Source organism: Saccostrea cucullata, unplaced genomic scaffold (assembly GCF_032062105.1).
Source record: "Saccostrea cucullata isolate Sc308-1 unplaced genomic scaffold, CSIRO_AGI_Scuc_v1 ctg468, whole genome shotgun sequence".
Lineage (NCBI taxonomy): Eukaryota > Metazoa > Mollusca > Bivalvia > Ostreida > Ostreidae > Saccostrea > Saccostrea cuccullata.
The window spans coordinates 342,415-404,870 of record NW_026926068.1 but is presented as its reverse complement, the minus strand read 5'-3'; the positions used below and the strand labels follow the sequence as shown (position 1 = coordinate 404,870).

General features: G+C 32.6%; 1 protein-coding gene and 1 long non-coding RNA gene across 3 annotated transcripts; both read left to right on the top strand.

The window, feature by feature from the left end:
• The first annotated feature begins 1,744 nt into the window (after window positions 1-1,744).
• On the top strand, window positions 1,745-12,314 carry LOC134270666 (uncharacterized). Its single transcript, XM_062752901.1, has 6 exons — window positions 1,745-3,163; window positions 3,270-3,473; window positions 5,348-5,433; window positions 5,523-5,652; window positions 7,959-8,137; window positions 12,096-12,314. The coding sequence occupies exons 1-6, from the start codon at window positions 1,780-1,782 to the stop codon at window positions 12,177-12,179; spliced, it is 2,067 nt and encodes a 688-aa protein (XP_062608885.1). The 5' UTR covers window positions 1,745-1,779; the 3' UTR covers window positions 12,180-12,314.
• Window positions 12,315-42,347: 30,033 nt separating this feature from the next.
• On the top strand, window positions 42,348-47,509 carry LOC134270641 (uncharacterized). Of its 2 annotated transcripts, XR_009992860.1 has the most exons (5): window positions 42,348-42,849; window positions 43,074-43,287; window positions 44,646-44,706; window positions 44,882-44,948; window positions 46,728-47,509. It is a non-coding gene; the product is annotated as an uncharacterized LOC134270641 (long non-coding RNA). The 2 variants fall into 2 exon arrangements; XR_009992859.1 differs by having other exon boundaries at window positions 42,348-43,287.
• Window positions 47,510-62,456: the final 14,947 nt, after the last annotated feature.

Here is a 62,456-nt window from a genome sequence, read left to right as displayed (position 1 = left end):
CACAGAAGAAATCCAACAAACAATAATCTACAAGGGTTTGATTTTTTTATCTAATGATTTTCAAAAAAGGAATACAGTAAGGCTAAACTCACTTTTCAGAACATCAGAGATTTTAAATTAATAGAAATGTTAAATGTTTATCTTTTTACTTTACTAAGTAACATATGACTGTTAAAACACCCCCCTCCCAGCCATTCATTCAAGTAAAACGTGCAAGACTGCCCTAAACAGCAATTGCAGCTTAATTTCCACGATACAATAGGTTCATCAATATCAAGATCTGAGCGAAGGAATTTTTCTTTGCCATTTTTAAATGCCCGTTTTTCAGATGATATGGTCGAATTTTCTCTAATTTAGAGCAACGTAGACACCCTTGGACTTCCAGTACAAGGACTGTCCTTAATGCATATGATACGTAAGACCTGTTGAGGCGTAATGTAGTGAATTTTTGCATCAGCAACTCTCCATCACCTTTACATTGAAATTTTCTAGCTAGAGCAATGAAAATGCGTACTTAAGCCATTTTCAAGAGGCCCTAGCATAATTACGGGAAACGAAAGGAGAATTTATTTTTTGAAATATTGCTGCAATACTTATAATGAACAGTAAAAAACCTTAAAAATCCATAATATTGTCAAATGTTTTGTTAAATATGCAGTTTTTGATTTCTGATAAGCAGACTCAAACTTGACTTCCGGTTATGGTATGAAAATCGTTCAACCGTTAAATTACCGATATTTACCAAATTGAAGATATCCATTATTTTAAGATACAAAATTATTTACTTTACATAATTAGTTCGCCATAAAGTATGGTGTTGCGTTTCTTTTGCGTGTCAATATATGTGTTAAGGTGCGGTCACACGTTGCTTTCGACTAAAATTGTACAGTGTGACTACCCAAATCGAAAGTCGAAAGCAAAATCTGAAAGTCGATTTAAAATCGGATGGGCGTCAGTTTTTCAATCGACTTTCTCAAGAAAATGGTGACATTACAATGACATTTCCCGCGACACGAAATTTAAAAAAAATGCATAATATGTCTAAAATAACAGTTTTTAACTTTTTATACATAAATGCACATGTGTAATGAAATTCGTATCTATAATATTATGCCATTCTTGTAAATGATTTATCACAAAAATGTTCGTTTATTTAAAGTGAATTAAATAGATTAAACTTCACACAAGTCATGTACATTATCAAAAATGAGGGTATTTTAATATTTCATTAAAAACCATCAGTGTTCAAATTATTAAAATTATACTGTAAATTAGAATTACAATATCCTCTATTGATCCTCTAGTAATAACTATTTAAAATGCTTTTTAAACTTTTCTACCATCTCGAGAAATTATTGGATCAAAATACCTAATGTGATTGAGGACTAACCGTATATTTTTTGTGGAAATATTCAGAGAGGTGTTTATATGGCAGTCATGCTCATCTATCTTATAGACTTAGCCTATAATTCTTAAACTACAATATTTATGTACATGTGTTAAATAATTGGTTTTCTTAACAAGCCGATATAGGCGAAACCATTGTGACATCAATATTAAAATTAGAAATAAAAAACAAGAAGAAAAAATGACCCTTCCTTAAATAAATATACGTACTGAACCGCTTACAAACACTTAAAATAATGCTTTTCTGTTCTTGAGGTTAAGTTCAGCAGATAATCTCTTTACAATCACATGATTGTTATAAGTACTCAGACGGAAGTATATAAAAGACACTTTTCGTCCAAACTATTCAGAATAGAAACAGTATTTTCCAATATGATGAAGAAAAGTGTGTTTTTCAGTTTTTATTTCATTTTTCTTTTTCAACTTTTAAAAGTGTATAATATATTTTCACAAGGACTTTATGAGGACAGAAGGAAATTTCAGGGACCTTTTACAGAAAATTTGAAAGAAAATGTCTGTACCGAAAGTATCAAAACATGTGGTGTTCTACTAAACGTATATCAGACCATGCATCGATTTACAACAGGAAAATTAGTTGAGGTTCAACAGTCTGGAACAAAGAACGAAAACACGGTTAGTTTGTACAAAAATAGGTCCCGAACATGCCAACTTCAACTTAAAGAAATGGAAATGAATGTTTCGGAGTCTTTAAATGCAATTGATTCTTTGAGCAAATTAAATTTGAATGCAGATCTCAAACTACAGGAGCTTCAACTTAAAATGAAAACAAAAACCAACAAAATGCTATCAGTAAACAAATCCCTGTCATTTTGTGAAAAGAAGTTAGATGGATGTACGTTTAACCTTGCAAACACAAGTCTTCTTCTTCGAACGACAAATGAAACAATTTATCGCGCAATCGAAAAAATGGAACAAAAATCACTTGAACTGAACGCCGAGAGAGCAAAAGTAGATGCAATCAACAACAGTTTAAAACAATGTAACAAAGTCCTTATGGAAGTTTACTCTAATGTCACCGATTTTTCCGAGGCCCTTAGATTAGTGGAGAAGACAGTATTAATACTTAAGAATGAGAGCTTGCGGTGCAATTTGATATTAAATGACACTTTATCAAACTTAAACGAAACATCGATAGAGTTACAGTCTTCTGAGATGGAGAAACAGAACTGTTTGAATCTTCTTGAAATACAGAATAAAACAAAATTAGAAAGTTTCCACAAAATATCAAAAATGAATAATTCCTTGAACAGCTGTGAACATAGCCTTGACATTTGTAGAGGGAATATATCTAAATACAAGCTAAATATGTCCTTAACTGAGCTCAGGCATTTGGAAATGATAAGCTCTCAGAAGACTATTACACAAAGATTAAAGAATGAGATTCTGGGTTTGGCTACATTGAACGATAGTTTGCAGAGATGTGAAGAAAACTTACAAGTTGCTTTAAGAAACTTATCTGAGTATGACGTCATAATCTCTACAATGAATACAAACTTATCCACTGCCATATCTTCATGTTCCAACGAAACAAGCGCATTAGAGGAAAGATTACAGAACTGTGAATCTTCACTTGAATCAACCACGAAAGATTTCTCTGAACTTGAAATTCAAGCAAAAAGAAACAATGTTACTTGCACTGAAACGCAAAGACTCCTTAAAAAGAAGACAGAAGAATTTGAGCGCAATTTAACAGAATATAAGTCTTTACTTGACAAATTAAAAAGTGTTCCTAAAAGTAAGTTTAAACATTTAATTTTATATTAAATAGAAAAACATTGATCATTGTATTATTTCTCTCGATTTCTGATGTTCTTTGTCTATTTGACATTCATTTTACAAAGAATCATGGACCGTTGACGATCTGTGTAGAAACCTTCCTAATTTCGTGTTCGAAGACAAGGAGCTGTGTCCTTCTTTCTATGATTGCAGTCAAAGTAGCCCATATCTTCAACAGTGTCCGTATCCGCAGTTGTTTTCTGACATCAACGCGAGATGTCAAGATCCAAGCACTGTAAACTGTGGCGAACGAAATATAACTTATGGTTGTAAGTAAAATACACATGACAAAGTTTACACATTTTGTATTTGTATTATCATCGTATGTTTAAAACCACCTTTAATGAAAATAATACCAAAACCCTATTTGATTTTGCCTCATTATTCATGAGTTATTTAAACTCATATGACGATACCAGCTCCAACCCCTTGTGGAAATTGAAATCTCTCCTTAACTTATCAACTTCTCCTCTGCGCCTTTGTCACAGCTTAATCCTCCCTCGCATGGAGTTTATCAGTGAGTTAATGTTTTAAAAAGGACTAGAGGTACTGTGAGCAATGAGCTCACTAAATAATACCCCGCCTCCCATATTAATATAATGGCAGTATCCATGTTTTGCTCTGGAAAATCCAAAATATATGTCAGATCAAAAAGTAAAATAGAAGATGCACAATGGCAATATGTAATAAAGATTCTGTGAAAGTTTCATTAAATTTTCTTCAGTGGTATGAGAGGAGTTGCGGATAAGAGATGGGTATACCAAAGCGTAACAGACAGAAGGACGGACATACCGATTACTAAATACCCTCCCACTTTTCAAGCAGGGGGGGGGGGGGTTATAAATATCACTAAACCCATTCAACAAGGCAGACCAGCTAGAGTATTTCGAATTCTATCTTTCACTTAGTCCAACAGATGTTCAATGAGAATAGTATCAACTTTACAGAAAGCAGTCGAATGGGTAAATGTGATTGTTTGCGAGAAAGCCTTGATAAAGTCAAGCTAAGTAAACACGCCGAAAAAAAGGCAGATGGCGTGAGCATGTGCCAGTTAGAGGAACAACAACGTCAAGTTGACCACCTCAAAAATCCGAATCGCGCAATCGGTTTCTGTTGATTTTTATGGTGAATGTAATGATTACAATAGCCTACTCTATTAACAGCAGTTTTTTGTAGTAAATTTGCGATAAAATAGGAGGCAGAATGAGTTACCCGAGCGCCTGGCGTGACTCTGTTACGCATCAACGTCATTGTCACGATTGATCGGAAACGGAAACTATCCATGACCCTTTCTGTCGACGGTTAAGACGTTCTATAGGGGTACATTTTCTAACTTCTGAACAGCAATACATTGTTGCTTCTGTTCTTACACAAAATCCAGACCCCATAGAACCCCCTTCAACTGTTATGTAAGATTGCAAGAAATGCATATCTTCTTTAAATTCTGAAAAAAACCCGAAGTATATTCCTCAAGTGCATGAAATGATTTAATAAGCATTGACAAATTTTTTTTCATCAAGTTGTACATGCCTTTGGTTTTTTTTTAGTGATCCATAGGTGACGTCATAAAATTCATGGTTGAGTAATTCTGAATACTGATTTTAGTGGATATTAACTAGGATTCTGATCTGACAAGTTTTCGTAATTTTAGTAATGCGGTCAGAAATTTCCCCCTAATAATGTTACCCTGTGTTTCTTTTTCCTTACAGTATATAAAACCTAAGTGTTCCGCTCACCGAAAGATGTATTATTTCGCAAACTCTTTCACATTATAAATACATTTTTAAAAATGAAGCGAGACCCACTTATTTGGAAAAAAAATATGTATCACAGTAAAAAAATATTTAAATTTTGCACTTTCATAATGTGTATATGCTTTATCCACAGAAACTTTTTTCAAGACATGAGACTATTTAAAATTATGAATATGTTTAATCTTTAATATTAAATGAAATAGCCAAAATTATATCGACTTAATCTTTCTACCTTATTCATAAAACCATTCATATTTTTCTTTTTTTTTTATCATTTTTAAAAATAAATATTCTTATTCTTAGCCATTGATGAAATGCAACATGTTAAATGTATATTTCATTTAATATACAAATACGACAAGTTTTATTAATCTTAATTTTGAACATAGATACCTGCGACTTTGAGAGTCTATCCGACTCCAACTGTTTCCTGGTTAATTCCGGTTCCGGAATATTCAGCTGGACAAGACATACGGTAAAACAGGAAATTCCATGGTTCAATACATTTATGGCACTTAATTAAGTCAAAATGTATCAAAGGTACATCACATTTGTTTTTTTAAGGGATCTACATCTTCTAGTGATACAGGACCGAGTTCGGCCTATCATGGTAGTTATTATATGTATATCGAAGCGTCCAGTCCTAGGAAGTATGGAGATAACGCAGTACTGGAAAGCAACAAAAGATTTCAAGGTATTATGTAATCGATATATCATGCAGAACGATTATATTTCTACAATGCCTCGTATGAAATAATAAAAATAACCAAACGTTTTACTTTCTTTATACTGCACTACTAATTTCCTTTCAGATTGTCAAATATGTAAAGATTTTTTAAAAAAGCAAATATCAAAACTATTAATCAGTTCTTTTCATTGTGATAAATTTCAAGTGATTAGTGAGAAATTGCATGAGATAAAAAAGGAAAATTACATTAAATTGTGTTCTAATACAACGCGTAATGATTAAATTAAAGGAAAATGAAGGAACATGAATATCTAAAATATAAAAAAATTATAATTTTCTTGATTTGACTTAAATAAAATATATTGCGATGATAGACAGTATTCAATCTCATTACATTTAAACAATTCAAATGAGAGGCAGAGCAAACATGGACCTCGAAATATAAGAAGTGAGATCAGGTGCCATGAATAAGTGAGCTTCCCCTGCCGTCTAATCACACCCTTTTTGTGCTCCCTGTCATGTTCGTAAAAAAATGAAAAAAAAAAAACTGATAAAGTGTGTAAATTGTGGTCTAAAAATCAGTATGAACAAAAGTCAATCAACATTGGACTTGATGATAAATTGAATAGATTGTATTTGATGACATGGTCATTGTACAGACCATAGAACTTGATGTGCTTAATTAATTCATGAACTTTCTTGTCAAGCTCACTTGGATATATCATATAAACAAAGAGCTGAAAATAACTATTTTTATTTATTGTATTTATTGAAATACGTCATTAAAATATCTAAATTTCAAGTTGAAGACCACCCTAAGTGCTTTCTTGTTTTCGGGAATAAGATTTTGAATAAATTCTCTGCTTCTTATAATTATAAAAAGAAGTCATGGATATATCTTAATTCTAAGTCATTCAGATTAATCGAAACTGGCTATTGATCAATATTTTCTTCTCTTACATCAAGTCATTCAAACTAAATATTGGCTTCTTACTATAATAAATACTGCCTGGTAGTTTTAGTTTGTTCAATGTTAGTTGGTTGCTTTTCTTGCTCAAAATTATTTTTAATTTATTTATTTTCCTCTTACTTTAAAAACAACATAAATTTAATATTTATACTCAGGCTTTTGATCTCATTAGCACTATGTATTATTGTGTCATAATATCAACTGCAGTACAACATATTATAAATAATATGTTTAACGGTGCAACCGTTGGGGCGAGTGCAGTTATTACTATCAAATTCTTTACATAGATTTAACTTGCACTGCCTATTGTCAGTTCATTAAAAAAGAGAAAACAAAACAAAGAAATCACTTCCCAGGCACCGGGATCTTGATTCCGAACTTCTAGGAAATTTCCGACAAAATTTGAAATACCCTAACCGTTTAAGTGGAGAAAGTATGACGTCAAATAAAAAGTTCTGTTGCCTTAGGACGTAAACGATAGTTTTTGTGGCATGGAGATTGCATTTTATTATATACCCATCAATTTCCTTGTTTTTGTTACTGTTAATTTTACAGAGTTTGATCCGATTTTCCGGATCACCACACTGTGGTTTTCTGAATCCATATCACCACTCTCTGAAACTGATGACGTAGTACGCAAAAACATGACGTTATTTTTCTTGCGCGTGAAAAAGTCCCTTGTTATTATGCTTTGTTTTATGGATAAAAATTATACAATTGATCTCTCAAGTTTTATTTCGCTATATTTTGCTAGTTGTAAGGGGGTATATAATAAATTCATCATTATAACAGTTACTTGATCAGAAGAGCTGTATCACGTCTCGTTGACAGGCGCGGATCATCAGATAAAACTCGACGCTTCGCGGCTCGTTAGATCTGATGATCCGCGCCTGTCAACTCGACGTGATACGACCTTTCGGATCAAGTTACTGTTATAATAATATATATATATCGTGTTTGAATTTTTTTCAAGTTAGTTGTTGCTATTTTTAAGCCGCTTTGTAGCTATGCACCACAAAGGATTATTGAGAGTTTGAAATTTTTTACGTAGGACGATAACAATTTCTTGGAACAATGTGCAGATTTAAACCCGAATATCCTCCGTTCGTACACGTCAGTCTATTGAGTTCGCTACGGGAGCGGCGCTTCGCGCCGCCTCGCTGCGCTCGCTATTAAAGCTTAATGGTGCGCCACTCGTAGAAAGATTAAACTTGTTTTAAAATACATTTTTATTGATACTTATTTATCATGACTCAAATCTCAAAGAAAATTGAAGCCAGTTTCTACTGCAAGGGTATTACCTTAACCTTTTTGCACTTAAAATTTAACTGTATGATTTCAGATAAAATCTACTGCCTAAGTCTCTTTTATCACATGCGTGGCTCTAATATTGGAAGACTGATAATCAAAACAGAAAACAGTTCTTATGGCAAGACTGTATTAAAACAAATTACTGGTGAACAAGGAAACACCTGGCAAAAGATGGACAGTCTTAATGTCAGTGTGAATCGAAATACAAAGGTAAAAGGTGTCTTTTATTCAAATCAAGATTCAAGTAAAATTTGTCACAAAAAAGTTTACGTTCACGAATTTAGCCGTAATTCTGTCTTAAGAAACGTCTATAAATTTTTTGTGAATTTAATATTTTATGATGTAATCTCCCTATTTATAATCAAACATATTCTAAAATTATCTACAGAAGCCCAATAGTGCAAACCAAAAATAAATAAAGAAAAACGAAATTATTAAATAAAGAAAAACGAAATTATTAAATAAAGAGAAACAAAATTATCTAATAAAGAAAAACGAAATTATTAAATAAAGAAAAACGAAATTAATATATAAAGAAAAGCGAAATTAATATATAAAGAAAAACAAAACTGATATATAAAGAAAAACGAAATTGATATATACAGAAAAACTAAATCATTAAATGAAGAAAAACGGAATTATTTATTTAATAATTTTGTTTTTCTTTTTTAATAATTTCGTTTTTCTTTATATATTAATTTCATTTTTCTTTATTTGATAATTTCGTTTCTCTTTATTTCATGATTTAGTTTTTCTTTTTTTTAATAATTTCGATTTTCTTTATTTAATGATTTCGTTTTTTTTTATTTAATAATTTTGCTTTTCTTTAGTTATTTTTGGTTTGCACTATTGGGCTTCCATAATTATCAGTAATGTACTTAAGTTTTCAAAGGTGAAAGAGTAATTTTTGCTACTTATTCTTCGTGCATGTTTCCTATTTTAAATTCAAACATTTAATTTAAAAAAATATCCAGTTTTATAGTACATTATTAAGCGAATTTTTAGGTCACCTGAGTAAACTCAGGTGACCTATTGTTATCTGTTTTCGTCCGTCGTCGTCCGTCGTGCGTCGTTCGTCGTGCGTTAACATTTGAACATTTTTAGCTTCTCTGAAACCACTGAACCAATTTCAACCAACATTGGCATATAGCATCTATGGGTGAAGATGAACAAAAATTGTGAATTTCATGGTCCCTGCCCCCCCCCCCCCCCTGCGGCCTGGGGGGTGGGGCAAAAACCATTAAAATTAGTGCAATCTTTAAAAATCTTCTTCTTTACTCCTGGACATCAAGCAGTCAAACTGTTGGTATGATTGTAATCAGCATTGAGTCCTCTACCAAAATTGTGAAATTCTTGGCCCCAGGGTTAGGGATTCTAGTGCTAGGGCGGGGCTAAACAGGTTATATAGTGAAAATGCATTATTTCTTTGAAATTCGTCTTTTCTGCTCCTGTGCATTAAATAAACTAACCAAGTGCAAAGGTAAGTTGAAAATGACCGCCTTTCCCAAAATTGTGAATTTCATGGCCCCAGGTTCAGGGGTTCTAGTGCTAGGGCGGGGCTATATAGATTATATAGTGAAAATGCACAAATTCTTTGATATTCTTCTTTTCTGTTTGTGGGCATTAAATAAACTAATCAAGTGCATAGTTATGTTAAATAAGACTGCCTCTTCTCAGATTGTGAATTTAATGGCCCCATGATCAGGGGTTCAAGTGGTAGGGTGGGGCTATATAGATTATATAGTGAAAATGCAAAAATTCTTTGATATTCTTCTTCTCTGTTCAAGGGCATTAAATAAACTAACCAAGTGCATAGCTATGTTGAATAAGGCTGCCTCTTCCAAAATTGTGAATTTCATGGCCCCAGGGTAAGGGGTTTTAGTGCTTGGGCGGGGCTATGTAGATTATATAGTAAAAAATGAATTATTTCTTTGAAAAATTTCTTCTTTGCTCCTGAGTATTAAATAAACTAACCAAGTACATAGTTGTGTTAAAAAAGTCTGCCTCTTCCAAAATTGTGAATTTCATGGCCCCTGGATTGGGAGTTCTGGTGTTAGAATGGGGCTTTATTGATTATATAGTGAAAATGCATAAATTCTTTAAAACTCTTCTTTTCTGCACCTGAGTATTTAACCAGTGAACTATGAACATAGTTATGAGGAGGAAGGATGCCTCTTTGAGATTTTTGAATTTCAGGGTCCGTGGGTTAGGGCTTCTTGTGTTAGGGTGGGGCCCTAATGTTTATATAGTGAAAGTGCATGAATCCTTTGAAAATCTTTTCCTTTTTTGTTGGGTATAATGCCAAATGCTTTTAATATACGAGGGCTGTTCAATAAATAATGTCCTGAACTATATGACATACATTACAGATATCGTATGACATTAAACTTGACTTTCTCTCATTATTAAATCTTTCATGAATTTATATCAGTTTATGTGACCACTTTTCATCACATAGTTTCATCGTGAGAAGCTGGGAAACAAGGGCTTTTCGAGACACTGCATTATAAATGAATGGTAAAGATTCAGTAAACTAAATTGAAAATAAAAGCTTCATTAAAGCTGCCGTAAAACTTGTTAAAAATCCCAAAGAAATATTTACTGAAATATGTGACATTTACAGCAACCAATGCCTGTTTTACAGACAAAAGAGCAGGTGGATTTCAATGATAATAAATTATATAATGGGCATCAAAAATGGGTACCGTCCTTGCCAACAAAAATTATAACAACTTATGTACTGTTCGCCAAATTTCAACAAATAATATTTGATGATGTATGATTGACTTTTAGACACATAGCAAATTTGATAGACATCACATCGGGAGTAGTTTACACTGTATTTAAGAAACGTTTGACGATAAAAAAGCTTGATACTCAAAGGTAACCCTATATTTTGAAAAATGAGTGAAAATGACAGCGTGTACGAAATTCTTAACAATTATTTTAAAATATCAGTAATTGTAGTTATCCACGTTTGTTTTATTTTCAAACAGATATTGGAACATGAATCTATTGCTTAAAACCCTAAAAACAAAATTTACCATAAGATGTACTTGATAAAAACGGCGAATGTCCGACAAGTGCACAGGTATGCAAGAGCATAAAGACAGATTTATATGTAATTTTCTTAAACATTAGTGGTATTGTTGTTCAAAATCGTATTGGGAGAGACATTTTAATTTCTGGAGGATTCTAGAAAGCACTTTTTTGGCAAAAAAATCAAAAGGTTTATTAGAGGAAGGACCCAGAATCTGGAATCCACTACAATGAATTTCTTCAAGACAGCGTCCAAACCCGCATGCCCTGAAGGGTTAAGGGGTTTTCGGGATAAACAGAAAGTTAATGTTTTTTCACATTAACAATATTCGCCAGATCTTTGGCCTTTTGACTTGTTTCTATTTCCAAACTTGAAAAAAACACTTTCAGAAGGAAGAAACAAGTCCGGGAAATCATTGGATCTGCCATTTTCCAGTATACTAAGGGTCATACCCAAAAATGAGTTCTACAAACGATCAGAAATTGGATAAAAAATGTTACGGACATGTACTTTACTTAAAAGAGATTAATTAGTAAAATCATGAAGAATAAATCATTGAAAAGCGTCTTTTGCTTCTTTCTGAGCACCGAGGACATTATTTATTGAACAGCCCTCGTATATTTGTGATAAAAAAAACCTGCTTCTTCCAAAAATCGTTAATTTCCTGGCCCCTGGGACAGAGGTACTTTGAGGGGGGGGGGGGGGTAACATAGTCTGAAATAATTTAATGCTTTGAAATCTGCACTTTGGTATTAATTAACAGCATGATGAAATTAGATTTTAAAAAATTTCCAAAATTTTGAAAGATATGGCCCCGGGTCAATGGTTCCTGTGGGATGGGGAGCTCAACTGTGGACCTGCGCTAACACAAGAAGACCTGACCCAGGGGCCCTGAAATTCACTAAAAGTGGAAATGCATTTTCTCTTTGTTACTCTGATCTACCTCTGGGTATTAAGTAACGAAAATAAGCATGCTGAGTGTATAATTATGATAAGCAATGGTGTCCCTTTCAAAATTGTGAATTTCATGGCCTCTAGTTTAAAACATGAATCAAATTCAATTGTTGGAAAGTTGTGGCATGATACTCAGGTGACTTATAAGGCCCATGGGCCTCTTGATTTATATAGATTCTCATCGAGGCTACAAGAGGAAGTAGTTATGAAGGTGATATATCAATTGATCTTGTTACCCTTTGGCCAAGGAAGTGTTGAACGTCGGGAAGAAAGACTAAAAGACAAGGCTTTTGGGAGTTCGTTTGAAAATTAGGAATAACTGAGAAAGGAATTTCAGGAAATATGGGCACTCTTTTCATCTAATTTATGTAAATGTTTAACACAGTCGAATTTTTTGTTAAAGGACAGATGATACAAACAATTTTTTTCTTTGAAAAGGATTTAATATCATGTTACAAATTTAGGAAAGTGGATGATTCTTGGAAATTTTTCTCCTAAGAACTGGAAAATGAAATAGACTTGGAAAATATTAGTAATATTTCAATGAAAAAACAAAGATAGACAAATCACATTCAGTAAAGGTTTACAGGTGAAAACAAATTTCAAAATATGTTACCTTGGTGCTAAAAGTGTAAAATAAACTTTAGAAAAATATACCAAGCCAGGTGAATTTTGTGAGGAAGATTAAAATGACAAAAAAATATAGCAATATCACATAAGCTGATTTTTATCATTTAGCTTTTCCCAATTAAATTCACCTGGCTTGGTATATTTTTCTTAAGTTTATATTACACTTTTAGAACCATGGTAACATATTCTGAAATTTGTTTTCACCTGTAAACCTTTACTGAATGTGATTTGTCTATATCTGTTTTTTCATTGAAATATTACTAATATTTTTCAAGTCTTTTTTTATATTCCAGTTCTGAGGAGAAAAATTTCTAAACTTGTGACATGATATTAAATCTTTTTCAAAGATAAAAATTTGTTTGTATCATCTGTCCTTAATGATGTAAATACCGGTAATATAATCAAATTTTAGAATATTTTGTAATCATACCTAATACCTAGATTATTTGATTTAAGATAATTTGTAATCAGTTGCTTTAAATGCTTAAACTAAAGTATTTTTATTCAAATCGCAAATTTTATCGCAAATTAAGCGATTTGTCCTTAAAAATTGGTATTTAATTTTAGCGAGATTTGATTTTAGCGACTTAAAAAAGCTCACTAAAGAAGGTATTACAAATTCACACAAATTATTTTCAGCGATATTCAATTTTAGCGATCTTAGCACCATCGCTAATAATGTCAAAATTAAATCCTCGCTAAAAATTCTGCTTATACGGTATTCATCATGTATCAATCGTATCTTTTAATTGATTTGCAAAGTTTTTCCTTGAACAAATTGACGAAAAATAACATTTGTAGATAGAAGGACAACCCTTGTCGATTGATGCGTTTTTACAAGCATAAAGAACTTTGTGATATTCTGATCAGCATGTAAAAAGCAACGTTTTTTTTTACGATTTATGAATATTTATAATTATATAATTCAATTTAATTATTTGGACACAAAATACTTTTTTAAATGTTATCTTGAGATAATAAATCATTAATAGCCATCCTCTGTATGCATTTAAACTCTTATCTATATGGGGAGTGTGGCACGCTATGTCTAGCATTTTGAATGAAATTTGGCACACATTCCTATATTGATGTATGAAACTAAAATTCATAATAAATGTTGCTATGGTCCATGGTTACCATGGAAACCAACATTCATTTTTCATGGCCTTAAAATCGCTTAATTTTTATGAAAAATAACCCTTTTTTGACTTAAGAAAACTCATAATTGAACAAGATATTCACATGACTTTATCTTTTCGCGAAAATAAATCGTTTTATAGTTCTTTTAATTAAATACATTTTAGTATTTCAGTAACTTTACCTCATAGAAAAATATCCCCCCGTTTTAGGTAGGATTTCTTTTTTTTTGGGGGGGGGGTTGTAAATTTTAGTCTCTTTTGAAAAACCTGGTATAATTTTTTGTGGACAGTTGGGGAAAAACATTAGTTTGAAAGTCAATATATAGTTCTAATATAAACTACAAAGAATCACTTGGTATTCATATTTAGTTTTCATGTAACCATGGTTACAAACGTATGCTTTTTTATATCCAGACAAGGACAATATGTATATACAATCAGTTTCCATATAATTACCTGAGTATTTTAAATTTTATTAAAACAAATTCAGATATCTACTAAACAATAGCAAAAATAAAGAGAAAAAAAAATAAAAAAAAAAAAATAAATAAATAAATAAATAATTTTCATGACTGAGGGTCAAAGGTCTAGGTCAAAATGGCAGATTTAGATGGAAATTTAAGGAAATTAAACTTTTTTCTTGGTCATAACGAATACTTGTGTTTTAAACAACAAATGAATAAACAAAATAAAAATTCTGGTTGGCAATAACTAGCATCATATAATTAAGTGAATTTTATATGCACAGGTTAAAATCAAAGTTCAAGGTCACAATTGTGTATAAATTTTGCCTTTTTGTCCCCCTGCTTTCAATAAAAGTGGGGAATATTACTTTAGATCTATCTGTACATCTGTCCGACTATCAGTCTAGTGCAGTCAAATAAAACCTTAAAATTTATTAAATGACCATGAAATTAAAGTATGCTACCATTCTTCCGTAATATAAACAATGTGAATTATTATTGGGGAATTGATTATTGAATTAGTTTTTAAAAGTCACAAAGCAAGTTTACAAATTATAAAAAGAGTAAATTTATCTTAAAAATACCATGAATCGGGATTTATTTCTTTTTGTTTTGCTTGTGTTCACCTGACCAATTAATGTGTATAAAATGGTATCAACACACGCTGTTTCAATCGCCTTTGGGCAAAAAAATCTATGCATGTTATTTGGGTATACGTATCAATGTTATTGGTCATGCTTAATAATGATACTATGATCTATTTAAAACTAATTCTGGTGGAAAAAATAAATTCAAGTTAAATTTTCTGTGTGAAAAAATAAATATGGGAACCAGTATCAATCACAGAAAATAATGGGATTGAATTATTAATACTAAATGATTGTGATTAAATATTCATGATAAGTGTAATTCATACATGTAGGTACACAATGTCATGTGAAAGTCTTCCTCCTTCAATAAATATTATTTCAAATTGTTTCTGTGCTCGTACTGTTCATAAATGACCTTCGCATACATGTTAGGATTTCTAGCATACTCTTCATAATTAATTTCAACTGCCTTTTATAGTTCCATTGTTCATTCATTTGGAAATCTCATTTCTCAGTTAGCTCCACCCATTAAATTAATAAACACGCCCACTGGGACTGCTGTGATTGCTCTTTGGGACCGCTGGAACTGCTGGGGCCGCTTTGGGACTTCTGTGGGACAACACTGTACTCTGGGACCGCTGTGGACTGCATTAGCAGTCCCAGAAAGCAGTCCCCAGGACTGCTCTGGGACTGCTTTGTGTCAGGTTGGGTCTGGTCGTACCGTAGATCAAGTTGGCATTTCGTTCTCCTTAATTGATTTTGAAGGAATTATGGCATTATATTTTTTTTATAATTGAGTTCACGATAGGGTTCGTGATGCACTGAATTAATGTCGTGATGCACTAAATTAACTTTCTAAACGAGATTCTTGCTGGATTGTTTTACAGTGACAAATAAAGATCAAGTTGGATTAGTTGGTATGGATTTTTTTTAATCTCGTAAAATGAGCTGTTCTGATCAAAGCATGCATCTGTGTCAAATGGCTATCAAAGACGTAGTCTTTCTTTGTAAGGTAGAGGAACTTAATTCCAAGACATTTCATTTATAAACAAGTAATAACCGAGATGTCCATAATTTGGTGGCGATTTTTCATACACAGAGTCTAATAAAATGACACCCTAAAGAGAAAAGGGGATCTGGTAGGGGACATGTATTGCTTATGCAATACTCTCATAATGCTTGTTAAAGATAGTTGTGATCCACTAAGAAACAGCAATACACTTTTAAAGTCTTTATCTTAAGAAAGATTGATTTTATTATCCAAGAAAAACTTTATCTTCGATCATTTGTCAACAAATGAGCTATTGTATTACCAATTCTTGATAACATGGATAACAATTATGTTCAATTTAGAAAATATTGAAGATGCCTGAATTTCCAAGGAACTTGCAGAAAATGTGCCTTTGTCTGTTGCTTCCTCGTTTGGTGTAGGACAAAATGCTTCGGCATTACAGTGTTTGCATTTAAAGCAGAAGTGGAGCATTATCATTAAAAAAAACCTCGTGTGTCAAATTTTGACATGTACTTGAATAAATTATCATTAAAAGGCGAACACAGAAATACACGAAACAGTTTGTTTTTATAACGAAAACCAGTGTGGAGTTAAAGGTTTTTCTTCTTTATATCTTACTTTATTTAATGGAGAGAATTATTATAGGCCGTTGGCCTGCTGTTCAATCCAAATTCATATTGTATACTTTGTATATTTCTTAAACTATAGCTAATCTGAGCGAAGGTTTTAAATGAGCTTTTCTGATCAAACGACTTGATCTTAACATTGGAAAATAACGTACTTTAAGAAAAACTTTAACCTTGGCTTTACTTTTTGAACGGTAAAAGCAAGGTTTTTATATTTCACATATTTAATCCTTTTGAGAAGACCTATTAATGGATACCAATACCTTTTTCCCTTTGACATTGACCTTGGAGTTTGAACTACTTTTTAAAAACAAACCATGTCTATAACTTTTAAAGGGTAAGGGCTAGGACTTTCATACTTGAAATGTAATCCTTGTGACGAGACCTAGCTTGTTTTATAAAGTATGTCAAACTTCAAGGTCAAAGGGTTAAAGTTATTGATATCAAATAAAAGACCTCACAAGGATTACATATTATTTTAAATATGAAAACCTTAGCCCTGACCATTCAAAGGTTATGGCCAAGGCTACAGTGTTTCACAAGTACAAAGATCCCCAAGGTCAAAGTGTCAAAGTTGTTGGTATGAGAAATGAAAGGTCGTGCCACAAAAAAATAAAATAAAATGTAAAGTATGAAAGTCCTAGTATCTTCCGTTCAAAAATAATGGCAAAAGTAAAAGTGTAGAAGTTTTGTGTAAAAGTGGGTCAAACTCAATGTCAAAAGATTGAATTTGGTGGTACCTAGTATCTCATTAGAAATACACATGTGAAATATGAAAGTAATCGCTCCACTTAATCAAAAGTTATGGGAAAGGTTAAAAATTTTAGTAAGAGTTATCTTCCTCTATTTTTAATTAATACAAAAAATAAATAAACAATAACTTATCTGGGCAAAAAATTCTTTTAAATTAACATTTTATTTCAAATGTTTCAATGCATTTTTCGACTTTGTATTTAATGATATACTTATTTGAATTTTTATTTTCAAAAGCACATCTTGTTTTATTTTAAACTGGTCCACCAGTCTGTCTGCTCTCTTCTGATATAAAAATGAAATGACCCAGCTGTTGTTATCTTTGCTCATCAATGCATGTTTGTAACCACGACTTTCAAACTTATAGAGTCTCCGCAATCGATATAAAGGTATTTTTTTTCGTTTTTACTGTATAATTGTATAAAGAAATACATTGTTCTTAAAATAATTTCTACGAAAATTATTACTTTTCCTTTTAAATTAGTCTTCATGTTTTCTTCAATACACCAACGAGTATGGTCTTATAATAGAAGATTGAACGTTGAGTAAATGTTTTGATTTGTTCAGAAACAAATGTCAGCTAAATCTCATACTAAGAAAAAAAAACTGTTCTATTCCTAAGTCAGACATGTAATGCTCGAAAAAACTTGTATAAATGGTGTACACACGATAAAGCTGCAACTAAAGTACCATGCCTTACCGTGTGTACCGGTCCTTACATAGACGACGCAAACTTTTGTGTTCTGAAAAGTTATTAAGCCTAGTGCTTCGACTTTCTGTAACAAAACATGATTCTTTCTTCCGACCTGGAAATTGTGGTCGCTATTGCTAGAATTTTCCTGGTTATAAAAACGTTTTCAAATCGGCATTTCGCTTTCAGGAAAATCAAATGCTGAGTTAGCTGAGTAATATAAACTCAATTCATATCATTACCTTAGTTGTAATTGTATTATGTAATCCATTGTACGCAGTATTTTCATGATGTGATGTTTATCTACGATTGCTAATGCGTACATGTAACTGTACGCCCAAGTTTAATTTTCAATGCGTAGTTTGTAAAATGCAATACGTATGTTTGCAAATACGCATCTTATCTGTAGCTCTATCAAATATGGTGGTGATGTGTAGGAGTGTGGACCCTTGTGCATGCTTGTTAATACTTTAAATACGAAAAGCTGTTTAAAAGCAGTCAATGTAGGTGTTAAACAAGAGGCTTGAAACATGTATGTTATCTGTAGCATGTTTTTGTGAGCTTGTTCTTAGCCACTTTAAAATTTTTTTTGTTCACTGACCGTCTAGACCGCCGGACTCACAGGTCTCCCTCATAAAACGTCTCAACAGTCATCTATCCCTCCGTTAGACGGACGCTATGGTGTTCCCACTAGTCTGTGAGGACGTAGTACACGTACATGCGATATGTAGTATCGCCGCCGCCCCTCCGTATGATCCGGTCCTAGACACAAACTGACCACTCTACAACTGCCGTCCTAAGCCCTTAGCCCCTCGTATACTCAATGCCCTATGCACTAAAATAAATTAAACGACTTTTTCTAGAATACTATCAAATAACAGAATATAAACACCTACATAACACAAAACAAAGATACAGACAAAAAGTAACAAACTCCTATAAATAGTAACGAAACAAGCTTACCGGCTGGAGAAAAACAGAAATGACCACACACAGAAATTCACCGTTCCCTGGCTACCGGTTCCAGACTTATTTCTAGAATTCACCAATTATAAGAACGTCCATGGTGACCAAAACTATAGACATAGCGTGGCACAACGCCTCTTGCACTGCCACGCGTCGCTTCCTTCTGACCAACCAGTTTTCTAAATTTAGCTTATATACACACCCTCAAAAGTACGGAAACGCATAACCGCAAAAACTCACAAGGAAAACACAAAATTAAACATAATATTAGCTAAACAAAAGTCAACTTCATCACACACGCCCCCATTTATTTACAAAATGAACACCATTTTAAAATAAATCAAAATATGAAGTTGAACCAGATTTAGGTGGGTCTGGACAAGAAATCCGCCATCTTATCTCTTCCTGGAATGTAGCGTACGGAGTACTTGTACTCTTGGAGGACCAAACTCCATCTCAACAGCCTAGGATTTTCCGACTTCATCGTTTTCAACCACTGTAGAGCTCGATGATCAGACTCAATCAAAAATTCTCTTCCGTATAAATACTTATGAAGACGGTTGATAGCCCACACTAAGGCGTAGCATTCCTTTTCTTCTGTGGCAAAGTTCTGTTCCCTGGGTAATAACTTTTTGCTAAGATAGACAATGGGATGACACTCTGAATCTTTAATTTGTAATAACACAGCTCCTATTCCCCTCTCGCTCGCATCTTTTTGCAAGACAAACTCTGCACTAAAATCTGGGTTCCACAATACTGGTGAACTTACCAAGTCTTGTTTGAGTTGACTGAATGCTTTGTCATGTTCTTCAGTCCAAGTTACCTTATTTGGTTGTTTCTTCCTCGTCAAATCTGACAAGATCGCTAATTTGGTGGAGAAATTTGGTATAAACTTTCTGTAAAAGTTTATGGAACCTAGAAATGATCTTACCTCCTTCTTTACCTTTGGGACTGGTAAATTCAAGATTGCTTGATTTTTTCTGCTGTTGGTTGAACTTTACTATTCCCTACCGTATGACCCAAAAACTCCATCTGTTTAGAACCAAACTCACATTTTCTTGGATTGGCTGTTAAATCCGCCTTCTGTAATGAACCCATCACTGCCTTTATGTGTCCTAAATGACTCTCCCAACTTTCACTAAAAATGATGATGTCATAAATAAAGGAGTCTGCAAATTCATGATGGTCACCTAAAACAGTTCTTACCAACCTGTTGAATGTTGCGGCTGAGTTCATCAATCCAAATGGCATAACCGTAAATTGGTAATGACCAAATGGAGTCACAAACGCACTTTTCTCCTTACAATCATCATCGAGACTGATCTGCGAATACCCTTTAGTAAGGTCTAACTTACTTAAGTATTTTGCCTTCCCCAGCCTGTCAATTATATCCTCTATCTGCGCATTTGGTTCAGGGTCAAATTGTGTTACCTGATTTAGTTTACGGTAATCTACGCAGAACCTAATGGATTTGTCCTTCTTAGGAATAATGACTACTGGTGATGCATAAGGACTTACCGTAGTTTCCACAATGCCTGCCTCTAACATCGACGATAACTCTTTTCGCACTTCGTCCCTCAGCGAAAGTGGAATCTGGTAGGCTTTCTGTCGTACTGGTATATCACTTGTAGTCATCACACGGTGTTTCAACACTGTAGTTCTCCCTGGAACATTTGTTAGCACATCACTATATTCCTGCAAGCACTCTCTCAGTTCAGTTTTCTGTTGCATAGACAACGACTCTGCCATCTTTACATCTCGGAATGTGTCTCGGGGATCCATAAGTGGATTTCCAATCCAGTCATTATCATCCTCAACATTCTCTACAATACATACCCCGGCCATCACCTGAGATTTCATCTCTTCCTCTCTGTCAAACCAACGTTTAAGCATATTTACATGATATACCTTAGCAACTCCGTTGTCATACTTCACTTTGTAATCTACCGGACTTACTTTCTCTATTACCTGAACTGGTCCCTTCCATTGAGCTAAAAGCTTCTTTGTATTTGTTGGTAATAAAACTAGAACTTTATCGCCGACCTCAAATGATCTGTTTCTAGCATTACGGTCGTAATACCTTTTCTGGTCTGTTTTGCTAGCATCCTCTTTTTCTGACACAAGGTCTGCCATCTTGGCCAACTTCTCTCTTGTCTCCATGATGTAGCTGATCACAGACGGTTGTAACTCTTGACTTTCATCTTCACTATCGATGCTATCTCTTAGGATCGCCAGTGGACCTTTCACATGCCTTCCATATAACATCTCAAAAGGGGAAAATCCTGTCGATTCCTGTGGAACCTCTCTGTAAGCATATAGGAGGTATGGTAATAATTTATCCCACTTACCTGACTCGTCCTGGGCATAGATCTGTAGCATTCGTTTCAATGTCCCATTAAACCTCTCAACTAGGCCATTAGCCTGAGGATGATAGGGAGTGGTCTTCAACTTACGTATGCTCAGTAGTCTACATAATTCCGTCATAAGTGACGACATGAAGTTAGTACCTTGGTCAGACAAGATTTCTTTTGGCACTCCAACACGTGAAAACACCTCTACCATCGCTTCGGCCACCACTTCTGCTTCCTGACTCCGTCGAGGTATTGCTTCAGGGTATCGTGTAGCATAGTCGCAGATTACCAATATATATTGATTACCTCTTTTGGTCTTTGGTAACGGCCCCACCATATCCAAAGCTACCCTTTCAAATGGTTCATCAATCCTGGGAATCTGTACTAGCGGAACTTTGCTTACCTTGCATTTTGATGTCCCTTTTTGACACTTAGGACACGACCGACAGTATCTCTTGACCTCGTCAATGATTCCCGGCCAGAAGAAATGCCTCAGTATTCTCTCCCTGGTTTTCTTCATATCAAGGTGACCTGCCATTGGAATATCATGTCCAAGAGATTGAATCTGTCTGCGGAATTTCGTTGGCACCACTAACTGCTTCACCATCTCCTCAGTAGGTGATCTAAAGTTCCTATAAAGCATACCTTTATCTAATGTAAGGAAACTTTCCTCTCCCTCGGGAATCCTATCTACCACTTTCTTCCTGTAGGAGTCTAAAGTAGGATCCTTCTGCTGCTCCTGAATCCAATCTTCCTTTGAGAAATCTTGATCAAAGTAATGCCTAGTGTCCAACACTTCCGGTTCCTCACATCTTTTCTTGGATGCCGCCCTAGTTACAACTGCATCACATTTTACCTTACCTGGATCTACTGAAGCTGTCTCCTTGTCAACAGGGATATCCACCCGGGTATAGTTTCCTACAATAAGATCTGCAAAAGGCGTATTCATCACCAAAGCCACTACCTTACCTGATACATAAGGCGTCTCTACTTCTAACCACACTTCCGGAAATTTCTCTAAATATCCGTTTGCAAGAGTAACCTCACTCTCGCCCCCTGTTAAATCATCTCTCCTAATCAACTTCTCTGCCACTAAAATTGAAGTGCATCCTGTGTCCCTTAACACAGAAACTTCCTTACTGTTCACCCTGCCGGTCTCAATTTTCAGCCCACTACACTTGTCTCCATAACTCACCAACCTGGATTCAACAACTACGGGTATCTCTAAATCACAACCCTTCCTCGTTGGAGAGTGAATCAACCCTACTTTACTCTTACCTTCAGCAGGTTGCACTGTCTTTGGCTTCTCTGGCCAATGTTTTCCAGCTCTTGAATCCTTATCATTGGATTTCCGTAACGGACAATTGCTTATGAAATGTCCAGTCCTCTGACACATAAAACACCTCTTTTCCAGATTGCTTTGCTGAGTTGGCTGAACTTTAAATTTACCTCTATTTTCCTTTGAGGTACTAGTGGGTTGCATTCTATTCGTTAACACTGAACCACGATGTGCATTCTGGTAGGCTTCAGCGAGCTCAATCATTTCATCTGCCGATTTTGGCTGCCTCTCTTTCAACCACACCTGCAAATCCTGAGATGAACTATTGACCAACTGCTCTCTCAAAATCACATCTACAAACACATCAAATCTATTGCTAACTTTCTCTAATTGACACCAGTGTTCAAAGTGGTTTAGAGCACGAGTATAAAACTCTCTGAATTATGTCAAGTATGTCAAACTTCAAGGTCAAAGGGTTAAAGTTATTGATATCAAATAAAAGACCTCACAAGGATTACATATTATGTTAAATATGAAAACCTTAGCCCTGACCATTCAAAGGTTATGGCCAAGGCTACAGTTTTTCACAAGTACAAAGATCCCCAAGGTCAAAGTGTCAAAGTTGTTGGTATGAGAAATGAAAGGTCGTGCCACAAAAAAATAAAATAAAATGTAAAGTATGAAAGTCCTAGTATCTTCCGTTCAAAAATAATGGCAAAAGTAAAAGTGTAGAAGTTTTGTGTAAAAGTGGGTCAAACTCAATGTCAAAAGATTGAATTTGGTGGTACCTAGTATCTCATTAGAAATACACATGTGAAATATGAAAGTCATCGCTCCACTTAATCAAAAGTTATGGGAAAGGTTAAACATTTTAGTAAGAGTTATCTTCCTCTATTTTTAATTAATAAAAAAAATAAATAAAACAATAACTTATCTGGGCAAAAAAATTCTTTTAAATTAACATTTTATTTCAAATGTTTCAATGCATTTTTCGACTTATTATTTAATGATATACTTATTTGAATTTTTATTTCCAAAAGCACATCTTGTTTTATTTTAAACTGGTCCGCCAGTCTGTCTGCTCTCTTCTGATATAAAAATGAAATGACCCAGCTGTTGTTATCTTTGCTCATCAATGCATGTTTGTAACCACAACTTTCAAACTTATAGAGTCTCCGCAATCGATATAAAGGTATTTTTTTCGTTTTTACTGTATAATTGTATAAAGAAATACATTGTTCTTAAAATAATTTCTACGAAAATTATTACTTTTCCTTTTAAATTAGTCTTCATGTTTTCTTCAATACACCAACGTGTATGGTCTTATAATAGAAGATTGAACGTTGAGTAAATGTTTTGATTTGTTCAGAAATAAATGTCAGCTAAATCTCATACTAAGAAAAAATACTCTGTTCTATTCCTAAGTCAGACATGTAATGCTCGAAAAAACTTGTATAAATGGTGTACACACGATAAAGCTGCAACTAATGTACCATGCCTTACCGTGTGTAACGGCCCTTACATAGACGACACAAACTTTTGTGTTCTGAAAAGTTATTAAGCCTAGTGCTTCGACTTTCTGTAACAAAACATGATTCTTTCTCCCGACCTGGAAATTGTGGTCGCTATTGCTAGAATTTTCCTGGTTATAAAAACGTTTTCAAATCGGCATTTCGCTTTCAGGAAAATCAAATGCTGAGTTAGCTGAGTAATATAAACTCAATTCATATCATTACCTTAGTTGTAATTGTATTATGTAATCCATTGTACGCAGTATTTTCATGATGTGATGTTTATCTACGATTGCTAATGCGTACATGTAACTGTACGCCCAAGTATAATCTTCAATGCGTAGTGTGAAAAATGCAATACGTATTTTTGCAAATACGCATCTTATCTGTAGCTCTATCAAATATGGTGGTGATGTGTAGGAGTGTGGACCCTTGTGCATGCTTGTTAATACTTTAAATACGAAAAGCTGTTTAAAAGCAGTCAATGTAGGTGTTAAACAAGAGGCTTGAAACATGTATGTTATCTGTAGCATGTTTTTGTGAGCGTCGTACTTAGCCTCTTTAACCAGCATATGGTTCGATCGGTTATGTGATGTAGAAAGGCATTGTGATAGGTATGGAGGGATATGGTAGTTGCATTATTGACATTTATCCTGAATAAACTGAGAAAATGCTAGAAGGATCGAAATAAAATGTCACAAGCAAGTTGTGCATGTGTATACAAACAGTACTGTAACAGGCAGTATTTGAGTGACAGAAACGTTGTATCGGATGAGGAGGACAATCTTTGAAGAAACAGTTTGACTGTAGGAATTTGATCAGAAATTAAAAAGGTGGAACGTCAAGAAAAAACATAGGCGCTTCAGAGTTGCTTATCATGCGAACAGAGTTAAGTTATAAAAGAAATTAAAACCCTGACAAAGGAAATAATACAACAAGAGAAATTCTTAAAAAAATAAATATCAAGTACACGTATTAGAAAAAATATGTAATTAGTGGGCATTGGATTATACTACATGTGAAATGTATACGGATAGTATTTTTTTTTTTAGAAATTCTTGACGCTATAGTTTTACGTCACATTGCCATTAAGTGTGCTCCGCAGGTACAAAACATGTTGTTTTAAAATGAAGTGAATAAATTGCTGTTAAATCGAATGGAATGAAACTTGACACATTTACAACCAAATACTTTTACATATTGTATTGTGCTTATTTTAAATTTCTACTGAGTAATATAACGAAGATTGATATTGTCCATGAACTTTTCAAACAACTCTCGTACATGTATCGGTCAAAATAACGTTTTTGTGGGTTTGCAAAAGAGTCATATATTTGTCATTATTTGACATTTTAAAATATAGCAATGTTGCTAGATTTAAAAGAAATGTTATCTCAAGTACACTAGAGATGCGCAGTATGATTTTAGAATTTCTAAGTCCACCCTGGAGATAACAAGAGAAGGGGTAATTTATAGAAATCCACAAAACTTGATTTCCGCGTCCTGAAAACCTCTTATCTTAAAAAAAATAGTTCACTGAACTTTGCTTACACGGCATGTACAAAGATACGTAAAATGTTTAAAAGCAAATATCGGGAATATTATGGGAAATTCATATGGAGTTCAGTTAAGAGTCAGTCCGCGAGAAAACCATGCAGAACTGTCCAAATCGAAGGTTGTCATATCTTAATGAAAGTTGGTGGATAGTTAGACTTTATAATATGTTATTAAAAAATGACCAAAAAAATTCCCATCATTCAACATGGCAGCCGTAGGCAGCGCCACCTCGTTTTTGCACATTTAAGTGCAAATGCACTTAAAAAATTCAAGAAAAATGGTAAAATACACATTTGATTTATTTTACTCAAAATTAAACTTGCATTTCCATTAAGGTATCTTTTAGTAGCATGAGACTATGTTCTTTCAAAATTGACATTTATCATAATTTAATATGCAATATATCAAAGGGCAGACAACTCTTGAAAATTGGCATGATGCCAATTTTCAAGAATTGCCAAAAGTATTACAAGTTTAATGCCCCAAATCTTCCAAGACCAATCTTTGAAATTAATTGGTTTGATTTTATTGTACAAATATATCTCTAAACATTATCTTTGCAAAATATTGAGCTTGGGAAATAATAAATAATTGAGATATTGGGATTTACAAATTGCCAGTTTTCGAAAAAATTGCTCAAACTCAAATGGGTTACAAAGTCAAATATAGTACTTTAAATTATAAACAATTGTCGTTAGATGTTGAAACATGTAACAATTTTTCTTTGAAATAGTAATTACATTGAAAAATATTGAAATTAAAAATTAAATAAAACTAAATTGTCAGAAATTACCCCTAATATGAGGATTAGCATTTTGCCAATTGTTTAGAAATGAAAAAAGCATAATAAATTGTATTGGCTTACTTGCAGTTTTTCAACAATCATATGAATATATATGTTCCTTTTGTAAGTTAGTTTCTTTTTAATTAATAAAAGGGAAATTACAAGTATTCAAATTTAAACGGACTCAGTATCATTCACATAAATTTTGAGACTTGAACATATAAAATTTGAGCCTTCAGTAAGTTGTTTGCTAGCTGCAGAACTGTAATTCTCCGAAAAAATATATATTGATAGACCGGAGAGCTACAGTGCCACCCATTGAAAAAAATGTATATTTATTGCGCACAAAAAAAAAATGCGCTCGGTTCTGGATTAATTCTTCTAAATTCTTACCTCAATTGCAAAAAAGCTAGATTTCAATAAAGTCCTTACTCCTTTATCAATTAACGGCGTGGTTTACATCTGTACGAAGCGCGTTGGACTGAATTATCTTGCAAACCAAAATGGCAGTACAAATAGGCGAAATTTTAAATGATCTCAATTCCAGGTCCAGGAGGGCTATTAGAAACAATTATAAGGAATGTTTTGTTGTGGAAACGGTGAAAAAATATGTTAGGAACACACGGTTGGTAAAATTTTGAGATGACAGTTTTAAGGACTTGGAGAAATAAATCGAGAAACAGCGCACTTTTTTGTGCGCAATAAATATGTTTTTTCAATGGGTGGCACTGTAGATTTCCGGTCTATCAATATATATTTTTTCAGAGAGCTACAGTTCTGCAGCTTGTTGTTTGCTTTCTGCCAATTTTAAATTGGTACAATCTTATAAAAATACTGACAGGGGAATATTAAACAAAAAAATCCATAAAGGAGTTTAAGAAAATGAAAGATGCTGGAGTTTACTCTTATCCCACCTCCCGAATCAAACAACTGTATTCTTTTTTCGCTTGGGAAATTCTTTTCAGGTAAATTTAATTTTACCTCCCCCCCCCCCCCCCCCGATCCTTTCAAAATCGTTTCTACGTCACTGCTATGACTGCGATTTTCGTGAATAAAAAATTTTATGAACATGAATAAATCAACTTGATTTAAATAATGGGGGATTGAATTTATAAAATATGTATTGTTTATAAATTTGTGTATTTAAGGTGATTTAATCTAAAATAAAAAATATAATACGTTTTCCGTTCCGTTTTCCGGTCCTCGTTTTAGCAACATCCCTCCAGAACCCTGATCATTTTTCATTATTTTATCCATTTCAATATTAGTATGTAAATTGTGGGGAGGTGGATGGGGTTAAACGATTGGGTACTAGATACATTAGTATATTTAATATCCTGGCCTTGATCGACTGACATGCCCCCTCCCCCAACTATTTTCAGTTGATACGTATAACATTTAAAAAAAAAACAATTTACAATGTATCTCTGTCTGCAATGGTACATGTATTAATAATACCATTATGGTTATTCAGAAAAAGTATCAAATATTAATTTACAAAGCCTTATACAATTTTATTAACAATGTTCTGAAAATAATTTTGACAAAATTTGAGAGCTCCCCCCCCCCCCAATTTGAATAAATATGAATCCAGTCTTTTATCATGTTTATAGCCGGTTTTAAATTTTTACCACTTTGTACTGCAAACTAGTAAAGTTTTGGCTGCAGTAACGACTCATGTTTTCTTTGGTAGGGGGGGGGGATAGTACCCTCCCCCGAATAATTTTGCCAATATTTATCGTGGAGGGTCCTATATCGGTGGGGTACCTAAATCGGTGGCATCTCCTTTTGAGCTGATGATTTTTAATGGGAGATCTGACTTTATCAATATATGAATGTTACGTAACACAGTAGTTTAAAGTATGTAATGTAAAATTAAAAATATGCCTAGGAATGACGGTGTTTGGTTAACTCAAAAACACACTAAATTTATGAAACGTGAACAATTTACATGTAGATTGAAATTACCAATTATTTTTGAATTTGTTGAGAGTATGCAATCAAATACCTGTTTGTATTCTTACATTTTCTCAACTGATGACAAAACAAGTTGCCAAGACACTAAGAAAACTACGTACGTTTATATTGAAAATATATGATTTTAGTTAGTCATTCCTCCACGATTTTTCCCCTCGCTTATTTCATTATTACATGTTTCATATGTGTTTTTCTTTTCCTTTTCATATTCTAATTATGTATATCATATACTTGTCCTCTGACCTGAATTTATATGTTGTAAATATATATTCTTCATTGTCCTCATGTACCTGAAAAGTTGAGTGAATAAAATGATCTTGAACTTGAACGGGGCCAGGTGCCTTAAACAAAATATCAAATGTATATTTTGATTAAAAATATGTTATTATTTGATTTAATTTCCTATTCAATTGTACTTGTTAGGAAAAATGTAACTGTGTTAATTACCATGAAAATAAATACATGTAGATTCCCCGAGGACAGAACCCTATAGAAAACAGCTTCGACATGTAAATGCCCCAAACAAAAATAAAATCTGATGACTTTTTATTTTTTTTACTTCCTATGGAATTCTTGGTAGTTGATAATGTAGGTTGTCCCCCCTCCCCCACACTGATATTGCTTCCTATGGGCCTGTTATTTGTTTATTCAAGCTAAGTTGTTGTTTCTTTCTTACATTCAAATATCTTAAAATAAGTTTTCCCTCTTTCATTGTGCAATAATGCTCCACAACAACTCCCTAGGTGAAGAAAAAATGATCATACATGACTTTCTTCTTTCCATATTGACATACCTGTCACTTTTTACCAAATAATACAAAAGAGTTCCAACAAGGGGAGATAACAATTTAACTCCAGCAAATTGGTAACAAGGGGCTAAAATAAGCAAAAGAAAGTTATATGAAGTATTCAAATCAGTTATTCCTCTTCTAAAAAATATATTAGATTAAGAATTTTCTATTTTTTATTTAAATGTCATAGAAATAATCCAAGAATATGGTAAAAAACTGTTATTCAAAATATGTGAAATTGTAGCAAAATATGGATTTTCAAAGTTAATTTACAACATGTGGATATTATTTCCCAAGCTCAATATTTTAATACAGAGTAGACCTTAGATCATTCTTAAAGTAACAATTAATTCAATTTAATTTCAACCTTGGTCTTGAGAGAAAGGAGCATCTAAAAATGGCTAAAAAATCATACTCATTTATTTAGGATCTATAAATAGATGTGTAAAAAATAAAATATTCATTTGAATTAAGTTTTTCCTTATTAATTGTGTTAATTGGACCATGACTTTGAAAATAAAACAAAAATTAAAAATAAACTGATAACAAAAGGTAAATTTTTGACTTGATCAATTTGTATACATTTTCCATTAAATTTTGTGTGATTTTCGACAAATATGCAAATGAGCTGTTACTAAAAATAGATGCAGGGTTCGACATTTTTTTGTGGATATTCTGACTTCTACCTTTATGTAGAAAATTTTAAGCCACTAGAAACTCCCAAGTTGCAACCTTCCATTTGGACGATTTTTTGAATTTTGCATGGTTTTCTCGCGGACTGGCTCTTAATTAAACAGGTATGCTACTTAATTTTCATCGATTATATTCTTTTTTCAAGAACAGTCAGCTTGATACGTATCCCGGTCGGCCTTTCCTCTGTCATTTTTGACAAAAATAATGCAACAGAACAACAATAAGCTAAATATTTCAAAGCATAAAATTTGTATAGATGGAAAGTTTGCCGTCAAAAATACTTGGAAAGAGCTGCTAGAATCCCGAGTTAAGCATGGTCTCATGAAATCTCGGTTAAAAAAAATCTGGAAATTTTTACGTCAATTTTATTTTGCGATTTCGGGTCAAAATGCTGTTGATTAATTTTTACGTTTCAAAATTTTGCGAATGACCACTGCTTTGTTTACATTTTCTTATTGGTTATTCATTTTTAAGAAAAATATTTTTGGAAATGCAATGAACTCGCAAATTTGCTAAAAAATTATCTACAGCAAAAATTTCCAGATTTACGGTATATATAAAATTCAAAACATCGGGTAAGGTTTCGTGTGAATGTGTGGAATAATTATTTTACTGACAGGACAGTGGGATTTTAGCAGCACTTTTTAAGCAAAATAGATGTTTTTTGACTATAACATGTTTTACGATGCGCAGTTTTTTACTATCAAAAACCTCTACACAGCTTTTACTAGCACTGCCTATCACCAGTTCATTAACACACACACACACAAACACCCTCACACTCACACACACACAAACACACACAAACAAACACACACACACACAAAAGAAAAAGAAATCACTTCCCAGGCATCTGGATCGAGATTTCGAACTTTTCCGAAGTTTCCGACAAAATCGGAAATACCCGAACCTTTTAAGTGACGAAAGTATGACGTCAAATAAAAAGTCCTTTGGACTTCAAACGCAAACGATACTTTTGTGTCTGGAGATTGCATTAAATCGTTGATTGTAATTTTTTTCAAGTAAGTTGTTGCTATGTTTTAGCCACCATGTTGCTATGCACCACAAAGGACTATTGAGAGTTTGAAATTTTTTCACGTAGGACGGTAAAAATTTCTTGGAACAATGTGCAGATTTAAACCCGAATTTCCTCCGTTCGTACACGTTAGTCTATTGAGCTCGCTACGCGAGCGGCGTTTCGCGCCGCCTTGCTGCGCTCGCTATTATTTACTCAAAGAAATCATTAAACTCCGGGGTATATTGTTGTTCTGTTAGCTTTTTTGTATTAAGGAACATTTCACTATTAAAAGAAAGTAACATGATGCCGCGATGGTGATGCAAGTCATTGCGTTAGACACTCTTTTATCTTTAAGCAATAATAAACTCCCCCTTATTATTTTTGTATATATGGTATTATTATTCATCCAAGACATTTGTACGTTTTTTGTTATTTTCTTCCGTACAAATGCACTTTTTCTTTTATGTGTTCTTTTTTTCTTAAACCAGTGTAATTATTTTGCACTAAAAATGCTGAGTATATCTTTATCAACTTATAATGGATTTCTTTATACGTATTATATCTTTGTTTTCCAAGCTGACAAAATACTAAATAATATGCCTGCTGTTCCGGAAATTGTGGATCCATTCGGAATCTGTATTTATTTTGAACATGTCAACATCCTGTGTGTACCATGTGGTGAGACTCGGGTATTTTTTCTAATTTTTCAAATGATAATTTATGACACACATGATTGATCTTCTCTTATGTGTTAAAAACCAGAGTCTCCCGAATTGTTTATATATTTCTTGTTGTCTGTCGCTTACATATAACTACTCTGACTTGAGGTTCACATGGTTTGATGCTGAATTACATGCAAGTGCTATGCTAAACGTATTCAATAATTTTCATTATTATATCTTAGTATTGGCTTTTTTACTCATAATAGGAAACTTGGAAACAAACCCTGGACCAATACCAAATACATTTAAAACACGGAATCTAAGCATAGTGCATAATAATGTATGTAGTTTACTAAACAAAGTTGACGTTGTTTACAATGAGTTGTCTGAATATGATATTATTGGTATTACTGAAACTCACCTTGATAATAATATATCCAATGATGAGATCATGTTTCATGGTTTTCATCCTCCCATTAGAAAGGATCGTAATAGGTTTGGGGGTGGAATACTATTTTATATTTCCTTAGATCTACATTTTATCATAAGAGATGATCTTAATGTCACTAATACTGAACTTCTTTGGTGTGAAATACATATGCAAGATAATAAGAAAATTTTACTTGGTCTGATATATCGACCACCTAATACAACTGTCGACTACTTTGAGCGTCTTTCTGATTCACTTGAAATTGTATTAAATGAGTCCATCCCAGTATTTCTCATGGGTGACTTTAACATTAATATGTTGAGTAGTGGAAACAATGTTTTTTAAACAAAGAATGCTACAAAGTAATTTATTAAACCTGATAAATGAACCAACAAATTTTTCAGCTACCCCTGGTAAAGGTATAGATTTAGTTTTTACTAATAATCCAAGTATTGTAGATAATGTGTATGTAGCATCACCAATCTGTAGTACTCATTCACCAGTTAGTTTTGATATAAAATACAAAACTTTCAAACAATATGCTTACAAACGCACCATAAGAAATTACGATAATGTTAATTATAAAGATATAGAAAATGATCTTAATAAAGTCAACTGGGATTCCACAGTCTTTAATACCTCAAACATAAATGAAATATATGACAATTTCTTACACACTTATGATGCAATCTTAGATAAACATATACCTAAAAAAGTAGTCACAATTAGACCACGAGATAAACCATTTATGAATAATAGTATACGTCTAAGAATAAGACAACGGAATCGTATACACAGAAAAGCAAAACAAAGAGATTGCCCAAACTTATGGGGTCGTTTCAGAGAGCTCAGAAATGAAGTAATTTCTATGGTTAGACATGCTAAAGAAAAGTATAAGGAAAAACTTACATCTCAAATACTTAATAGAGATATACCACCAGGAAAATGGTGGCGAATTACGAAATCAATTGCAAAACTTTCTAATAAACATAAACCAATGCCTCCTATAAAATCAAATGGTCAAATTTTACTTCATCCACTAGAAAAGGCGGAAGCATTAAATAATTATTACTCAAATGTTTCTAGTGTTGATGAAAGTAAAACTATACCTGAGCATGGTCCTGGTCCCCCCTTAGTAACCATTGAAAACATAATTGTCACTGAACAAGATGTTGCTGATCAATTAAATAATTTAAATGTAAATAAACCTCCTGGCCCTGATGGGATAACACCAAAAATTCTTAAACAATTATCCTCCTCTATTTGTAAACCACTAGCGAAACTTTTTAATAAGTCATTTGAATTAAAACAATTACCTAATGTGTGGAAGCAAGCTAATATTACCCCAGTTTTTAAGGGTAAAGGTAGTCCTGAGTTAGTTAATAACTACAGGCCGATTTCACTAACTAGTGCTGTTTGCAAAATAATGGAAAAAATTATTTTTAAATATTTGTACAATTTTATATTAGAAAACAATATCTTAACAAAATACCAGTCTGGATTCCAACCTAATGACTCAACTGTCAACCAATTAGTGGAAATTTATAATACAATTATATCTAATTTAGATAAAGGCAAAGACGTCAGATTCATTTTTTGTGATATTTCAAAGGCTTTTGATAGAGTTTGGCATAAAGGTCTACTTTTTAAATTAAAATCTTATGGAATTCAAGGTACATTACTAAAATGGATAGAAAATTACTTAGATGATAGAGTTCAAAGAGTGGCTGTAAATGGTTTCTTTTCAAATTTTAAACCTATATCAGCTGGTGTTCCTCAAGGTTCTGTTCTAGGTCCTTTCTTATTCCTCCTGTATATTAATGACATAACTGAAAACTTAGTTAATAATACCAGGCTATTTGCAGATGATACATCACTGTTTATAGTGGTAGATAATGATATTAATGCAGCGGCAATCTCACTGACATCTGACTTATATAAAATTAATAAATGGGCCTTAACATGGGGTGTGGATTTTAATCCAAGCAAAACCTGTAATGTAAATTTTACAAGAAGCTCAAATAACCATCCCCCAGTCCATTTTGGCTGTAATGGTAGCATTATTAGTGAATCTAGGTCACACTGCCATCTTGGACTTCTTTTTCAAAGTGATGCCAAATGGTCATCTCATATAAATAATTTATACGAAAAAGCTTGTTCTCGACTAAATCTTTTAAGAATGTTGAAACATCTACTAGATAGAAGTGCGTTGGTAAAAGTCTATTTTGCTTTTATTCGACCCATCTTAGAATATGGTAGCATTGTTTGGGATAATTGCTCACAAGAACTTTCACATCTTTTAGAAAATATTCAAGTAGAAGCTGCCCGAATAATAACAGGACTCAGGAAAAATTCATCTAGAAATGCTTTGTATTTAGAATTGGGTTGGGAACCATTAAATAAGAGAAGGGAAAGACAAAAACTCTTGTTGTTCTACAAAACTGTTTATGGTATATCCCCTCTTTATTTACAAGAAATGGTCACACCTTTTATGCCACCAAATCATGGTTATAATCTTAGAAATACATGTATTGATAATTTTAATTTTGTCGTACCTCAAGCAAGGACAGTCTCATATTTCAACAGTTTTCTGCCTTCTACAATAAGATTATGGAACAATTTACCACTTGAAACAAAATGTATTGAATCTTATTCATGTTTTAAAAATGCCTTAAAGAAACCTGCTACAGATAGAATAAAGGATGTCAAAATCTTTCATTATGGAAATCGCAAAGAAAACATTACTCATTGTCAATTAAGAAATGAATCTAGTAATTTAAATGCTCACTTGTATAATCAATACCTAAGTGAAATAGCCTCTTGTACTAAGTGTGGATATACGAACGAGGATAACTATCATTTTTTCTTCAGATGTCCAGCCTATTATAATCAGAGAATGATACTTTTTGAAAATCTTAAGAGTGTAATAGAACTAGAAACAATGTCTCCTGAACAAATTTTGAAAATTTTGCTAATTGGTGATAAGCAACTACCTTATAAAGTTAACTGTTCAATTTTTGAAGCAGTCCAACAGTACATCAAGTCTTCAAAAAGATTTTAAAGTATTTTGTAATTAAGTAAAAAATAAATCCAGATATTTCTTATTTTTTCTATTTATTCCAAGTCTCAGCATTTCCATTTTCATGTGTATGTTGTATTTTCCTTGGTAATTTATCTTTGCACTTTATTATTTTTCTCTTTATTCAGTGTTGTTACTATTTCCTTTTACTTTGTATTTTCTTAAATATTAGTTTTTTGCACCTTACTTATTCTGTTTTGCTGTTTTGTTTGCACTTCTTTCTTCTTATTATTATAATTTTTTTTCAATATTTTTTTATTATCATTTTCTTTTTGTCATTATATTGTATAGCGAATATGCATAAGCTTAGTAATAATTCATCTGTATAATTTAATTTAATATATTATCGGGTATTTTTTTCCCCACCTTTAGTCAACAAAAGAATTTAATGTAACTTATAAGGAATATTTTCATCATTGTAATTCATTGTCATTTCTTAACATTTGTAACCTTGACCTTGGAGAGGACTTATATAGGCCATGCCTGATGTCCAATCCAATTATGTAAGCTTACTTTACATAATAAAATAATGTTTAAATTAAATAAATAATAGTTTATGTTTATTAGGGGTCATGGTAAATTATCAAACCTAATTTTATTTTAAAAAGTGTATATTTCCCGAAAATGATTTATATGCTTCCTTAACATACCTGCGATAGGCAAAAAGGCTGTTGGTTACACATCATTAAATTAAAAATATACACGGACTGTAGACCAAATGTTGGAAAAGGAGAAATTGATCAGGAAATGAGACAAGTATTTTGTTTGATGTCACATGCAAAAAAAAATCTTTTAGCTAATTGTATTTTATTTATTCATGAATGAGTTAAAAATTGTTTACTGGATATGTCTTTATGTTCATTACATAAAAGCGCACCATTCTAGTCTTTTTGTATTTTTTTTCTGATGGTGACCCCCTTCCTTTTCATTCACTTATTCTCTCAAATACCACATGTATGGTACACGAGATACATATATACATATTTACAATAATTATGGACGAGCAGAAATTACAGGAGGACAGGTAGTGACAAATATTTTCTATAGACTTCTAGATCAGTACATGTCAGCATACAGAATTTTATAATATTGGTTGTACATAGTATTTCTGCAACAAAATAATCTTTTCGAATGCTAAATAATATACAACATTCCAATAAGTAATGAATTTTGTCTCCTATTTGATTATTATTACATAAATTGCTCACTCTTTCATTTCTTTCAACATTATTCCATCTACCAACCTCTATTGGAAGACGGTGGTTACTTGTTCTGAATTTTGAAAAAAAAAATATTTCAAAATTTTCTTGGTAAAATATTAAAGTATATTTCACATTCAAACTTTGTTTTAAAAATTTTATGTATAATACCTTTACTGGAATAATTAATTTCTCTATACCATTTCTGTAAAAAACTGGTCTTTGAGCTTTTGGTTTATTGCAGTTAATTACAATCCATTTAACACTATGAAAATTTTGATTAGTCCAAACATTACACAGTCCTGTTGTATTTAGAATATTCTGTATGATGTATATCCATGGATTACTAATCCCATTTTTGATGTATTTATAATAAAGATGGAAATAAATAATTCTAAAGATCTTTATTCTAAAATTCTAAATAACTCTAAGATTCCCATTTTCATGTAAAATTTTCCCGAGAAAGCTATCATTCCTGTATAAATGCGCACGTACATCGGGTAACGTCTAATTTTCCCCCATACCAAAATCCACGACATACTGGATTTTAAGTTAAAAATATATTTTAAAAATTTTGAATGTAGACGTTCAATAATATTAATATTTTCAAATCCCCATATTTCACATCGATATAACAAAACAGGAACAACAACTTTATGAATGAGATCCAGCTGACAGTCCAAAGATAGATTATATACACATGTAAACGATTTTTTCTTATTATGCCGTATGTTGCCTTTTTTCTTGATTGCTTCTATAGGTGTTTTTTGATTTTGAAAATGACCCTGATCTTGAGAATAAAATTCCTAATTAAATGAAAGAAATTGAAATCTTGACAATTTCTGAAACATCGTCCTTGTTCTTATATGTTTGTTTGAGTAATGGTCCTTCTGAAAAAAAAAAATTACAATTTTTGTTTTAATAACATAAACATAAGGTTTTCATGTTTTACAATATACAAAAAATACAATTCATTTAATGCATGCTATAAATCATTTGCGATTTCAGACACAATATCCGTATCATCAGCATACAATAATATAAACAGTTTGATAAAAATGATAAAGTCATCTTCAATCTCTTTAGAAAAACACTCTGAGCAGTCAACATTCCTTTCTGTTTGATAATTGATATACTATAAAAATAAAAAAAAATTGATATATTTTCACTTTGTCTAACACTGACGTTGCAATTGAAAAATTAAGAAGACACGCCATTCACAATAGATATTTATTCTTGAATTTATGACTGTATATTTCTAATATAGTTGAAACACTTCCAACTAACTCCATTCAAAAATAACTCGAACCAAAGACTGCCTCTCCATACTGTATCAAAAGCCTGTTTAAAGTCGATGAACGCACAGTATAGCCTTCAACAAGGAGGTAAACACTTCTCAAACTAATACTTAAGTTTATGCATGTTTAAGTCTTCGACTTCACATTTACCTATCGTATACTATTAGTTATCCAGGCCCAATCAAGGGTGTACGGGGATTTACCCCGGGTTTTATTCCATACACCCTGAGGCCGAAGGCCGAAGGGTGTATGGAATACAACCCGGGGTAAATAACCGTACACCCTTGATTGGACCTGGATAACGAATTTATTTCCTTTGTACCCATAAAAATGCTTTGTAAACATGATTTTTAGCTTTTATCATAGAGAATGAATGCATTGTGACGTCACGTTTTATTTAACCCGGCTCAAGTCGGGTGCACGGATATTTACACCCGGCTTTGTAACCAATCAAAGCTCGTGTTACTAGCTAGATAGGAAATAATGTTCGTTATCTCCTTATGTTTCATTGTTAGATATGTTGTACTGAAAGTTAAATTCTATTTGCTATAACTATTCTATCATGATTCACTGTATATATTTTTGAGTTCTGTAGGGGTGGATAAGAATGTTAATATCTTATGTCTACTACAGAGGGATAAAATCTTGAATTATTCACCGAATACATGGTCAATTTTGTAATTTTCTTACTGTCTGCTTTCGCTCATTCCACAAATAGCACTTGCACTAAATGTGTTAATGAATTGAACAATGAATGAGGGCCGATGTAATGACTTGTTTTAGTCACAGAAATACTTACATGCATTATTAAACATACTTTGCAAACACATGATTTTTTTTAATTTTAAAGGGTGATTGGTAAATTTTATAAATAAAAAAGAGTATTCTTGGACTTACAAATATTTCATTATTTATTCACATTGATGTAAATAAATGTTTGTTTCAGTGGGGACCAACTTACTGATCATGCCCCTCTCACCCCTTTTTCTTCAACTCATTTTTCTCTATAGCCATTCAACTTTTTTGACACCTCACAAATGGCACATTGACGTGCATGTGCCGTCAATAAATCTGAAGGTGTGTGACGTTCCATTTTTATTCCCGTGCCCGCGAAGTTGGAGAACAATATTTTTTTCCTTCCTAAGTTTTTTCCCTATAGATTGATTATATTTATACTAATATGTCTATATTACATATATTTTTATTTTTGAGTGTCGCGATAACTATATATCGATATCTGTTATTCTCATGCTTAATTCAAAATGGTTGAAATCATTACTAAACGTGTAGATATTTTTAAATCATGATGTTTTTATCAATACAGTCCATCATGCAGAAAAAGCGCTTTAAATTATTTGAAAATACCCAGGCACAATTCAACAAATAAATACAAAGAAGAAATCAGAACAAATTATATGCAGATAAGACAATTAAAAAAGTAGAAATGTACAAAAATATAACATGACAAGTGCAGAGACCTTTAATTAAGCTTCTGTTCTTTTGAAAAAAAAACAAAAAACTACTTGTTCGCTATCTTCACATTTTTTTTTTCAAAGTTCTATACGCCGAAGTTGTAACAAGATATAAAAAATCTGTTAGCAAGTCCAGTCTAGTGTTGAATTGTAGGGAACTGGTTATAATAGGAATCTTCCATTGCACACCCTCTCAAAAGGAGTTTAATCTAAATATGACGGCCCATCGGACGGATCATTGTAAATGGTATAGTAAAACTCTTACCTTGGAACTTGCGTTACATAATTTTTCTTTGTTAAAGGAGTGATGATTGCTTTTCATTGTGTTCTAGTGAAGAAGAACTAAAGGTATTTTATTTTCTGATTAGGATGAAAGTGAATAGAAAGAGAGCATGAATCAAATGTGTTTACTGCAGAGAAATAGTAAAAAATATATATTTACGTAATATTTTTTTCGTAGTTTCCTTGAAAATCACACTTTTAGTTACATTTCAAAATATAGGTAATACTAATAAATTCTTCCGACATAAGCAAAAAATATGTACCTTGTGTGTCTCAAGAATATGGGGACACTTTTTCTCAGCTGTTTGAATATACCACTGTCCGATTCCTTATGTACCTCTCTGTTTGTGTATCTAATATCTTATGTTTCACTAAGATTTTAAAATAAAAAAATGGCATACATCATGATCAAAATTTTTTCATAATCCCTGAAAGATTCAATAAAATATCTTTATCGAACAAATCAGCTGTCGGTGCAACACTGACGATGTCAAAACGAAGCTCAACGAGTTTTTTTAATATGTAAACTGTGCCTCTAATAAAATTCAATAAAGCATAAAGTCGACACTATATAAAATTTTCATTTAGTTACCAAATTATACATCTAAAATACTAGTGCGAAGTTAATTTTTTTAGTAGACAATTTCACAATCCCGGACATAATTATAACTGATCGAATTGTTTACAAGCGATCTTCACTTAGGCCTATGACGTCCTTCATCTGTCTTTTCAGATCGTCTTTTTTAGTGGTCTATTCTATTCTATCGGATAACCTGTCAAGTCAACCTCAAACCCCTTCAACTAGAGATAAACCTGATACACTTATTTATGTTTGTGTTTTTTCATCATTAGCATATCTTTTCCGATGGTACAGCAGTAATATCCCGCTTTGTAACAATTTGCTGCTCCATATAACTTGCCAAATATACTATATTTTACAATTTTACAATGTCTAATTTAAAGTGTTTTGGAACATATCCTCATATAACTGTCATTAATAATATCAAATAAAGAAATTTTAAAACAAAAGTACACCATTATAACATATCAATGTAGGTAAGTTTTGTGACATTAAATGTCCGAAAGTTGTAATAAGATAGCAAACTTCATTAACAATCTAGACCTTCAATACACAATCGTGCCATCGCTATCGCACCGTTGCGTTATCTCGCTATCATCGTCATCGCATTGTCGCGACATTGCATCATCGTAAAAGCGCTATCGCACCTTCGCCTCATCGCTATTGCGCCATCGCTTCGTCGTCATCGCATTATCGCGTAATCGCACTATCGACCCAAAACTCGATAGTGCAATAATGCTATAGAGAACTGCGTGGCCATATCCTGATTCCATACTTTTTAATTGAATAGTTATAATTTAGAAAATAGTATACTGATGAAATTTTGTTTGAACGTTGTCAAAGAGTACACAAATATTGGCTAATGAACAAGTTCTACCGAAAACTTTTTCTATAACAGGAATTTTAACAACCAATCTGTGATATCACTTGTCTTTTTCTTTTTCGATACATTTATTTTCTTTTTTTTCAAGTGATATCTAAAATCAAAGTTCGTTGAAGATAATGTATCAGAGTTTGAAAAAAAAGATAAATAAAAGATATGGAAAATGTAATAAAAATAATTCGAGGAACCGTATACTCGAGCAGAAAAGTAAACAAATGATCGGTTACTTAAAACGCCCGGATTGAACACTGATGTTTAAGGATCTTTAGAATTATTTTTTTCATTCCATTTTCATTTATAGAAAGGCACATAGGTTGTAATGTTGACGTGGGTTCTTTTATTTTGCGGTTTGTTGAATTTTCTTTCTGAATTTGATATCTTTCAAATTCTTAGCAGTTAAAGAGAACCCAATATAACACCAAAAAATTCACATGTTTCAGTTTCCATATAAAACCTTTAAACTAACAAAGAATTGCATAATTGATAAACAGTGTTTGACAAAGATTACTTTATCGGACCGTGAACCTAATGATAGACCAGTGAAGACGTCAAATGAATTTTTTTCCGTATTCAAAAGACATTTAAAATGAACAATAAACCATGTCGTAAACGTAATTGAAGAACACCCAAATTATAAAATCAAACTTTTTTTTTATTCTAAACAAAAAAAAATTTTTTTTATTCAACGCAGAAATAGGAAAATGGTTTGCTTCAAGTTTAAGATGGAGTGTAAATGCACATAATAAGTAAGTTTAACACAGAGAAATACCAAATTTTGTTTTAATTTTCATTCGAGAAGTTTTCTCAAAATAGGAATAATTTTATTTTTTTTTTATATTAACTAAATATGACGCGAAAGTATCAGTAGATGGGGTACTAGAAATAATTCTGGCTGCCGTATATATTGCTACCACCTCCGATTGTGAGGACTCCAACTCGGCGCATTGTGACACTCTTGTCCCAACACAATCAGTTATTTTTGCATTTGATGAATTTGTTTGCATAAGTGCAGTTAAGTTTTTGAAAATAACGAGCCAATTCAATTCTCCCCTTCTTTCGCTGTTCTGCACATGTGTTTTTGCGGTATAATTTGCTTTAATAGAACATGGGCTGAAAAAGTTCGATTTTTTATAATGCGAATTTCTAGAGTTGGTTGATCCGTAAAACTAAAACTAAAAATATCGTCGCCTAACGTACATGAAATACCTAGAGTGAAATGCTCTATACATTGAATGATATTGAATAATATTATTGTGATTTTCCCTACAAAGTCAATTAGTTTGTTCTTTCTCAAATTTCAAAATATCTCATGTAATATAAGCATTTTTTTTTTAAAAACAAGCTCCTTGAATTTTATTTCAGGTTCTAAACTATCAAAAGCATAAAGATGAAGTTTTGGTATGTCTTTATCATATTTTTTTTCAACTGCTTTTCTATTTTTACGGAGTCAGACGAGCAGGATTATAAAGCACAATTAAATGTTAAAAAAAGTTTAGCGAATGTATCAAAGAATGTGATTGAATCGTGCAATCTTTTTGTCTCTAACATTCTACAATTAATTGAATGAGTCCACAAGCATGACAGTCTACTATTTGTTAATACAAATCAAAAGCGACACACGGTTTTTGTCGGTTTACTCACTTTACTGCATACTTTATTTACTTCATCACCAAAAACAATAGAGTTTCTTTTTTACTTAAGTACAGCTATTTATAAGAACCAGGCAGAAATGAAAATAAGTGATTCATGATAGTGATAGATTTTTCAAAAACTATCATATTTACATTAAGATACATCAAACTAAATACTTGATCACAGTTATAAATGGATTTCCAGCATAGTTGATTAAAAAATGAATTCAATATATACTGAAACAGTCAACAATATCCATTGAAAGGTGTCTGTACGTGCAGGTGATTTTTTAAGAAGGCCCGCACTCTCCTTGAATGTGAATTATAAAATATTGAACATCTAGTATCAAAGAGTAAAAAACAATTAAAAAACCCATGGGTTATTTTAAATACGGATAGATATTGTGATTTTAAATTATGTAAAAACATGAAATTCTAGTTATCTCCCTTGGCACTCTTTAATAAAAGGAGTTGGAAAGAGTGTATTTAACTCTTCAGTTTAGAAGGGGAGGATTAAGAAATGTTTGTGATTTCATCTTCATTTTGGAAGTTTTGCCAGTTTTCATACATCCAAGGGGCATGTAAGTCTAAAATTTTTATTAGAAAAATATAATCTTAGGATAAAAAAAATAACTGCCTGCAATTTGCTTAATTTTATCTGACAAAAACAAAATTTTATTTCCTAAACATGCTAAGAGTTTGAGTGTTTTGAAAAAGGCTAACTTGTTTAACAATAACTTCAAAACTACTTAAATTCAGTTAAATTTGGGGAAAAACATTTAATTTTGTACTGGAATTTGAACAGTAGCTCGCTGCTGGGGATTAGAGTATGATGAGTATCTCTCCTTTCCGTCGATACTCCCTTAGTACTGCAATATACACAGTTGACTGGAAGAAATCCTCGACCTCAGCATACATGAAGCCATATAGCAAGAAGCAGTGAAAGCCACAGCAGAGATTAGGTGGAGCATAATTTTTTCTACGTCTCGGCGCTTCTATGGATGTCATATTTAGATCAGGTATTTAATACATAACACAGACAAATGTCTAGACAAAGACAATATTGACTTTTTTTTTTCAAATTGAAAAAGGGAAAGTCAAGAAAAAATGATAGCAAACATACAGGTTGACTGCTAGTAAAAGTTATCAGTCCTGCTAAAAATCTACCAGCCTAGCTGAGAAAATAATTGTCTTTTGTAAAATTTATTTTTGAAACTAGAGGTACTGTGAGCAATGAGCAAATGATACGGCCTCCCATATGAATATAATAGTGTCCATGTTTTGCTATAGGAAAATATTATATTAATAATGCCATACTTTCGTACAATACCACTATGTTTTTGCCTAATTTTACTCTTAAAAACACAAAATCTCAGGAGCTTCTGGGGCTTTGCCCCCTGGACCCCCTTCATTCAAACTATGGTATGGCTAACATATGAATGTACCTTGGAACATCACTATCAAGATCCCTTGTCTGAACAAAGTTATCCATGCCCCCCCCTCTCCCCCTTTTAATCACAAATCCTGTACTGCTCATGATACCATTAGTTGATTTGGAAGCGAGTAATCAAATTATTAAATTTTGATTAATGAAAACTTTAAACAAGTCCAGATGGGCTTCAATATGTGCAAATTGGTAAGCCCACAGCAAAATTTGTGTGTCTCGGGCGGTCAGGCGCACTGTTGTTTCAAACACTGTTTTCGGAATGGCCAATGGGTCCTTCTTAAAATAGTGAATATTTAATTAAGCCCTGAAAAAACTCAGATGTTATGGCAAAACCTTAATTACTATTTTTCTTATTCATTTAATCAAAATGTAAAATTGTGCCCTTTCAAACTGTATATTTGCAAACTTATATGTGTATGATATTCTTCAAATGCATTTCCTTTTATTTGAATTATAAATGAGGGTGGTGAGTCCTACAAAATTTAACTGACAAGCAAAACAAGTTACAACCAATAAAATACTGTTATGGTTTTATCAGTTGAAACGGGGGGAGGGGGTGTTAAAGCCATAAAACCCTATCCGAATGGGGGAGGGGGGCTTCCCAAATATTCCTACAAACAAATATATACACACATAGAAAGAGAGAGATTTATAAATATGAGAGCACATACAATATGCATGGGTTTCTGCCAATGTTTTCATCTAATTTGGGTTTAAAACTTAAAAAATAAAATTTGATCCTACAAAACTAGAACTCTTTTTCAATTTATAACTAATAGTAATTGAATTCATGATGATATCACTAGTACATGGGGGAAGGGGGGGGGGGTAACTAAATATTTATTATCAATAATTCAAAAGCTAAATTGTTATTTAAATGTATGCATTCTCTTGTCACATGATGAATTTCATGATTTGTTATCATTTCAGATGCAATCTGAGCCTTGTTCTGAATTTCAAAATCCCCTTTTACAACACCTGCACAGCTGAGGTAATGTAAACTTAAAAATTGAGGACAACCATCACCAAGAAAAGATTATCAATTCAACTAATGTTAGTGTTATATATACTTTATATTATTTATGTATCATTAGATTATTCGGTATTTTGTGTTAACAACTTGCAGTTTTTTTTAATTATCATTAAGAACATTCCTTTTCGTTTAGCAATCAAGGGCCTTTAGACTAAGGGCTGAATTATAGTGAACACTACCATTCAGAGATTTTGAAACAGGTATATATTTCTTCTGATCTTGATTCTCTGAATTTTTTAGCTCACCTGAGTTGAAGGCTCAAGTGATCTTTTCTAATCAAAGTTTGTCTTTTGTCTGTCATTGTCATTATTCAAGGGGAGAGAATTACAAAATTAATAGCATTACTGATATCTTCTCAAGAACCAATGGCCCAGGAAATATGAAACTTATGTGGAACCATTGTCGGGTAGTGTAGATTCAAATTTTTCAAATCATCAACCCCATGTGTAGGACGGGGCCACAGCGGATGATCAGAGTTTAACATAGGAATACATAAAAAAAATATTTTAAAATCTTCTTCGGATCTTCGGATACAGCAAGTCTTGATTGGTAATATTTATATGAAAGCATTTTCAGGTGGTGTAGATTCAAGTTTGATCAAATCATGACCCCGGGGATAGGGTGGGACCACAAAGGCCAATCAAAGTTTAACTAAGAATATAGAGAAAAAATCCTTTAAAAATATTCTTCCAAAGAACAGAAAAGCCTTTAAGTTATATATACATATGGAAGCAATTTCTTGTAGTGTAGATTTGTTCAAATCATGAACCCCCCCCCCCCCCCCCAGGTATAGGGTGGGGCTACAATAAAAGTGTTCAAACTTGTAGGGAAAAGCTCACACTTAGTCAAAAATAAGTACCCTGTAAGCATCCTTAGTGTAGATTCAGTTATGTTCAATCATACCCCTCTCTCTCTCTCTCCCTTACAGGGAGAGGTCAGGACCACATATGCTTTTAAGCTTTTCAATACAAAGCTGATTTTTGATTTTTATCCAAGCCAGGTGAGTGATATGGCCCTGGGTCTCTTGTTAAATCATTTTTCTACACATATACATGTATGTACAGTGCAACTCGGTTATAAAAAACTAGGACCTGTAAAAGTACTTAGCTATATAATTCGTTATATCCATATTTGTAATTTTGTAATATTTATATAGTTGGGGATCCAAGAAGACTTCACTATATCCGTGAATTCACAATATCAGTGTTTGTACTAAACAAGTTTTACTGCAGTTACATGTATGTGGAAGCCAAATAGGCGTAAAAGATGTATAATTGTATGTCATCTGCATTATTTTGTTCAATCCATACAAATGTTTCTTTGAATATTGGAAACTAAAATCAGTAGAAAGTTAGAAATTAAAATTTGTAAAATGCAGCATATCTAAACAGAATTTTTGTTGTTGAAAAAAAAAACCCTTTTCAGATGAGCAAGGCTGTAATAGTTATACTAATATTCAGAATCAAATAACAGCTAACTACTTGAGGCAAGGATGGGGTGAGGGTTGAAGAAGGGGTTACATCACTTGAAAATTTAGAGAAGAATTGTAGAGCTGAGGTTTTTCTCAAGAACCACAGGGCCAATTTTTACCAAACTTGGCAGAGCTAAGACCCCTTACAAGGGGTGATAATCAAGAAAAGAGAAAAAATAGGGAGCCACTGGGTCAGAAAAGCTGAAACTTGTGTTAAAGCGTCCAGGGATTAAGTGTAGATTCTAAATTGTTTAAATCATGTCCCCCTCCTCCTAAGAATAGAGCTAAACCAAAATAGGTATTACAAGTAGGAAAATCTGGTATAGAACAGCAAGACCAGTTACTCTGGTGAGTGTTATGGACCATGGCCTTCTTGTATTCGTGATCATGATCATAGAGAAAACGAACCATAGCTACTCTCCTCCTTCAACAGCAACAAGAAAAAATTGCTTTACGGAATGCTTATTTTCATTAACAAAGTTCAAATTTTGAATTATATTTTTTCCAGATTGATGAATGAATCACATGCATTGTGTCAGAGGAATCTAGCTGGAGCACCTATTTAGCAGCCAGGACACATAGATGTACCTGTACAGTTGATACAGATAATCTCAACAGCACATTTCTAAATGATGGCCAAAAAAATCTAAAAATGACACTGTCAGTTTAAAACTTTTTGAAAGAAATCCAGACCAGAAACAAAGGATATTGATTTTTAAGCTCCTCCAAATGTAAAAGGGGTTTTATTGAAACCAAGTCCAGGATACACCCAAGGATATTTAATATTACACCCCTTCAACATAAAATTTTGAATTTTAGTTTGCCTATCTAGTCAAGAACATGGATTTTTTTTTACATTTGATACACTTTATAATGTTATATTGAGATTTTTTCAAGATTTCTTTACTGTAAACTATGTATTTCAGCAAAAAGTACATTTACAGATGATTTTTCAAAAATTGCTTTAAAAATACAATTGAAATATTTAGATCTCATGTCTCATAAATGGTTAATCACAGTTACCACAGAAACCAAATATTTGTTTTAAAGAAGTTAGGTACAAAAAAAAATGTTGTGTCTTTCAGTATTTTAGCTAATGGCCACTCGTACAGTTTTCTTCATACAAGCTAATCACATTGACTAAATTGTATAGGCAAATACAATATTTTTGGAGATGCTGTCATGGTAACCAGATACAAATCACAAAAGCATATTTAAAAAATATATTTTCATGCATTTACAATAAACTGTGAAAATAATACATGTATGTTAGTCAGTAATTATTTTGTATTTTATGGAGATTTTGTAAAGTCAATTTATTTAAAAAAGCATTTCCAGAATAATTTGTTACCATTTCTATCCCATGCTTTCACTTTTCTTTAACATGTGGGATTTTTTTTAACTATGCTCTTAAAAATGGTTATTATTGTGAAAAATGAATTTTTGTGACATTTTGTTGCCATGGTAACAGAATATTATTTAAAAACCCATGGGTTTTATTTAATTTTATTGAAATTAAGAAAGTGCTCTTTCTATTCCACATTATCAGATTTCTTTAACATGTGGGATTTTTTCTTTCTATGCTCATAAAAACGGTTATTATTGTGAAAAATGAATTTTTGTGACATTTCGTTGCCATGGTAACAGAATATTTTTAAATAACCCATGGGTTTTATTTAATTTTATTAAAATTAAGAATGTGCTCTTTCTATCCCATGTTATCAGATTTCTTTAACATGCTGGCCTTTTTCTTAATATGCTTCTAAAATATGTTGGATTTGAAGAAATATTGTGAAAAGTGAATTTTATGAAATGACCTATGTTAAATTGAAATTCAGCACCTTTAATAAATCCTATATAATTTTATCCTTATGGTAATCATTTATCATTTTGTATGTACTTCTCAGGAAAAAAAGATTTATTTATGGTACTATCATCAAAAAATCTCTGTTCCTGTGTTCAATAATAGCTAAATTCACATTTTTTTTCAATGTTTTGCTTGGTTGCCATGTGCATTTATATGGTGCATTGTTTCCATGGCAACAAAGGCTGGCCAAAAAAATTATGTTGTCCAATGATGTTCCCTTGGTCCATGAAGCAACATATTAAAATTTTGTAAAAATCTGAAGTGGTCATGAATCACCCCCTGCCTGGTTCTTACAAATAGCTGTACTTAATACAGCCAAAATTGAAAGATTATTTTCCAAAGACACTGCTCAATGATTACATTTAAAATTGTAGTTTTAGATGATAAATACAGCTAGTGGACCTTCAGATATCCGGACGCCAGATATCTGGATGCTTCAGTATCCAGACGATTTTTCATCGGAACGGAATTTTTAACGTTATTTTGTCTTGTTTAACTGGTAATTCAGGTATCTGGACCCTTCACGTATATCTGGACAATTTGACTAGGAACCAAAGTGTCCAGATAAATGAGGTAACACTGTAGTTGCTTCCAATACGTACGTACCGTACAAACCTTGTGACGTTTGCGTGTCCTACTTTTGATATTTGATTGAGGGGTTAAATGATAATTATGCACCTTATATACTGCTGTCTAAAACTATGTAAGGAAAACTGATAGCCAGTTTACATGCAAATTTAAGCTGACGTGTCGTCAGATAATCTTGTGGTCTAGACCTGTTTAAGTAACTGTGCACTCCCCTGTGTGTGATGAGGCATGTATAAGTATGATTGTATAGTTAAGGCCGTGTCACACTGTCACGATTTTTGCTACGATTCCAAACGACTTACAAAAAACCATAAATCGTCAACAATCGCCACGCTAGCCTAGCATTTTTTGACAAAGGGTGATTTTTTTTCAGTGTGTCACGATACGACTACGATGTCCGCTCAACAATGTACGAGGCTTATACGATAACAGAACGAGTTTTGGCGAGTAATGTACGAACAAAGACGATCAAATAACGAACGCAATACGATCTTTATACGAATTTGCACGATTTTGAACAATACTCTTACGAATACTTACAAGTCTGTACGATGCATACACGATATCCCCACGAACAGTGACGAGTTCTTACGAATATACTTGGTTTGAGTAGATATATAGAGAGAGGGTTGCTTGAAATTCTTAAACATAATTTCGAAGTTGTAATTATGGCAGAAGCTACCTTGCGGAGACTCTAACTGCTGCAATATTTGGGGGTACTTGAACAGAATATTGCAAAAACGACAACTGAAGGCAATTGCCAATTTATTACACAACGGGCGTTCACATAGGCAAAGAAGATACTGGATAAGACCATGGATCACCAGACGTACTCAGTATGGATATTTTGATCGCTTGATGAAAGAACTTGAAACGGAGGATGTATTGTCATTCAAAGACTTCCTCAGAGTAGAGCCGGATATGTTTAGAGAGCTTGTAGACAGATTGAGTCCCAGATAACAAAAACAAGACACATGGTTCAGAAAGACTTTGGAACCTGGATTAAAGTTGGCCATTACACTTCGGTATTTAGCAACAGGAGCGTCATACACAAGTCTGATATGATGTACGGATTTCGAGTTCCACATAATACAATTTTCTTGTTGGTTCGTGAAGTTTGTGAAAGTATAATAGTGGAATATGCTGATGAAGTCATTACATGCCCAACAACTACAGATTAGTGGCAACAGTTAGCTGGGCAGTTCAGAATTAGATGGAACCTGGACCATGTCCTTGGTGCTTTGGATGGGAAGCATATTGCTATAAAATGCCCCCGAGACGGAGGTTCACTTTATTACAGCTACAAAGGGTTTCACTCCCTCATTCTTATGGACCTTGTTAATGCTGATTATAAATTCATTTGGGTTGACGTAGGAGCAAATAGTTCTGCATCAGATGCTACTGTGTTTAACAACTCAGAATTAAAAGATGTCATCGAAAATCAAAATATTGGATTTCCAGAAGCTGCCGTTCTACCAAATGATAACAGAAACATCCCGTATTTCATCGTGGGTGATGACGCCTACCCTCTCAGGCCATGGCTTATGAAACCTTTTGCAGGAAGGACTTTGACCAATGACGAGCTTATATTCAACTATAGACTCAGCAGAGAAATGCGCGTTGTAGAAAATGCATTTTGAACTAGCCAACAGATGGCAATGCCTCTTAGCTCCAATGCGCCAAGAACCAGAAACTATTTCATCTATTGTATTAGGATGTTGCTATCTTTATGATTTGATGCGAATGATACTTCCAAATCTCCAAAACGCGTACAATCGTTCCATTTCGCAGTTCACTCGCACGGTACTTGTAATGCACTCGTCGTCAATCGCCTGTTTTCGTATCATATTCGCATGAAATCGTGCGACATTCCTTTTTAGTCGAGAAACACTTGCAGAAACTCGTGGGACACTCGCGATAAATCGTAGGAAACTCGCAGAGTCGGAAGTTCTACGAATTTTTCCGAGTGCCCTACGAATGTCGAAGATTTACAACGATTATGTGTACGAGTGTATTGCGATTGCTGTACGATAGCTTACGGATAATTAAAAATCGTACTGTGGCCACGATTGTTTTGAACATGCTCAAACACGCGTTTGGCGATTTGCTGCGATGAAACACGAATTAAGAAGCTATCCTACGACTATCTCTACGATAAACGCCGAATTAATACGATTTTTTAACTCGTACTCTGTCGTAGCCAAAAAATCGTGACAGTGTGACACGGGCTTTAAGGCAGTGTTTGAAATAACTGTTGCTCAACCGCCTGAGATGCACAAATTTTGTCACAGGCAAACAGATTTGTAACAGATTACAGATTTGTCGCCCGACTGGACATGAAAAACTTTTCAATAACTTGACCTTGGTTATGACTTTTGAATGAAAAATAAAGCGCTTTTCTCATTGGGATTCAAAAATAAGGTGCACATCATCGTCATGGATCTTAAAAAATAGATAGAAAACTTGGAATGGTTTAAGTAACAATCTTTTAAAATCTTCTCAAGAACAGCAAAGTGATGATATGGAAGCATACTCTGGTGATGTAGTGTATAAATAAATTGGTTAAGTTAAACCCCCCTTTGGGTAGGATGGGGCCACAATGGGGATCAAAGTTTCACATTGCAATATATAGGGGAGAATCTTCCCTAGAACAGCAAAGCCATGATTAATATTGTACTGATATGGAAGTCATTGGAAGAAGCCTCAAGTAGTGTAGATTCAAGTTTATAATGCTGTTTAAATTGTACTAAAGTTAAAACCGGAGACATGTTGCAAATGATGAAAAATACACTAGTAGAAAAGATATTTTACATACAGCAAAACTCGTTTACTACGAACACGGATATAGCGAATTCACGGATATAGCGAAGTTATTTTAGGTCCCCAGCTATATAAATTTAACAAATTCCTTGTATGGATATAACGAGTAACGGATGTAGCAAAGTAATTTCATAAGTCCCGGTGACTTTGTTATAACTTTGTTTTACTCTATTTCATAAATTAGTATTTTTTTTAGGTGAATTATACCCCATTTTATTTTCACAGAATGTACACGATGGACTGCATCATGGTTTTGAAGGAAAAGGTTACTGTAACACTATTTATTACAGACAGCAAGAAAACATCATTGAACACCACCAACTAATAGGACTCCAAAGGTGGGAGGATATATGTCATGCAACCATTTTAGATTTTTAATGAAATTACTGCATTATATAAACTTGATATTCCATGTAAAGTAATTTATAAAATCAAAATAACCATTTAGTACCTTAATAATAATGTAGCATAAACTAAAGAGTTCTAAATTGATGAATGATAAATACATGTACATGTATATTGTAATTATTATTTTAGGAATAATGGAAAATAAAATATTTAAAGCTGTCAAAAAGCAAAGATTAGAGTTCAGTGGATTCCATGACGGTACTTTGGAATGTTAATCAGGCAGCAATTCTCTTCCCAAGGACCTTAGGTGCTTTTAGAAGAGGCTAATAAACAAAGGACAGTCACTTACTACAGAAGAGAAGCAGGGGGAGATTATTTAGTGATATTCTGAGTGGCATGACTGCACCTTACAAAGATGTAAAACTTTTAAATTTGTGTTTACATATACAATGATTATATGATAAATGTATCTAATAATCAATATTAATATGATTAATATTTTCAAATGTTTTTTACAACATTTTACTGTCATTAATGAAACAAAATAATCTGTGTTGTATTTGAATTTGGAAATGTAAAGGAATTTATTTTGAAATGTAAACTGATATTCTTACATGTAATCATGTACTGGCGTGTGTACATGGTATACATATTGGACTCTGACAAAAGATGATGCTACTTCTTTTTTTGGGTGAAATTATTAATCACAATGATTTTTGTGCAAATGGTTTTTTTTTTAATTTTCCATAGGGTATGGTATCTATGAAACCTACTCAGCCTTTTTTGGCTATTTTTTAAATCATAGATATATTTTAATTTCATGATAACTGAAATCCTCTAAAATGATATTTTGTTGTTTTTTTTTTTGTCAACATAAATTATCTCCCCTGTTCAGCTTGAAATTAGAAATAATACTGTACATAGATATAAATTGATTAATGAAAATAAATAATTGTGTTGTATTTGGATTTGAAACTATAAAGAAATTGTTTTGAAGTGCTATTTATAATTTATTATTAATTATATAAATATATATAATATGACATTTATTCGACCGTGACGAAAAAGTGAATTTCCCATTTTTCATACGAAACTCTTCAATGGCTTTTGGAAATTAATAATCATTTGCATAAAAATGTTTTTATTATTTTATTTGCAATAAGGTACGGTGTCTATGAAATAAACACTGCCTTTCTGTTTGGCTGTAGTGTATTTTTTTCTTTAAATTTTTTATCATAAAGCTGAATTTAGCTGCAAATCCTATTAAAATTGAAAATTTCAGTTTTTCTCGACATGGATTATCTCCCCTTTTCAGCTTAAAATTAGAACACATTACTGGTCATAAAAATATTTTGACTAGGTATGGATAGTAACTACTTATGCTGTATTTTAATAAGAAATAAACATAAATGTGTTTTATTGTTTAGTTTTCTTTTCATTTAATCTTTATTATTGGTATTTTTGCCTGTTTTTAGAAGAAATTTCAGCCATTTTTTGCCCAAAACAGTTTATCGGTTGCCATGGATACCAATGGTAAAATTAAAAAAAAATAATTTTTTTTTTTGGAGTATCTTAGCATACTCTACCTACATGCAAAGTTTGAAAAAATTCTGAAATTCCCCATGAATCACCCTCTGTATGATTTTTACACGGAGCCGTACTTAAATATTGAAAATCGTTTTTTCAAAGGGGGGTGGGGGTTAAGGTAGGATTCTTCTCATATTTCTAATATTTAAAAATTAATGAAATTTTCATAGAATCAAGAAGACAATATCAGTAAGTGATATTATCAGTGAAATTGAATTTGACCGTTTTATATTAGAGGCAAGGTCAGGTCAAGGTCATTATCTTTCTCCTTGACATTAAGAATAAAAAATAACAGTTGCCAATCATGTGATACCTACTACTATTTCAAAAGTTTAACGATTGTTCTTTTTGCATAAAAACATATTACTATATCGGGTCTATAGCATGATATTACCAAATTTACATAAATATTTTAACTTAACTGGATATTGGCTAATCCGAATTTTCTCTGTTTTTCTTAATTTTTTAGGATATATTAGTTATTTTCATATGCTTCCTATACCTAACTTTTTCTTATTTTCACATATAATAAAGTAGTCTTATAAATGTACAAAATGATACAAAAACAAAAAGTTTTGATCGTTTACTAAGAGAGAAAAAATACTTTTTATGGATTTTTGGCTCAAATCAGCACTTTGATAGGAAGCGTTTAAAAGCTAATAAAGTTCTAGTTTATTTGAAAAATCATATTTATTTGATATATTTTGAAAGTTTAGTCCCTCAATATTAATCTAACTTACATTCGAAAATTTCTCCTAGTCTTCGATTGTGTAAAAATTATAACTAAATTCATTGTTCTATTATAATTTTGAGAGGCAGAAAAGAAGATATTTTCATACGCCACCATTCCGCCAGAAATATAGTCCCTGCTAGTTTTCAAATACAGTTTACCATTTCTATTTAAAGTTGTACAATTGTGATGAGGGAAGAAAAATATGGTCTTTTAAATTCCTTACACCTCAGTATGTAAGACATATAAGCAAATATGCTTTGAATGTTTCATCTAGTCAGAAACCAGAGAAGAATCCTACCTTAAACAAAAATTTACGAAGGAGTAACCAGCCTCTCAATAAACATTTTCAATAGCAAATGGGAATGTTTGGAAACAGTATTGCGATTGGGTGATAGAATCTTCTGCATATGGATTTACTCTGAGCTATACGTACTTCTAAGTGTTCGCCTAACATTAGTGAGGCATATTTCAGGTTGATATTGCGTAAATTTCATGCAAGTATCTTCTCAGAATCTAAAGCCAAGTGTCAAGGAAATGATGTACCCTCAAAATGAAAGTTCACATAAAATAATCTTTATGGAGTAAGACCTACACTCGCTCTAATTACTGCAGGATCTCCTTTACTGTTGGATACCATGTACCCTGAATAGAAGATTGACCCATCGGCTGCGAAACCTACTGCATGGATCTTTCCAAACCATTTAAATTGTGTGGAGGGGGCTTTGATATTACTTATAAAGATCCAAAATATGTTCAATGGGATTCAGATCCGAGGACTTGACAGTGCATCATCGCACAGTCAGGTGCCTTGTAGTCAATATACTTGGGCGTTTAGCACGCAAGTGCACCGCTTTAAGGGTGATTCAAAGTGCCTGAGTTGATATTAGACTGCCACGAGCACCGGTTTTCTATCACTTTCATACTATTGAAATTGTTTGTTTTCATGTTTCCAAGATTGTTTTAGGACAATTTAACACCTTTAAACCTGGTGTGACGCGAAATATTTGCCTCAGACGAAGATCAAGGTCACTTTCGGTTTGCTTAAATTTTGTCCAAAGCTTTCAAATTGTGATATTTTGGAAAATTGCTTTAGAAAAATGTGTTGAAATGGGTTTAAATACTGGTTGTTAATTTTTAGAAGTAATTTCAAGGATAATTTAAAAAAAAAAACTAAAAATAGAAGTGAGTAAAACGTGGTGCAAGGATGGTCAAGATATCAAGATTCCAACGACTCTCCCTTCTTTCTCAACTGTAATTCTGCCAAGTTTTTTTTAGTGAAAACAGTTTTAAAATTGTGATAAAGATCGCAAAAAGATGCTAGTTACACAAAACACGTGCCGCAAAGTACATATTTATTGTTCTTAAGCTTCGTCACGGAACATTAGTTTCATCATTGATACTGTAGATCACTAAATTTTTGCGACACTTTATTTTCGCGAGAAAGTCATTGTCTCTCGATTAGCGAGACAAAATTTTCACGAATTGTGGTTATTGCTCTATATAATCTTTAGGAATACTATTATACGCGAGAATTAAAATTTCGCGAGCACATTGTCTCGCGTAATTACGCAAAAATATAGTTCTCGCGAATAAAAAGTGATTTACAGTATTTGATTTTCTTTCAACAATTGTTGAGAAGACTCATTTGTTGTAATAATATGAAAATATCATGCAATTCTATGAAGTAGTTCCTTAATAAATACATTTATTAAAGGGATCACTTAGAACTTTTGTCAAATGTATAACAATATATAACCTGAAGAAGTGTCATCTTATAGATTGTTAACGATTTATTGCATTTAGAGGAGGCATATCGGTTTTACCAAAAACAGTTTAGATGAAATGAGCTTTTTAGTAATTGTCACAACAGTCCTCCATACCTGTAACCATGCAGACAAAGATCGTCATTTCTACTGTAAATTCGACAAATCTCTTTTCAATACAGATAAAAAATTATTACAAGCATAAATTTCGGCACATGTGTGAGAAAAATTAGAATTCAGTCTTTATTGAATACCACCAAAATCGCTGGTTGCTATGTTAAAAATGTAACTTCAGTTTTACAAAGTTTTTTTTATTGAACGAATCGGCAGAAAAACTGAATAAAATTTTTAATATGTAAGGGTGCCAATTAATGTCCATTTTTATACCCATCATGACATGCACTGTAAACATCAATCATGTTGTTTGTTGATATCGAGGATAAATACGGCTGAAAATATAACAAAATCTCATTGTAATAATGATATGCCACTATTATAGCGGAATTTATGTTCCCCCAACCTGTTGGGGGCGTGCTTGATCATTCGGACAACATATAAAGTATACACTGTACTATACAGAAAAAAAAGTTGTTTAAGATGTGCCCCCTTGATAATATAACTTGAAATGATTTTGATGGGCTTGTCCTGGAATAAATTTTGCTTGATAACCCCATAACTTAAAATGCTTCTTGCTATCCCCTCCCCAAAGATGAAATTTGCAGAAATTTGAAATGATGATCAAATGAAAAGATAAAATTTGATGAAAAATGCCCGTCGTTAGGGGATGCTCACTTCTCTTTCGCAGTTTATACCGCCTCTGATGATTTGGAGGTCCGTGTTAGCTCTGCTCCTGTTTTGTATTGTTTTATCGACTTGATCTTGAATACTGTTCGTTATCACCATATGTTTCAATTGCTTTGTATAGGCCTTATTCAAAAAAACATATGTCAGAATCGATTAGTTATTGCAAGACCTTGTATAATATGTTGCAGAATTGATATATCATTCATTAAAATGTTAAAAGTCTTCAGGCAGATCAATATGATATTATAGTTTGAACAGAAATACTTTTTTATGCCAAGGAGTCTTGGTCAAATATAGGTTTTTTAAATACTGACTCATTAAATCTATACAACATTATAATACTATTTTTTTTATTTTAGATGCCACGTATCATGTATGCAAATGAGATACTATATATTTTAAATAACATGCATACTGATATCATTTGTGTTTAGGGTGGATAAGCACAAGGTAAATATTGTTTATATAACATTTAACTGTCTGAAGAGCCATTAGGCAGAAAGGGCTAACAGTAAAAATGTTTTTCGAGTCTTGTAATTCCTGACTTTTTTTCATTGGAGATATATATATATATATTATTTTTAAAAACGGAATGAAGTTTGACGTTAAATCTTCTATGACGTGTAAATCTAAAAACCTTATATACTGTATGACGTGTCCTACATGTGAGGAAAATTATATAGGACAAACCGGAACCAAATTAGCCGACCGTGTTCGCGTGCACAAACAACAGATTAAGGATCCGACCATACGAAACACGCCATGTAGTGAACACTTTGATTCTTGTGGCAAAGGACATTTTTATATATTTCCTTTTTACAAAATAAAAGAGGAAAATGAACAATTACGGAAAGCCAAAGAACAATATTTTATAAATCTGTTTAAACCAAAATTGAACTGTTAAAAGGAATTTATATCAAATTATTTTATTATGTACATTTTATATAAAATGTCTCCATTATTGTACATTTATAATAGGCGCTTAACTTTGATCAGATGAACTGTAAAACTTTATCTGTGCGCCTCATTTAACTGTGATTACTATTACGTCACAGTCATTATGTTTAACGTTGCCTATATAACGTCACGAGAATGACGTCATAATGTAACTTGTTTACAATTTCAAATCTACTGATGAGCCCGCATGGGGCGAAAGCGCTTTAGATAAAAGTTTGAGTTTATCATTTGAATTTGGATTTTATATTATACAATTATTGCTGGTTTTTGAGGTCAATACAATGATTTAGCCATCTGAGGAGTACAATATTCACCGAGCCCGAAGGGTGAGGTGAATATTGTACTTCGAAGATGGCTAAATCATTGTATTGACCTCAAAAACCAGCAATAATTGTTTTATTATATGATTCACTTATAAAATGATACAGCTCATTACTTGTTTGCATTTTATTAAGTCCTAGCCAAATACAAGAGAGAAGCAGAATTAAAATGTTAATAAACCTTACCAGTCGCATTAATTTGAATTTTTTTTTTAAATCAATTTAAGTAGCCATGAAAGAAATGTATAATTTCAGTCTTTTTATAGGATAGATTTTGAAAGGAAGGAGTATTGCCAAAAAGTAAAAAAAAAAATTGTTCAGTAAAAGTGTTGGAGGGGGGTCCCTGCATCCCCTCTTACCACCCTCACCTAAAATATATATTCGCTTATGTTTTGTTCACATGAAAATAAAAATCATAGTCGTTTAAATAGCTTTCTAAAACAATTTGTATCAATTTGGAATTCCCCAATCTATTTTTAGATCAATGTAGAGGAAATAAATCATTGTATTGACCTGGAACGTCACGTGCAAGTCAATACAACGTAATATTTTTCTAACATAGTTGGATCTCAGCCAATCAGAGAGATGGAAATTATTCAATCATATATATATATATATATATATATATATATATATATATATATATATATATATATATATATATATATATATATATATATATATATATATATATATATATATATATATATATATATATCTCCAAAATTTAAATAATGTCTAAGTAATCGGATAACAATATTTAAAAAAAAATTTAAATAAGGAAACACAAAAATCCTCAGTTAAGCTTTAGCGCTTTCATTTTCAATCTTCAGTAGCTTACAATAGTATCATAGTAACAGTGATTGTGACGTCATGTTAAGCGGAACGTTAAATGTCTATATTATGACGTCATACATACAATATGAAAAAAGTACGGGAAAAGTTTGGAAAAGATGATCACATTTTATTCCAAAGCGCTTTCGCCATTCAGTGGATTTTGAATAACAGTAGCAACATGACATGATAACGTCGTTATTATGACGTCATAGTTAAAGGACAACGTTAAAATTTGGCGCAAAAAATGTCCGTAGAAAGCGCCAAAATAAATAGACTTGACACTGTAAATGACACATATTTACACAATAATTATCAATGATTATTAATTAATAAATTTTAAAAACAATATTAACAGTCATTGATTAAATCAGAACATTTACCTCTTTAGTTTAGGCTTAAATTTATCAATGAAATATTGTTCTTTGGCCCGCCGTAACTGTTCATTTTCCTCAGTAACTTTATAAAACGGTTAACCAAGAGTGATAAGTTTATCATACTGAAGAACAACATATGTCTGATCCGCTGAACCCTGACAAAGTTACAACAGAACAAAGTCATTACTTAAAATATACCAAAATCAAAGTGGATAATTAACTAGGACTACATGTATGTGTATTCGTACAAATGATGCATATTAAAAAGAAGAGAAACATTCATTTCATATTTTTATTGTAAAGATAAAGCCTTATAATAAAAAAAAAATAGATACGAGGGGTGATCAAGAAGTGAGCGAACAAATTGAATAATTTCATAAAAAAATAAAATTAGGTTTGAGTGTTCATTATTTATTAAAGTAGCTCTCTCTGAATGTATACTGAAAGGAAAAAGAAACGCATAAGAACATAATATGGGAAAAAATTTTGACTACTAGTATGGGGCCCAAAAATATGAAAATTGGTCAAATGTGTATTTTGGTTACTTTACACTAAAATCGCTAGTCAAAACTACTCAACCATGAAATGTATGGCGTCACGTAGGGGAAAAGATAAAAAGTCAAAAACACGTGCATGTTGATGATTATAATTTTGTGAAAAAAAATTTGTAGTGCCAAACGATGCATTAGAGTTATAGAAATCGTTTTTGCATATTTGCAGTCAGTATAAATTTCTTGCAATCGTGGTGTGGCTGACGGAAGCTACTGTGGGTTTAGTAATTGAAGTCAATATTGTATAAGTGAATAAAAAGGCAAAAACATGCTGCTGTACAGATTTTTTTTTAACTTTTCAACCAAATAAAAGTTTTTTTGGTTGTCAGAGAGTTAACTTAAAATGTTTCCAACCAACCATGACGGCGACGTTGGCGCGTAACAACGTCACAACAAGATAGGGCTTTTCACCATGCCACCTCGGTTATTGTCAAGGCATTAACACTGAAACTGATATTTATACAGCAGAAAATCATACTCTTTTTTTTCATCCTAAATTGACAGAAACTCTCTGCTCTAATTTGGGCCGCGAGCTTGGCAACATTACGTCAATTTTACTCTCGAACGCGCACGTACGCGTCGTTTGCGTGATTTTTTTTAGCATGTTGACACTGGAAAAGTTTAGCTAGTGTTTGTCGAAACTTTTTTACAAACATCCACGTGTACCAAACCTGTTGGGTTCTGTACATGTACATTCTATCCTGAATCGAAATTTCGTATTCGATTGGGCGGGGGGATTTGTTGGCTTTGGAATAATACAGCTAATCTCAGCCATTAAGACTACCGTCGGAAGGGTTGAATAATAATGTTCTAAAAAAAGATAACTGCTCTGGTGAACTCAATGCACAGGAAAATCAAGTTTGTTACTGATGCGAAAGGGAGAATATGAGAATTTTTAGTTTTATTTTTGGGGGGTGTCGACATATTGATATCAATATCTCGGGAATTATCACTCAGAATCACACAAAGTTTTGGTAACTTGTTGATTAAAGATGGATTAAAATGTATGATAACAATGGTGGAAAACATATTTGAAATAATAGTTTTAATTTAACTCAAAAGTTTAATATGCTTTTTTTAATCATTTAAGTATATATATGCCAACGCTCTACACATGTGCGAATCACGTTATCCAGCCGGTCACGTGACATGTCCTGAAGGATTCCGTTCATAGACGCTAAAATTTCTTATATTTCTTATCATGCAGATTAAATCTTATAACAAAAACGGTCCATTTGTCAGAAATGACCAAATCTCGGAGATAGGATTGTTTGATAAGGAATCTTTTCCTAGAAAGAAGGATGGTGACCATCACTACCCGAGATCTCTTTCTAACAAACGCAGTTAATCAAGTATGGATATAGTTGAAGGGGCCTTCTTTTTATCATATTTAATATGTTAAAAGTAAAAATTAAAAGATATTTTTGGGATATATTAAAAATATATGATTGAAGTCTGGAACGTCTATTGTCTTCATAACCGTTGTACAATTTCTTATAAGATACTTCAAAGGAATTTCCAAGTTAAACCTTAAGCTTGAGTAAGACTGAGACAACCATTTTTCACCACGAGTAATATACATATTGACGTCAATTTCACATTGTGACGTCACAATGATGAAGAAAATCATTACTTTTCATGTGCTCTTTATAGAACATGTGCATGACTATAGTCGTGTCAAATTTCATTCTTATCTGAATCGTGGTTTTGAATGAAAGATAGTTCGCGAAATTTTTGATCACCCCTCGTATACCATCTTTTGTACTTTTGGATTCTACAATTATCAAGATTTGTGTGATCCAGTAAGAAACAACAATACATTTATATGTTAAGAAAGCTTGATTTTAAATTTTGAAAGATAACTTTAACATTGATTATTTGTCAACAATTACATAACCAATACTTGATAATACAGATAACAATTCTATTCAATCTACAAAATATTTTGAGATACCTAAATTTCCAAGGAACTTTAAAAAAAAGTGCCTTTATCTTTAGTTACTTGTTTCGGTGTAGGGCAAAATGCTACTAAGAAGCTATTGCATTTTGTTTTTAAAGCAAAAATGGAGTGATATCTTAAAAAGACATCCTGTGTCAATTTAATTTGACAGATGCTGGAATATATTATCATTGAAAGGCGAATACAGAAATTCCGCGAAGCAGTTTGTTTTGATAACGAAGACCAATGTGAACTAAAAAAGGTCTCTCTTCTTTATAGCTTACCTGAGCTTAAGTCTCAAATGAGCTTTTTCTGATCAAACGGTTTCCATTTATTGCTTTATTTAACACATCTTATCCTCTCTTTTACATTGGCTTTACTTGGTCTTTGTTTTATGTGTTTAATTGTTGTCTAAATCCCTTTTAAGAATTTTTCACTTAGACGCCTCCACTTGCCGATACAGAGCTGAAAATTTTACCTATAATGGGCACTTAGGGCTATTACGCAATGAAGGGTCTTTTTCATACCAGCACCTAATGCAACATAGGACCTCGATTTATACGGTCTCATCCGAAGGACGAGTCTACGCGTCCCACAGTTTGATTTGAATCTGCGACATAGGCATCAACTAATTTCTTTAGAGCTGATGAGGATCTATATGTACCACTGCGCCACACGGATAACTCTTGGTCTTTCATCATCATGTTTAGCATACAAATGTAATCATTTATGTTTCGTTTTATACATCT

Excerpts from the sequence above, each read along its gene's own strand:
- LOC134270666 (XM_062752901.1), top strand. The coding sequence starts at position 1,780 with ATGATGAAGAAAAGTGTGTTTTTCAGTTTTTATTTCATTTTTCTTTTT. Across the intron at positions 3,164-3,269 it reads ATTAAAAAGTGTTCCTAAAA|AATCATGGACCGTTGACGAT; the intron begins GTAAGTTTAAAC and ends CATTTTACAAAG. Across the intron at positions 3,474-5,347 it reads ACGAAATATAACTTATGGTT|ATACCTGCGACTTTGAGAGT; the intron begins GTAAGTAAAATA and ends TTTTGAACATAG.